The sequence below is a fragment of the Lactuca sativa genome, chromosome 1 (genome assembly GCF_002870075.4).
Source record: "Lactuca sativa cultivar Salinas chromosome 1, Lsat_Salinas_v11, whole genome shotgun sequence".
In the NCBI taxonomy this organism is placed as follows: Eukaryota; Viridiplantae; Streptophyta; class Magnoliopsida; order Asterales; family Asteraceae; genus Lactuca; species Lactuca sativa.
In genome coordinates, this window is record NC_056623.2 from 47,497,554 (window position 1) to 47,569,642 (window position 72,089).

The 72,089-nt window shown below is 38.1% G+C and overlaps 1 protein-coding gene across 1 annotated transcript; it reads right to left on the reverse strand.

Annotated features, from left to right (window-relative positions):
* Positions 1-7,538: 7,538 nt before the first annotated feature.
* LOC111882883 (pectinesterase) lies at positions 7,539-43,846 on the reverse strand. Its single transcript, XM_023879261.3, has 2 exons — positions 42,886-43,846; positions 7,539-8,384 (listed from the first exon to the last, which is right to left on the reverse strand). Exons 1-2 carry the CDS (start codon positions 43,844-43,846, stop codon positions 7,693-7,695), a joined length of 1,653 nt encoding a protein of 550 aa, XP_023735029.1. The 3' UTR covers positions 7,539-7,692.
* Between the last annotated feature and the right edge of the window lie 28,243 nt (positions 43,847-72,089).

Here is a 72,089-nt window from a genome sequence, read left to right on the forward strand (position 1 = left end):
CAAACCCTAAAATCCGTCCACCCTAATATACATAAGGATACATAGCCCAAAACACAACTATCATACATTTGACAGTTTATGCCCCTTTATTCAATGAACCTCTTTAAGTCACCAAATTAATTCTCAATTAATTTATGACTTATATCAATCAAATAATATTATTATTCCTTTAATATATTACTCTCATAATATATTAACAATAATATCTCTTCTCTCTTTACAAATCACCCTGTCAAGTTGCTATGGTGAAGGCAACCCACAAGGACCATGCACAATCGGGTCAACTACTTACCAAATATAGTTACAGCCTTAGACACTAATCCAACACATACAATCCACATTTCATACATACATACAATCCATATTTCATACATAGAAATACACATTATACATACAAATACACATATACACACACATAAGATCCATATTCTTGTTTTCATACATATAAATACACATTATACATATATTCACGTATATATACCATGTAAATACACATAGATATATACCAAATATACACATATGGAAAATTTCACATAATATACACAAATACACAAATTTGAAAATAATATCGAAATTAACATAAGAAGGAACCTATGATGGCTAGAAATCAACAATGGTGGTCGGAAATCAACAAGGTGGTGCAATGGTGGTGGTAATCGACCCAGTGATAGCAACAACTGAGAAAAACTGAAATCAATGTTGTTTTTGCAATTAACTCAACTATAAGATAGGAAACGACATTACAATAGATAGAGAAAGAGAAATTAGGAAGGAATTACACTTTCGTCACCAAAATTGAACTTTAGTTGCTGGAGAAGAAAACCGGTTGCCGGTGATGGAATTGGTGGTCAAAATCGTCGCAGATTGTTGGAAGCAGAAGAGGGAAGAAAGACTCGAGTGAAAATGGAAGCCAGAGAAGTTAGAAATAAAGCCGGAAATGTGTTTATCTGCGTTGGATTTTAGCGGTGACAACTATTACCGGTGATGCCAAGGCAATGGTGGTGACTTATAAGTATTAGAGGTGACGACTTTGAGGGAACTTATTCACGGTTCTTATTTTAGACCTTTAGTGGCAATATTTTTCGACTTTAGCAGCGAATTTTTGTCGTAGGTATTTGGTTTGAGTGAAAAGGAGCCCCAACCATTGGATTAGATACACGATCGGATGGTTGGAGTTTACCAGAAAGGGTTCATGTGGATTCGGTCCCCAAGGCATTACCGGCGACCCTTTAGTAAAAACTAACCACTCTTGGCTCAATTCTTCAGTCATCTTGATCCATCTTCTTTGCTCTTAAGCCTATTCATACACATATACAAGTTTCTTAAAACTTGTCTTAGCCTATTAAGTGCTTAATGACTCTCTTGGTCAAAATTAACACTTAATGCATCGTAATTCTATCTTCTATCTTTTACTTCTAAATCCTATCCAAACAATGAATTAAGCATCACATACTACCTAATTCATTATAATCTACATCTAATGCATCAATCATAACCTCACTAGTTAGGGTTTCAAACCCTAACCCATACTAGGTTGATTTCACCATGGAAATCATTTCCAAGCTTGATTAAAGCTTATAAACAATCTTAAGAGCATAATCAAGCTATAGGTTGATCAATTCAACCAATCACACCAAACAAACAATTTCACCGAAATGGAGAAATCTTACCTTTTGTGGAGAGGATGAAAATCCTTGCAATCCACCATCTCTAGCTTGTCTTGGCACCATTTTGGTAGCAAAATCTCCCTCTTTATCTCTCTAATAGACCCCCATGAGAATGATCGAAAGGAGCTCTTAACAGGTTAAGACCGGTGTTCTGGTTGTGCGACCATGTTGTGGTGCCCTAACATATTCAATGCCAACATAATTATGCTTCCAAATTGTGGCAAGCTATCCACCCCGCCATGGTGGTTGTAGATCACCATACTACATTGTTGACTCCATTCCAACCATAGAGATAACTTTTGTCCCATATTTTAAAGCACATAACTTCTTCGTTCTAAACCGATTTTCTATAATATTTATATGCACACGAAGGTGGGGATATAATCTACAACTATGTTAAGTCATTTCTCATTGAGTTAATATGGATCCTAATATATTAAATCACAAAGTTGGCTCAAAAGCATAAAATTTCCTATATTACATTTTTGACCAAAATGCATCTTTTCATGTATTTCTTTCCTTGAACTTACACATCCAATCTCATCTTAGTGACTTAAATCTATCTTGGCCATTTTCATGAAGTCACAACTTCATAAATTTACATAATTCTTATAAATGACAATTTTTCCCTTTTGGTTAATATTTTACTAAAAGACAATTCTCTATAAATTTCAGGTTCTTACAATTAACACATTACGATCAGAATCCTCCATGATTGATTTTGGTTCTCTAAACTATTTTCTTGGTATATCTGTCGTTTGAGATTATCATGGCATGTTTCTATCTTAACATAAATATGCAACATAGATTCTTGATCGTGCCAAAATGTCCAAATACAAACCTACCCGAACACATGCTGACACACATTCCAAGTTCGAAGGCACAGGTCATCTGGTTGCTAACCCAACCTTATATTTCAGTCTTGTTGGTGCACTTCAATACTTGACTTTCACACGACCATATATTTCTTATGTTGTTCAGCAGATGTGTCTCCATATGCACGACCCCAAAGAGCCCCATTTTAATGCTCTTAAACAGATTCTTCGATATCTTCATGGTACTCTAGATCATGAACTATAACTTTATGCGTAACATGCACATTGTTTAGTTGCATAGTCTGATGTTGATTGGTCAACTTGTCGTACTTCTCCACACCCCACTTCTATTTATTGTGTTTTTCTCAGTCGGAACCTTCTATCGTGGTCGTCTCAACAACAAGGTGTGATTACGTGGTCTAATGTTGAAACTGAGTATCGAGGTATTGCGAATGCTGTTGCCGAGATAAGTTAGCTTCAAAACCGTCTACATGAGTTATCATATCTACCTCTTACTTCTACCGTGTCACACCCCCAAACCAGGATGGCAGAAACATCCGGGGGTGGATGACTTTCATGTATTGTATCATAACATAGATAATAATAGTGACCAAAGCAAACACAACCATCATAAATATAATTGAAAAGGTTACATTATTTCATGAGTTACATGGTTCAAAATCAATTACAAAATGATGATAAAAAATGATTTGCCTGACGTCTTAGCGTCCTATCCTCAAAAGCTGGCAGTTACCTGTTTTAGTGATTACCTGAGAATACAAGTAGTCTTGAAAGAGCGTAAACAATTAAGTTGGTGAGTTCATAAGTGTTTGTATGTAGAGTTGAAAGCCTTTCTTTATAAAAAGATAATGTTCGTTCAAAAAATCCAATATTTTCCTTTTTGAAATGAGTTGTATTCTTAAAGCCCAAAGACCGAAATGTACAAGTATTTTCCATACTTATAATAGTATCTGTAGTTTTAAAAAATATAAAACCGTTTTAGTAAATGCATTCTCGTAAACTATACGTATCGTTGTTTTCCTATGTGAGTTATTATAAACGTGCTATCGACATAGATGGCCTGTTACGACGTTCTTCAGGCTTCAGAATGTTATGACTTTTGTCACCCCAGACCTGCCGGTCTAGCTTTTGCAAGCAACTTAGGTGTGGGATTGTCAGTCTCATATAGATCTATACACAATTATCACGCTCTCTTACTGAAGACTCCGATTATAATACATGACTTTTGTAGGTACACTAATTTGTACGTGAAGATTTTGGCTCACAAAGTTTGATTCAACGAGTTTATGTGTAGTGTAATGAAAACCCTTTTGTAAGTGGAATAATAACCTTTCGTAGGTAAATTTCATAGTGTAAAAGACCCATAAACTATACCGATTATTGCTTATCATAAATGTTTTGTAGTGACGAAAAACCTTTATATGTATGATTATCACCTTTTCATGGAAATAAAATAGCATGAAAATAATCAATATACATTTCCTTAATATTATACACTTTGTTCAACATGTTACAAAGTGTTGATGTTTCATAAACCATACTAGAATAGTTTATTATAATATTCAGTTTTCGCACCCATATGTATGTATTTATACTTACATAGGGGTTAATATACTTAGATATTCACATCCAATAATTATTTTTACATCAAACATAAATACGTGAATCATTTGTACGAAATGGTCATTTTTCTAATTTTTAACTTTTTTGTTCACGTTTTTAGAAAAATTGTAGAAAAATTAACGTAAGTAAAAAACTGGATTTTTAAACTCTCAGACCTTAGAAAATGAGTCTAATTTGTCAATAATTTTTATCCTGACCTTAAGTGGTTCCTAACCAGAGTGAAAATGTTTGTTTTCACAAATTGGTTTGAAACTGTTCTGAAATGACAGACAATTTCGTAAAAATCACCATAAATCGTAGAAAAATCGTATGAACGCGTGCGAGTCGTCCTCAAAAAGTTATAGACCTGAACTATTTTCATATTGTATAGTTTTCAAAAATATTAAGTTTAAGATGGGTAAACAGTCTGTGAACATACCTCAACTTTTCTGGAAAAACTGATTTTTAAGTTTAGATTTTTTTAGTGACATGACTTGTATCCCCCCCCCCCCCCCCCCCCCCCCCCCGCGGGCCCTAAAATCTTGGAAAAAAACTCAAAAATGTAGGGGTATGAACTAATCTTATTGGTTTTCTTGAAGAGTGGAAGGTTGATGAAGAGTTTGAAGTCAAGATCACTTGAAAATGCTTGGAGATTTTGATGATCCTATGGACATTAATATGTGAATATATGTGTAAATGGTTTACGATTTTTATGGAAGTATGTAAAAATCTTAGAAGTTGGAGGAAATACTTACCAAAAAGGAACCCAATAATGATCTTGCAAAAACGTTGCTGGAGGGAGAGGGTGGGAGTTCTTGTGTGGAGAGAATGTGAAATTTTGGAGGAAATGGTGAAGTGAGATTTTCATCTCCTGATCATTCTTTTTAAAGGGAGAAATAAGCAATTGGATGGGTTGTTGGGATGTGTAAAGGGATGATGAATTGACCAATGGAGATTAGAGAAGTGACATAAAGGTGACTTGGGTTTGATGGGGGGTCCGCTTGATCCACTTATGCCATTACTTTAAGTATAAAATAATGTAATATTTTTATGACCTTTAGATATTATTTTATGCAAATGTGTGTTTTATATTTAATAAAGCTTAAATAAGAGCATTAAAATATTAGTTTAGGAGGTCTAAGATGTGAAAAATATGAGTTTGATGGAAATCCGACGTAAAAAACTCTTAAAAATGACGAAAAGTGTGAAACTGTCAAAAATACGAAGTTAGAAGGTGTTTCAGAGGGTTTGGGTGCGAAACCTTTGCAAGCTGCAAAGGTGCAGGCTGCGAGAGTCAGAGATGCGAAAGTATGGGTTGCGACATTCGGATACGAAGGTTTTCGCTGCAAGATTGTCCGATGCGAGAGGGTTACTGCGAGAGGGCCATGAAAGGGTCACAGGGTTCACTATGAGAGTGAGAGGGTTCATAGTGAGCTTGTTGTTTCCCATTTTCTCCTCCCATTTCGATTGGTTTTCAACACATTGAAAGGTTGGGATGGTATGGGTGTTTATGGAAAAGTTTGGAAGTGTGATACTGAGAGAGATTTGAGAGAGATTTAGGAGAGAAAGAGAGAGAGAGAGAGATTGAGAAAGATTGTGTTTGTAGTCTTTGTTATGGTTGTCCCCCGTAGTGTTAGGATTTGAACTCCACTATGTCGTGGTATGAGTGTTATTTATCCCTGAAGGATACGTAGTTGATATTTTATCGTGTTGTTACGTTACTCACCCTATCTAGGGTTTATATTTAACAATTTGCAAATTCCGAGTGATACTTTGTATTATGATAGTCAGTTGTAGATTAGGAAACATAGTGTAAACCCTAACGTACTAGTACAAGTCGAGTTGACTTGCTGACTTTGTGTGACCCAAAGTTGACGGTTGTCACATACTCTGGTTTACTGTGATAACATTAGTGCAATGTAATTGTCAAGCAATCCAATTTAGTACCAACACACAAAACACATTGAGATTGACATACACTTTATGTGTGATAAAGTTACATTGGGGAAAATTTGAGTTCATGTCCCATCTTGGCATCTTTGTTGCAGTATGCTGATATATTCACCAATGAGCTTTTGTTTACTCTGTTTCATGATTTTAGATCACATCCGTTCTAGATCTCCCGTTCGGACTGAGGGGGATGTTAGACGTATATGTATGTAATATTTTATATTGTTTGTATCTTTATTAGTTGGCTTGGTTAGGCAACCCAATTTTGTAGTTAGCCCAATGTACATTTGTAGCCTATTTGTATTTTGAGGTATTGTAGTTAGCCCAATGTACTTATTTATATTTTGAGCTATTTAATATATGTGAGAGGCATAATGCCAAATTTATGGGAAAATATAATCTGTAATATTCTTGATGTGACCCTTCTCAATTAAAATCCTTAGATGGTGTCCCATTGATAATAATAGATTAGAAAGATGACAAGAGATAACGAAGATACCAAGTTCTCCATTTCCACCTAAATACCATCTGTTCCATGTTTTTTGCACTAGAAGGTCAAACTTAGCGAATCAAGCAATTTTTGAATTCATTATTTATAATTAAAGCCTTTGTAGTATCTATCTTAACCCGTGAGATAATCTCATTGATAAGCAAAGGTTTGTAATCGATGTTGCGACCATTAATGAAAGATCATTTGGGCCGAACTAAAAATCTCATCAATTACTATTTTTGTTCTTTCTACATAAACTTTCAAGATGATCGTATAAACTTGTGGTTAATGGCTCTATAATAAGAAATAGATAACTAATCAATTAGTTTAGGCACCAAAGTGGTAAAAGAATAGTTCTAACACTACCTAATGATCAAGGATCTCTCGTAGTGACCAATCAAGAAGGACATCCTCTCCAAAAGTTTAGCAAAATTAATTGAGTAAAGAAAATGAAAATCCTCCTGGTCTTGACACTTTATCACTACAACATATCTAAATCGCCTTCTTCACTTATCAATTGTAAATGGTGTTTACAAGAAAGACTTTTGTGAGTAAGATAAATTTGCTTTAAGTTTCAAAAAGATTTGTGTAATTGGTTTTCCTCTCGAGTCACACTTATATTGCTCTGTAATGTAATGCTCTAATGTAACTAGCATTTGAGCCCTCCTCTGTTTCTCTGTTTCTAAATGATTTATGTTTTAAAAAAATTTATCTACACAAAGATTGTCTCAATATTGGACATTACATATTTCAGTCCCAATTAATTTTTATGTTTATATTGTTATAAAGTTACGTTGTTTTTTTATATTATTATAAAATACGTTTTTAGTGCATTATGTTGGTAAAAAAAACACTACATACTAGAAAGGAACGCAGAAAAAACAACAAGCTTTCTACATTTGAGATGAATAATAGAAGTTATCGAAGAAAACATTACACTCATCAACATATTATTAGGTACATTGTTTCAAACCCCAATAAATTTCTAATTAAATGTATTATACACTTTGATGGTATACCAATTGTGTTACAAATTATACGTTCCTCAGCCTATCAAACGTTTTATTTGATTTACGAAAAAAAACTAAGGAAAGTATCACAACCCAATTCAAAGGTGTTGTTAATCAAGAAATAGTTATCATTACTATTAAAAGAGAAGCCAGAAAGGGAAGCCAGTGAATGGCAACCAATACCAACCATCGATAAAGACTGCAACAGAGAAAGGCATCGCATCAAACGCAGTCCACATCACACCCCAACCTTTCCACTTTACCCTCTTTGACGTATCAGCCCCAGGCCCCCAGTTACGGTACTCTCGATAATACAAAGTATTGAGTGCGAAATCTCCTTCCCATGGGGACCATCCTGCAGGATCTATCACGTCGCTAATGAACGATTGCATGATCACTGTTCTTGAATAGTTCTTCCATGGCCTTCCCAGATACGTTTTAAAATTGGCTTTAACCGGTTCTAGGTCAGTAGTTGCAGCTATTTTGCAACCCTGGATAACGATGCCAGTGTTTTGTTGAGGATCGGTTCGGCCTTGAGCAGTGACCATGTTTCCTTGGTGGGGATTAGGACGACGGGCAAGGATGTCGCATAATTGGAATACAACTGCAGCATTACCAAAAATAAAATCAACAGTTCCGACGATCGTGCACTTGACGAAAAACTGACGTCCGGAGGTGACATAAAGGGTATCTTGGAATGCGATCATATTACATCTATAAAACGCAGATAAATCGGATCCAACACGTAGTGCCACAGCTTGATGACCTGAGGCTCCGGCTGTATTCTCAAATGTTATATCACGAGCTAAGAATCCTTCACCCATAGCCGCTGTCGACGTCAATATATATATATATATATATATATATATATATATATATATATATATATATATATATATATATATATATATATATATATATATATATATATATATATATATATATATATATATATATATATATATATATGCTACATATCAGTACTCCACCATACAACAGCTATATAAAAACCATGCATGACTATGCTAAAAATAACAAAACTCCTACCATCAACCCGTGCTTTGATAGAGCATGGTGTACTCTATGGTAGAATCAAATGCACAGATTAAATCAAATAAGAAAGACGATGTAATTATATTTATGTTTATTGTTTTTATAAAAATAAACTCTTATCAGATTATAAGATATCAACATTAACAAGTTATACATAGCAAATGATGTCCAGCCTAGATGGTTGAAGCATCACATTTTATACGCATGTAGGGCGTGAGGTTGGAAGTTCGATTATCTTAAACTACCTCTTGCAAGTATGCTTTCACATAATTCATTAGCCTTTTCCAAAAAATAAAAAACAAGTCAGACATAGTAATCTTTCATATTTATTTGAAATTTGTTTTTTTTTTTTTTTTTTTTTTTAGTCCTAGTTTGTGATTTAGGAAAAATATTAAAACAAACTATTATATATATATATATATATATATATATATATATATATATATATATATATATATATATATATATATATATATATATATATATATATATATATATATATATATATAAGCTCGAATTCGGGGTGTTCGTTTAAATATTGCGAGTAGGTTTCCATTTTATTCGTTTGCCATTTTTTTTAAAAGTTATACTTAAAAATCTTTCATATTTATTTGAAATACGTTTTTTTTTAGTAGTCCTAGTTTATGATTTAGGAAAAATGCTAAAACAAAGTATTAAATTGAATAATATATATATATATATAAAGGTTGTAAATATTTGTCGGGGATTAATGGAGGACAATAAATTATTAATAAAATATTAAAATTAATCAAAGATTGATATATATATATATATATATATATATATAATTAATGTTTTAATTAATATTTTGTTATTGAACATTTATTATTATTATAATGATCAATTATAATTCTAACATAATGCCATCTCATGAAATTAAATTCAATATATTGCAATTATCAGTAATTATTAGCAATGTTTTATTTAATGATTATATTATATGGTTAACAATTTTTTTTTTGGAAATGGCAGAGTTTATACTTAAATGAGAGTAAACATGAATGTTAGACACGGGTCCGGTCATAAGCTGGCCTGACCAGAATCGCCGCCTTTCTCCACACACCTAATTTCACCACTTTGGTCCGAGCAAGACTCGAACCCACCATCTTAAGGAGAAAACCACACAAGAGGAAAAACTTGGATGCATAAAGATCATTTGCAACAATTTTTTTATTTAATCATAATGTTTTGTTTATTTAAACTTTGTAACACATCGTATATAAACCTCTATATATGTGTAGATTTTATATATTTAGGTATTGATCTTTTTTTAAGAAATTACTAGATTTTCATTTTTTTTTTTTGTAAATCGTTGCTTTATTTACCGAAAAAGTCAATTAACATTTTAAATAATTGTAAAAAAAAATAATAAATCATGAATAAAAATGTTTTCAAAAATAATAATAATAATACATCATGAATAAAAATGTTTTCAAAAAACATCATTAATTTAAAAAAAAAAAACTTTTCTCTTAAAGTACAAACATACTTCTTTTACTGAAATATATCTCTTTAAATCATCTCCAACTTATTTTCATTTTTTCTTTTAAAGTTCAAATAAAAAGTGGGGTAAATAGTTTTTCAACTCCTATCATACTCTATTTTTTACCCTAGTTTTACCTCCAAAAAATATATTCAATTCTTTTAATTTATATAATTGTCAAACGCATCCTTATATTAATTTGATTTTAACAAATATATAATCTATATTTTTTTCATTACAATAATATTAAATAAATAAGATTATATTTATAACACTTAATTATAAGCTTTTGTAAAATAAGTTATCGTGTTCTAAAATTTCAATATTTATTTAAATTTTAATATGAATTTGATAAATAAAAACAAACTTTATATTTATAATCAATTATTATAATTTAATATATAACACAATATTATAAATATTAAATATTACTTTTAAATTATAATTAGCAGATAAAAAAACCAGAAATGTATAAATATATAAAAAGAGGTACTAAAATCGACAACTCAAAGTTTATCCTCATTTAGGTGAAATGAATAGTATAACACCAAATATAGTGTTAACTATTCATTTCCCCCAAAATCTAACATAATAAATGAAAATCAATTTTGCCAAATGTCATGTTCTCATTGAATTTGACACATGTTATTTTCTAAGAGTTTTTAAATTATTTCTTTTCTACTTGTCATTTTCTTAAATTTATCATTTTTCTTAAATTTAAAATTCAAATTTTAATGAGATTTATATATGTAAAGTAAATCATTCTATTAATTTTCATAATAAATGCTCTACAACCTTTATTACTTACTTTATTTATTATATTCTTTGTATTTATGTAAAATTATTACTTTAAAAAATATGTAATGCTTATAATTTTATATTAAATTTTTTTTATAAATCTGTGTAATACATGGACCTCACACCTACTAAAGGAATAAATGAGGTAGTTTTGGAGAAGAATGTAAGAAGAAATAGAGAAAATAATGGAAATTAAGAATAGATTGGAGATGCTCTTAATGGGTTGTAAATTATCATGCTTAAAATTCAACATACCTTATTTGATTATGAAATAAGTGGGCCGAAGTGTCTGTATATAAATAATAATAATAATAATAATAATAATTAGAGAAAACAAAAAACAAAAACCAATACCAAAAGATGTAACTCTAGAAAAAAAATGTTTTATTATATATTTATTATTTTATTCTGGAGAAAACTAAAATTTTCGGTGTGGTTTGGATCCATACCCGAACCAAATATCCCGAATTATGTGATTATATATAAGCGTAATTCATTAATTATTTAAAAAATCGAAAGAATTATCATATATTTATGGTTACTATTGAAAATTAAAATAATAAGAGTAAATTACACGAATGGTCCCTATGGTTTGGGGTAATCTGCGCGCTTGTTCCCTAACTTTTTTTTTTTTTTTTTTAAATTCGGAAGGTCTGTACTATTTGTTTTTGTTACATGCTTGGGCCCTACTGTTTGTTTGTGTTATGCGTTTGATCCGTGTGTTACCTAAAAAAACTATTATTTAAATACGAAAAAATGGTGAGATGTAAGATAAGGTAAGGGATAGGGTTGAGGCTGTGTTTATTTATATAAATTAAAAAGTGAAAAAGCATCATAAATGGTCCATGTGGTTTCTCAAAATCTGAAGTTTAGTCCCCGTGGTTTAAAAACGTCATAGATGGTCCCTATGTTTTCAAAACTTTTGACGATTGGTCCTTATTGCTAACACTGCTAACTTTTGTCTGTTAACTGAAGAACATTTTCGTCATTTCACTACCACATGGACCATTTAGGATGTTTTCTCATATTTTAAAAATAAATAAATAAATATAATTAAATATATAAAAGCTCTCTCTCTCTCCAGGCAAGAAAAAGTAACACCCGACTTCCCCTGTACCATCTTTTTTTCCTTATTTGACCTGCAGCTTAACTACACATACATAAACACAATTAAATTTGAAACACATCAAATTTATACCAAATTCTGAAACAAATTGTATGGAGATCACCAGAACATGTACCACCGGTAGAAGAATAATGAAAAAATGGAAAAGGAAGCGAAAGACCTAAGAAGAAAAGCACCTTATGTTTATCTTTCTTTCCCTTCCCCGTCCCTTCTTCATCTTTAGCCTGAACATGTGAGGAAAATAATGATTTCAACCTCCGATGTAGAGTCCAAACTCATATATGGAGTCACCGGAGCACCAGAATCACAAGACCCCAACATATAAAGATAACTGAATGAACAGTGAGAAATAAACACCCACATACAAATCAATTTATGGTAGGATGAACACCCACACACAAATCGATTTCTAAAAATGAGAACACACACACTAACTCAAATTGATTTACGGAAACAAAAAAAAACATGATTTTAGTTTTTGATTCGAATTTAGGATTCTGATTCTTAAGTTACCATTGAGAATAAAGCTCACAAATGATTTCCATCGAGTTAATATTGAGGAAGAAGAACCAGAATGTGCTGGTTGTGACTGGAAAACCGAGATTGGAGGAAGTGGAGTTATAAGTACCATAATTCAACCACCAAACTCTTCATTTGTTTCACTTCCTACCTCCCGACATCATTGTATATCTTTGAAGATGTGTTCATCCAAGAATCAAATTAGTACTTGTCCATAATGAAATCGAAGGCAGATCCAAACCGGATGAATTCGAATAGCCCTAGAAATCGTAAGTGGTTCCTGATGAAATTGATGGAGGAGATCGGTCAACCTTCTTCTCCACCAGGACACCATCAAATACCCTAAATGGGAGCCTCAAATTAAATCCCAAAAAATCCAATTGGAAGCGTCACTATGTATCGTAATTAGGTTTCTAGTTTCTATTTGGGTGAATGTACATGTTTTCCGACGATTGGATGAAGGATTTATGGTATCTTTAGAGATATAGATGAGAAGAGGTGATGTTGTACAAAAGGAAGAAATGAATGAACGAAGGGGAAAAGAAGAGAGAGAGAGAGAGAGAGAGAGAGAGAGAGACCTTTTATATTTAAGTATATTTAATTTTTTCTTTTTTAAAAAAGACGAAAAAACATCATAAATGGTCCCTATGGCAGTGAAATGATGAAAATGCCCTTCAGTTAATGGACAAAAGTTAACGGTGTTAGCAATAAGGACCAATCGTCAAAAGTTTTGAAAACACAGAGACAATCTATGACGTTTTTAAACCACGGGGACTAAACTTCAAATTTTGAGAAAACCACAGGGACCATTTATGATGTTTTTTCTTAAAAAATCAATGACAAAATAGTCTTTTTAGGTAAGACGGTGACCAAACACGTAACAAAAACAAACAATAGGGACCTTTCGAGTTAAAAAATAAGTTAGGGACTAAACACGCAAACTACCCTAAACCATAGGGACCATTTGTGTAATTTACTCAAATAATAAGCATTTTTTTTGTAACCGTCGTATATTATTTTAAATTTTCAATAGCAAATGTAAATCCCAACATTTCTCCTATCAAGGTGGCCAAGTTTGAGATGGTTATTAGAGCTTTTTTGTGGGTTATTTGGTGGTAGGTATCTCCGACCCAACACTAAAACTTATATTAAATAATATTTTATACCAAAATTTATGCTATAATGCTCCAACTTAACACTAAATTTGTCACTATACTATATATAAGGTCGGTGTTTATCAACACTATATTTATTGTTAAAGTTACAATAATTCATATTAGGGGACAGTTCCTATTAGTGGCTGAAGTTTGAAATTACATATTTTTGTTTATTTCTTATATAATTATAGTTTTTGTTTAATATATTTACCCATGTTGTTAGTTTTAATATTTCAAAATGCAATACATTATTTATATAAAAAACACACACACACATATATATATATATATATATATATATATATATATATATATATATATATATATATATATATAAAAAAACATAAATGATTACATGTGTTCTTTTAAATAACATGATAATCGATTATGAACATTATCTTGATGTACCAATTAAATTGCAATAGAAATACCACCGATAATGTGGAAACAATGATAAATCTTGCTAACAAATTCCAATATTTTATTGTTCGATATAGACACATCAAGGATAAAGAAGCTCTTTGTCATCCCGACGAAGAGGTATTTTCAATTTTAACCCTATGTATGAAAGGATATTGCATTTTGATCATTGGGATTGAGAAAGATTGCAATAATGGCACATAGTGGCATTTTGGTAATTTTGGCCAATAGATTAGTAAGCTAAGTGTGCGTTGTGTACGCTAGACGTACTGGGGCGGACCCTAGGATGTTGGGAGTACACCGTGTACGCAAGGCATACGTGGTAAATCCTTAAACCCTAATTTTTAGGGTTTGGTCTGTATATAAGCATCATTATCCTCTCATTTCTCATTCCTTCATCAACCTCCATCTGAGAAAATGGCCCTCTAGCCAACCCTAAGCGAGAAGAGTGCATCATGAGTTTATCTATGTGTTTTGTGGTATTCTTGAAGAAGAAGAAGGTGGTGAGAAGAACTTGGAGCTTGGAAGCAACTTGGATTTGAGAATTAAGATTATCTCTTTGCTAGCAACCTCCAGGAGGTAAAAAGCTCATAACTTGATCATCTTATCTTGTAGATCTAGCAATTTCTTCATCTAGGGTATTTTTGGTCCCAAATAGGATGATTCTTGAGCATGGCATGGTCTTAGTCGAATAAGTCGTCCTTTCAGACCTAATGAGGGGTCTTGAGTCATAAGAATGTAGTCTTGATGCCTAGTTTTTCTTCATACATGCTCTAAATGGTGTTAAGGTGTTAAGAAGTTGGGATTTTGTGTATTAAGCACTTAATGGACATGTAAAGTCATAAATTTAGAAACTTTATGACTCTTAGCAGTATTTTAGCGTTGGATTTGAAATTTGGACGTGAGAGCTTAATGCATTAAGCTCTTATTGAGAAAAGAAGATTTTGAGCGTATGTCGTACATACCCCTGCGTACGTCGCGCCTACGTGGTCAAACTCTCGACTCCAATCAAGGCAGGATTACCCCCACCGTAGGAGCTGAGTATGCCCCGCATACTCAGTTGAGTAGATCAAGTTGACTCCTTGACCCGTTGACTTTGACCATGGTTGACCAACTTTGACTTAAGGGTATTTTGGGTATTTTGAGCTATAGTTAAGCCTTGGTCTCTATATGTTGAATATGTGACCTGTAGAACCGGTATTTGGAGCAGTGTATTGTTCAACTATTCATCAAACTGTGAGGTGAGTTTTCCTCATTGTACCCGTGGGTCGAAGGCACCAAGGTCGGCCCACTAGATTATTTATCCTAGTCAGGATATTGATATGATAGTTGTAGTTGTTCAGTAGATCCGTATGATTATCTGTATTTGTTGACTCTGTGTTTATGTTTGTTTGTTGCATATGTGAACATGTTGGGTTGGTTTAATGCAGTCCCGCTTTGTGCTGTAGGCCAAGACACTCAGGGACAACCGGATAGGTTGCAAGCCCTAGGAGGCAGTCCAATCATGCCGAAGGCTTGTAGAGCGGTCCCGATAGGTTGTAGGCCCAATAAGGCGGTCCATTCATGCTGGCTATTCATAATGTATGCTTGATTGTTGTGGTGTGCTGGTACTTTGGGGGAACTCACTAATCTTAGCCTTACTTTTTGGTTTGTGGTTTCAGGTACTGCCGAGGATCGTGGGAAGGTAAATGCGTGATCGTACACATCTTCCAATTTTTCTGTCTTCGGGTCTTGGGAAAATTCTGATTTGCAATAATGCTTTTGAAATAATGACTCTTTTTGTAAACAATATCGATTCATGGTTGGTTTTAAAAATTTTAAATTTATTGTGATTGTTAGAGTGTTACAAGTTGGTATCAGAGCTTTGGTTTGAAAGAATTGGATGAACATTTGTGTGATTCCAGACTCAAACTAGGGAACTGCAAACGTTTTTAAAAGTAACCAAGGAAGAATGCGATGTATACGATCAACCGGAGCAATAAAGTATACCCTAAGTTACCCACACTATTATTTGATATTGTGTTATGTTAGAACAACATGCTAGTGATAGGCTAGGGATCTTTAGGAATTGCATGATAGAATTGCCTGATAATTGATGCCTAATAGCCTAATGTTTCTTTCTTGTATGAAATTGATATCATTACTATAGTTTCTTAGTGTATGCATTGTATTTGTACATAACTAAGACTCTATAGCATGAGAAAGTTTGGTTTAGCCTTATTTCTAGTTCGTTTTGATGAAGGGCTTAGTGTAGAATCATGTATTCGATTGTCTATAGGATCCAATGTTATGTATGATTAGCATACACGAGTACTGCAGGGTTAGTGAAAGTTTCATGGATTAGTTATGTGGGATTAGCCGACCAGTTGAGGAATGTTTATCCCTTCTCTAGGAAGTGAGAATAGGATGTATGTGTATGTTAGTGTGTGTTGTTAGGGTTGTTATGATGATCACCTGAGACATATACGAATAAGTGCAGAAGGTTGTATGGGCCTAAACTATTGGAAGCACAAGAATCGTACGTGTAGTAGGGAAGTCCCAATCCCTAGGGTTTCATTATTTGGAATAGATCCTATGATATGAATTGCGCTTTATATGATAGTTTGTGGTTTATTTCAGTATGGTGTTCACGAGGGCATCTGGATCAGGAGTCGGAGCTAGTGGCAAGGATAGCCCATGACTGACTGAGGACCAGGTTAGGGAGATGATTCATGTTGAGGTTGTTTTTGTTGTCTGGGGGTAGATACCGGAGTTTTTTAGGTCTATCAAGACCGCCATGATGGATTTCTTTGATGATCGATACGCTGCACTTTCTAAGGCTGCCGCTGCTGCAGCTACCGCGACTGTCACTACTATAGGGATTGGCAGGGGAAGAGCCTTCCAGTACAAAGACTTCACCAATACGAAGCCCTCGGTGTTTGATGGAGTCTAGGATCCGATCATTGCCATGAGGTGGCTGTCCGATCTCGACAAATGTTTCTTTACTTGCTCTTACCCAGCTGACCAGAAGGTCAAGTGCACTTTAAACCTTCTTCAGTCTGGAGCGAAGGATTAGTGGAGACTGGTTACTAGTTCATACACTCTAGATCAGAGAGTTGTTGTATCATGGGAGCAGTTTTTGATATGTTCCGCTCGAGATACGCCCCTTTGGACGTGTGTGTGTGTGTGAGTGAGAGAGAGAGAGAGAAAGAGGGAGATTAGCCCAGGAGTATTTGGACCTGAGGGAGGGGACAGAGTTAGTGACTGAGATCACCAATATGTTTACTGAGAGAGAATCGTTTTGCCTTGATTTTGCTGCTTCTAATCAAGCTCATATGACCCCGTACTTAAGCATGCTCAAGATGGACATCCACCAGTGTGTGTCTACTCATCGTTATGGTACACTTGTGGAGTTATAGGATGCCGCTAGGTGGCGGGAGATTAAGTTGGAGCTCCAGACGAGGGAGTGGAGGCAGGCACTGGTGACGTCCTAGCCTGCGGTGAGGCGGTTTAAGGTTGTTCATGTGAGATCTGGGAGTTAGATGGGCTACACTTGTGGCAAGTGAGGAAAGGTTCATAAGGGTTCTTGTCAATCTACTTCTGTGTGCCACAAATATAGCAAGGATGGGAATTAAGCCAAGGACTGCCGCGAGCATGTCCCCGCACCGACCACCAGGATCTGTTATCACTGTAAGCAGGTTGGCCATATTAAGGCCAACTTTCCTTTGCTCACGGTGGGACCAACGTAGGCTCCTGCTCTAGCTACTTTGAGGATCACTGATGGGCGACAGGGTAGGGCGGAGCCCCTGAGGGCTCGAGGTCGTGCTTTTCAACTCACGGCAGAAGAGGCTAGGGCGGCGCCAGACTTCGTTACTGGTATGTTTCTTTTTATCATATTGTTGATTATTTTATGGTATGCTTATGTTTATGTTTCTGATAGGTACCTTCTTAGTGAATTTATTGCTTGCTCTTTTGTTATTCGACTCGGGCGCGATTCGGTCCTTTGTATCTCGATATTTTAGTAGGGATTTTGATATGCCCCATAGCAAGTTAGAGTGTGTGTTGCGGGTTTCTATTGCCAAAAAAACATGGAATTTCTGCATCTAGAGTATATCAGGGTTGTATTCTGGAGATTTTCGGGGTGCCTTATTCGATTGATTTGATTCCTATCCCCATGGGGGATGTATGCGTGATAGTAGGGATGGATTGGCTAAGCAGGTTTGGTTCTATGATAGATTACGAGGGGCAGCGAGTAGTGGTTCGAACCCCAAGTGGGGGAGAATTGGTCATATATAGAGAGGGTAGCAGGGTTGGATCAGAGTTTTGTTTGGCAACTAGGTCTCGGTAGTATATTCAGAATGGGTGTATGGGTTATCTTACCTATGTGGTTGATACTAAGGTAGGGAAGCATGTCTCAGTTTTAGATGTGCCGGTTGTTAGGGAGTTTGCTGATGTGTTTCCGGAGGAGTTGCCCTGTGTGCCTCCCGAGAGGCAGGTTGAGTTCAGGATTGACCTGGTGCCAGGTGCGGCTCCAATTGCCAAGGCATCGTACCTTTTAGCTACACCCGAGATGCAAGAGTTGTCCTCTCATCTTCAAGAGCTATTAGGAAACAGTTCATCAGACCGAGCAGTTCACCGTGTGGAGCGCTGATATTGTTCGTCAAGAAGAAGGATGGTTCACACTGGATGTGCATTTATTATCGGGAGTTGAACAAGTTGACGGTGAAGAACGTTATCCCCTTCCGCAGATTGACGACATCTTTGATCAGTTGTAGGGTGCATCTTGGTTCTCCAAGATTGATCTAAAGTTTGGGTATCATCAGGTAAGGGTTAAATAGGAGGACATGGAGAAGACTTCATTTCAGACTCGTTATGGACATTATGAGTTCGTGGTGATTTCATTTGGGCTCATCAATGTGCATGAAGTGTTTATGGATTTGATGAATCGGGTATGCATGCGAATGCTCGATCGATCAGTTATTGTTTTTATTAATGATATCTTGGTGTATTCTAAGACCAGAGAGCAGTGTGAGGAGCACCTTCGAGAACTTTTAGGAGTGTTGAGGCGAGAACAGTTGTATGCCAAGTTCTCGAAGTGTAATTTTTGGTTACAAGAGGTCCAGTTCCTAGGGCATATCGTTAACCAAAAATGGCTTCTGGTCGATGTGGCCAAGATTAAGGTTGTGATGCAGTGAGAGGTTCCAAAGTCTCCCTTGGAGATTAATATTTTCCTGGGTTTAGTAGTATATTATTGGAGATTTATCAAGGATTTCTCCAAGATTATTGTACCCCTCACTCGTCTGACGAGGAAGGGCGTGGATTTCCGATAGGCCCCTGAGCAGCAGATGGCGTTGAGACACTGCGATAAAGATTATGCGAGGCCGCAGTATTGATCCTTATGGATGGTGTTAAGGATTTAATTGTATTTTGTGATGCATCTATCACTGGTTTGGGGTGGTTCTTATACAGAGGGGGCGAGTGCTTGCTTATAGTTCTCGACAGCTGAAGCCGCATGAGACACATTATCCTACTCATGATCTGGAGTTTGGGGCAGTAGTGTTGGCCCTCAAGAGTTTGAAATATCTTATGGACCGGCCGAAAGTGAACATGAGGCAACACAGGTTGCTTGATGTGTTCAAGGATTATGACTGCAAGATTCTTTACCATCCGTGTAAAGCCAACGTGGTCGCGGATACTTTGAGTCGCAATTCGGTTAGATCTTTAGCTGGGGATATGTGTATAAATATATCCGTTGATTCCCCACTTTTTGATTTGATCAGAGGATCATAGGCAGAAGGAGTCAAGAAAGAGAACTAGAAACATGAGAATATCAAGGGGAAATCGGCATATTTTTCACCGATAGTTGGGGATCGTTGGCCCAGTGTTATCAGGCATGGGTTCCGGTTTTTGGTGTGATCAAACAGATAGTTTTGGAGGAGGGACATAAGTCTCACTTTTTGATACACCCGAGAGCCACCAAGATGTATCGGGATTTGAGACTAAGTTACTAGTGGCCGTGTATGAAGAGGGAGATAGTCTGGTATGTGGAGAGGTGCTTGACCCAAAGGATGGTCAATGTAGCACTTGAAAATTTTGTAAAGTTTAATATGTAATCCTTCCTTTTTAAAAGTATTACATTTTGGTCCTTAAGCTAGTATGTTGGGCGTACGTGGAGTACGCATGGTATACGCATCGATTAATGAAACCCTAATTTTAGGGTGTTGTACCCAATTTAAACCTTGTAATAGCCTCACTAGGTTATGTTTAGACAACCTCCATCCCCTCTTGTCCGGAAAATCGAACCCTAAGTGAGATCTTGAGAGTTTGAGCCTTAAAGTGTGATTTTTGGGTGCTTGTGAAGAAGAAGAAGAATGAACCATTTAGAGTTGCTCTTGGAGCTTGAAGATCTAAGATTTGTTCTTCATTTGCTTTCCTTATGAGGTAAAAAGCTTCCATCTTGCTAATCCATGTTTCTAGATCTAGTTCGGTGCCATTTTGTGGTTTTTTGAGTCCATGGTTGGGTCCCTTTGACCTAGTTCGGTCCATTTTGTGCTTTCCTTATGAGGTAAAAAGCTTCCTCTTAATTCACTCCAGAAGTGATTGATGGTATATCTAGGGTCCTTTAGGTCCCTTTGACCTAAAAAATGTAAGCTTTATGGAATTTGTGGTCTCATGCATGTGTTAATTCATGTATTAAGCTCTTTTGTGCTCTAGAACCTCATTAAGCCATGCATGCACTTAAAGTTGCCAACTTTACGTGATAAACCATCTAAGGAAGTCATATCTAAGTGTTGGAGTGAAATCTTAACCCTTTAAGAGTTGAATGAAAAAGTTGGCTAAAAGGGTGGAGCATGCTGGGTGTACAAGCAGGTACACTATGCGTATAAGCCCTTAAGCAAGTACGATTAGTGTACGAGCTGAGTACGCCATGTGTACTTAGGAGTTGGACTTCAAAATGATTAGGCTCACGGTGTTGGGCCATGTTTGGACACTAGATGATTAGGTCCATGTCGGGCCATCCAAATATTATTTTTGGGCTAAGGATATTTTATTGGAACTTTGGTTGAAGGCCCATGAAGGGTTTGGGCCCAATTTGGAAAATTGGGCCATATTTGGGCCTTGGATGATTATTTTGGAATTTGGGTTTTTTGGACATTAGGATTTGGCTTTGTCCTTGGGCCAAGTTAAGGGAAGGGTAAAAAGGTCTTTTGCCCTAGGTTGGACTTTTAGTGTGAGTCGGGATCCAATTATTAATTGTGTAAGGTCCTAGAAACAGGATCTTAACCAGTGATCAAGCAATCTAACAATAAAATAAGATGAGAATGGAGTAGAAGAAGAATGAATCAAAGCTTGCACACGTTTTTATTTAAAAAATGTCTGGTACAAATCTGATGATGACCGTAAACTCTATGGATCATCAACAACAACTAACAGACACAGACTGATCCTATATATAGGGGAGAAGACATGACCGTAAACTGGACTTGGTAGTAAACAGGTTTACGACCGTAAACACACTCTTGACCGTAAACACACCAAAAACACTTCTATTACAAGACTCAAAGTACAAATGACCTATACATCCAAAATCCTAGCCCAAACCATAACGTGGACCCTTCAATCTCCCCCTTGTGTTATTTTGTGATAGCACGGGGATTTTAGCGGACTAGTAGCCAGGGATTTTTCTGTGAGATTCAACAGTGCGAGGTTAGTTTCCTCACTATGTTTAGCGGGTCGAAGGATCAAATGCCGACCCATACTTTATTATAATAGGATGCTAGATGTCTACGTGACTCTTGCATGTGTAAGCGTTAGTATGTATATCGTGTGGGGCTCGATGCCAGGCGAGGTCCAATGATTGTATTGTATGCTATTATCTTTGTTATTATTTCATGTGTTAGTATGATTATAAGTTTTATGTTGTATATGTATCGGGTGGTGCCTAATGAATGACATATCTGTAAACCGAGTAGGGCTCAATGCCGGGCGAGGCCCGAGGCTGGGTGGGACTTGATGTCGGGCAGGGCCCAATATGTATTTATTTATGTTGGTATGTGGTATTTTTGGGGAACTCAATAAGCTATGTGCTTAGGGTTTTCATTTTACGTTTCAGGTACATCAGGATCAAAAGGGAAGTACCTGAGATGATTACAGAGCACACACCACCTTTTTCCGCACTTTGAGAATTACTCTCATATGTTTTGATGTATTGTCAGATTTTTATCTTTTGGGGTTGTATGACAATGTTGGATTAATGTTTTTATAAAATCAAAAAATGAAATTTTTGGGTCTTATTTTTGGGACGTTACAAGTTGGTATCCGAGTCTTGGTTTGAGGGATTCAGACATACTCTCGTTGTGTCTGAACTCAAACTGAGGATTTGGTAAAATTTTTCGAAAAGAAATGTATTTTTAGGAAAAGGGTTTTCTAAGACAAGAAAGGGTGTGGTGCATATAGTCGACCAAACTCAAGTAAGTTTTCCTAAAATATCCATACATGTTATCTGATATGATTTGATATGTGAATATGTGAACCGCATGCTAGTTAGGGCTAAGGATATGCTCAATATTTGCATGATAGAATGCTAGGAGAGATGCCTTCGTATGCCTTTTTATGAGATTGTAGACTTGCATGATAGTACTGATATGTCAGTGAAAGGGTGGCCTGATTATGTGATGCTTGGTTCTGATTACTTGATGCTCGAATGCTGCTTGCTTTTGTGCTTTTTAGGAGTTCTCACTAGCTTCAACTAACTAGTAAGCAAATATGTTAAGTTACATATCAAAAATAAATAGTTTTAGAAGGATAGGTTTTAACTCTATTGCATAACTCTTGTTTGAGTCCAACCGTTGTAGTGTGAGACCTCTCATTCGAAGAATTTTCTGGTTTCGGTGATATGTAATTTTATGCGTGATCTAGTTATAGGAAGTTAGCAGGAGTTCCTTTTGAAGCTGATGGTGGAGAGTGGTGTGGAGTTTTCCCTAGGAAAACATAGTATGAGATCGAGTGTTGGGAGCCTTGTCTTGATGAGGGTTAATTATATGGATATAAGGTGACTTGGCGGATTCAAGACAATCCTTGAGTAAAGTATGGATAGATGTAGAAGTTAGTATAAGCCTGTACTGCTGGAAGCAGAGGATCCATACTTGAGTCAAGGAGAGCTGTTATGAAACCAAGAAGCTTGTAGAGTATGTGATCCCTCGATATATTTTGATGCTTCTTTTGATGGTTTATATGGTCTATTTTCAGTATGGTGACTCTGCGGGGCAGATTTGTTGGCAGTTATTGTATTGGGGAGGGCTCGGGCTCAGGTTCTGGAGCTGGGCAGTTGGATGATCAGATAAGGGAGTTCCTTTCGTCTAAGATTCCAAGTTGCATTCTTGAGCAGACTCCTGTGATCTGTGGTACGATCAAGGATGCATTCTGTAGATTTTGGATAAGCAGTTGAGCTCGTTTCGTTTTGAGATGGTGGCCTTGGTAGGGGCGTGTTCTTTGACCTTCATGGAGTTATGGGCGTGTGGGGCTCCAGAATACTTCGGGGAGAAGGACCAGATAGCGAGCATGTGGTGGTTAGATGATGTTACTTAGGTTTCCGCACCAGCAGCTGTCCCGAGGGGCCAAAGGTCAGACTTGCATCTTGTCTTCTGAAGGACAGGCACGAGATTGGTGGGAGGAGGTTGGGCGCTCAGTTGGTGACGAGGCTGTTGATTCCATGTCTTGGGATGATTTTGTGACTAGGTTTAGGGCTGAGTTTTCACCAGTATCGACATGCAGCAGTTGGCACGCGAGTTTTAGGATCTCCGCCAGACAACTGGGATGGTAACTGAGATCACCGTGATGTTTCGGGAGAGGACACTTTTGGTTCCGCAGTATGTGACGAACGGGGAGATGAAGAAGGTGAGGTATCACGAGATATTGAGGAGCGATATTTGGAAATTTGTAAGTCGATCCAGTTGCAAGACATTGGAGGACATGATAGCGGGAGCCTGAAAAGGGAGATTGATATTGAGATGGAGAGGAAGAGGAAGCCAGATCAGGCTCAGGTTTCAGGGGGATCGGGTAAGAGGCCTAAGGATCAAGATTTGAGACCGAGAAGCCAGTGGGCCGAAGCCGCTGTGGGAAGTGAGGCAAGACCCACGAGGGACCGTGCAAGATTGGTGGTTTGTGTTGCTTCAAGTGTGGCCGGACGGGTCATAATAGCAGAGATTTTACAACTGCCATTACCACCCCAGGATCAAATCTGATTTGCTTTCATTGTAATCAGAGGGACCACAAGAATGCCTAATGTCCGAGTTTGGCTGCAGCAGGGCCGGTGTTAGGACCTGCTCATGTGACCCTTTGGATCACTGATGGACGCCAGGGTCAAGGCGGATGCACCAGTGATGAGCAGGGCTTTCCAGTTGACGATCGAGGAGGACCGTGCGGCACCTGATGTGGTGATGGGTATATATCTTCTCGTTATCTCTTTATTATATTGATTTTTCTGCTTATATTTATAAGTTTTATTTTAGGATCGTTCCTTGTGAACGGTATACCTGCTTTGGTGTTGTTTGATTCGGGGGCTACCCAATCCTTTGTATCACTTACGCTTAGCAAGAGTTATGCTGGAGCTCCGGGGGAGCTAGATGGTCTATTAGATATTGAGATAGTAGATGATAGATCTATTCGAGTTGCGAGGGTTCATTGGGGTTGTACTCTTCAGCTGTTCAGTGAGGAGTATTCGATAGATTTAGTTCCCATTCCTTTCTGGGGGAACAAGGTTATTCTAGGTATGGATTGGTTGAGCCCCAATCCGATGGTGTTCGATTGTAAGCAGCAGTTATCCTGGATTCGACCCCCTAAGTGGGGGAGAGTTTGTGGTTCAGGCAGAGAGAGCTCAGAGTGGGTCGTTATTGTGTTCAACAACGAGGGCCAGACACTATATTCAGCAGGGTTGTTCAAGATTTGTCGCCTATGTTATGGATACCTGGGATAAGGATAAGGCGATTGTGGATGATGTAACACCTCGTTTATTTATTAGACAAATAAATAAATTAATGAACGAATAGCAGCCCTAAAATAAATAATTATAAATAAAAAGACAATCTCGAAGAGCCAATTGTCAAATTTTAGAAGTCGGGGGTTAAAAGTGTTAGTTTCAGGTGATTTTGTAAATAACTGTGAGGGCAAGGACTAGTTGGTAAATTATTGGACTTAAATTGAAAGGAATTTGAAATTATGAGGGCTAAATAGTAATTTAGGATCAAATATAAAAAAGATTTATCGAGGAGGGGTTGTTTTGTTACATTTGGACTTAATTTGTAAAGGTTTTAGAGGGTAGGGATTAAATGGTAATATTCGGGCTGATTTTTAAAGAAAAGATGAAAGGAGGGACCAAACTTGTAAAATGGGAAAAGGTTTGAGGTGAAGCAGGATTTAAACCCGACGCCTTCTTTCTTCCTGTCATATTACCTTACCCTAAACCTAATTGAACAAGAGCAGCCGCCAATCCCTTCTTCTATTGTCGGCGTTGCACCATCGGTTTCACCCACCTCCACCATCTCCGGCGCCGCAAACCCATGTTACCGCCACCACCAAATGTCGCAACTATTTCCTTCCGGCGAGAATAGGTCGACGACGGGACTGTCGGGTGCGACTGTTACCCCCCCTCCGTTCTCCATTCTCTGTTCTCCTTCTCTTTCTCTCGTCGCCATCCTAGAGCTCCAGCTGTTGCCTTTCGAATTGATGCATTGCCCCGAAGCAACAACGTCACCCTAACTGTCGGTGATGTCGTGAATGAACGGAAGAATACCCACGGGCGATGCCAAGTTGTTGATGACGAAGTCAAGCTGCGTGTCGCCATCCCCGGACGCACCTGCTCCGACTGTTGTATGCTGCCACACGAGGGTTGTACTGGTATGTTGCTGTTCTCATGGACATTTTGTTTGGCCTGAAAACCGAGAACAACCACCATGGTAGTTGACCATGGTGGCTGCCACAGGTGTGCAACTGTTCTGCGACCACCTACTGCCATGTGGTGTGGCTGTGTGCGATATTTAGCGATTGTGTGTGTGCTCTCATAAGGAAGGGGTTGTTTGATGGGAATTTGTGAGAGCAGCTATCGCCACCATCGTGAGGTGGTGGCTGCGGCCAGGAACCACCGTATGTGTGTGCTTGTTTTAGTGTAGTGTGTGTGTTTATTTTGAGTCTTAGCTTTGTAAAGTGTAAATTACAAGTTGGATAATCAAAAATAAAAACCAAAAACCACCACCGTGAGGTGGTGGTTGCCGCCTCCTGCCGCCACCAACCGCCGTGTTGGGTGGCGGTGTGCTTGTTGTGTTTGATTTGGTTTGGGATGTTTGGACAAGGGACTAAAACCCTAATGGGCCCAATGAAGCCCTAATGGGCCCAGTGAAACCCTAATGGGCCTGGTGAAAACCCTAATGGGTCTATTAGACCCTAGTTGACCTAAAAAGCCCATACATGTGTCTAATGGGCTTAATGGACCCTAATGGATCTAGGGATTTAGCTATTGGGCCTATTGGGCTAAGATGGGTTGGAAACCCTAATTAGGATTTAGAAAACCCTAATGCCATGAAACCCTAATTTGGGATTTATCGGGACCGCATCAGAATTATTTAATGAACTTAAATTATTAATTAATAATCATTGCAAATTAACCTAAGACCATGTGGGACTTAATGGATTAAATCCTTAATGGGTTAAGTAGGAAAACTTAACCCTAATCATCATTTTATGTGAAAACCCTAATTTCAACTGGGCCTTAAGTTGGGCCTTTCTATTGGGCTTTGACGATTGGGATAATAATGGGCCATCCAAGAACAAGCAAATGGGCTAAAATAATTTAATGGGCGTAGGGTAAGGCCCATGTATAGGGTTTGGGCCAAATTTGGAAAATTGGGCCATAGATGGGCCATAGTTTGGGCCTTAATGATTATATGATGTTGGGCCTTGATTCATAGATTAACCGTTGGGCCTTTGGATAGGGCCTTGAGTTTGAATCAAGCTAAGATGGGGGTAAAGTAGTCTTTTACCCCCAAGCATGGGCTTATGATTTTGAGTTGGAACTCAATTATTAATTGGGTATTGTTTGATGTTGACAGTTCGGGAAACTGTCAACCAACACTAGAGTTTTATTTGTGGGACTTCAGCAATGCTAGGGGTCTAAAGCACCAAGGCCGACCCATTATGTGATTATGTTATATGTGTTGGTCATTATGTGATTTGATATGATATGTGATTTGTTATAATATGTGATTATGTGTTTTTGCATGGAAGACCCCAGGGGGAGCCCGTGGCATTGGATATAAGACCATGTGGGGTAGCCTATGGCATTCCTAGGTAAAGACCATGTGGGGGAGCCCATGACATTGGATATAAGACCATGTGGGGTAGCCCATGGCATTCCTAGGTAAAGACCATGTGGGAGAGCCCATGACATTGGATATAAGACCATGTGGGGTAGCCCTTGGCATTCCTAAGTAAAGACCATGTGGGGGAGCCTATGGCATTGGATGTAAGACCATGTGGGGTAGCCCATGCTAGTCCTAGGTAAAGACCATGTGGGGTAGCCCATGGCATTCTTACGGGTTTTATGTACTCATGGCTAATATGATATGTGGTATGCGGTAGAGATAGCTTGTACAGCTAAAGTGATATGTGTTATGTGGTAGAGATAACTTTTATAGCTAATATGATATGTGTTATGTGGAATGTGTGTGGGGTATGCTCTGGGGAACTCACTAAGCTTCGTGCTTACGGTTTACAGTTTTGGTTTTAGGTACTCGTTCTCAAAGGAAAGGAGTCGGCTTGATCGCAGCACATCACACTATGTCTTCCGCACATGAGATCATTGGGTTTACACTCGGATATGGTTTTATGATAATAGGCACTACTATTGACACTTTGGTTTTGACATGAGATATTAATATGAATGTTTTTATATTGATGGTTTTATATAATAACTTAATTAAAACGAAATTTTTGGTCTTGAATTTTGGGTCGTTACAAGTTGGTATTAGAACCTGGTTTGAGGGATTCGGGCACACTCCCGGGTGTATCTGAACTCAAACTGAGGACTTGGTATGAAAAATTTTCAAAAATAAAATCATTTTATAAAAAGGAGTTTGAAAAGAATTTAAAAAGATAAATGAATCTTGAAAAGAACAAAGTGTGTGATGCGTGCAATCAGCTGAGCTCAAAGTAAGTTTCACAGAATACCCACATATGTTGTCTATTATGATTTGATTATGAATCTTTGAATCACATGCTAGTTAGGGCTAGGGGAGATGCATGTGTATGTTGTATGAGCTGGTAGACTTGCATGCTAGTACTGTGTAGTCAGCAATAGGTTGGCCTGATATGTGATGCTTGTAGCCGCGAGAATATTGGATGCCATGCTGGAATGAGAATGATAACTGGTATTTGTAACTGCTATGTGTATGCTTTTAAAATTGTATACGATTAGGATCTTATAGCCTTGGAATAATTGATTTGGCCTTATTTCCTGTTCTGTGTATAATTTGCATGAATAAGGCAGCCGACAGTGAGGATGGATGGATGTGGATAGCATGAGTTATGGTATGTGGGCGGATTGTTCTATGATAGTTCTTTGGATCAGAGTGTTACTGCACGAATGCTGCTTGCTTTGTGCTTTATGGAACTCTTGAGTGATGGGAGTCAGCTACTAAGTGGATGTGACGATATCCAGGAGGTGGATGGCTGGCATCATGGGGAGTTCTTCAGCAGTTGATGGCATGGCGAGGTCAGGAACCTAGGAACGCCTACGATATGATTCAGCAGGTTAGTAGTAAAGACTAGTGAGACTTGGGTGCATCAGTTTGAGGAAGTGACTTGGAGGATTCGGGAGGATTGCCGAGGAAAGTATGGATATGTGTGGAAGGTAGTATTGGGCTCGTACTACTGAAAGCATAGGATCCATACTCGAATCGGTGAGAGTCTTGGAGAATCTGAGAAGCTTTGGGGAGAAGTTTGTGACCCGGTTTGGGGACAAAGGACGTTCCAGTTGTTGCAGCTTGGCCATTGGCAAGTAAGCTAGCAAGCGTGACAGGGTGACAGACCCTGAAGGATATGATTTCCAAGAAGTTGCAGATACGATATCGATTTGGAGCACCCTGGAAAGAGAGGGTTGTGCCAGGTGCGTATAGTAGAGGGTCCCGGGAAGAGACCCATGACTTCTGATCATCGGGTGAAAGGCAAGCAGGGCCGGAGTCAGTGCAACACATACAAGACAATGCACAAGGGAGTTTGTCGCTCCAAGGGTTTAGGCTGCTATAGGGTAGCGGGGTTGGTCATGTCAGCAGAAGGTGATCAGTATTCCTCCAGATGTTGCGGGTATGTCATCTTCTATTGCTACTAGATGGATGTTGGGGATTCGTCTCTTTGGGATTGTGAGTGAGTTTGGATAAGTCATATCTCAGGGCGGTTTTCTGCTAGTGTCTGGGTTATCAAGGATCATATATGTCATCCTACATGTCGAAAAGTCCTTGATGAACCCACAGAGGGACGCATCTTGCGGAGTGGGTTCCGCGTGTACCGTTATCATTTCGGATCTTTGTCGGGATCTGTGCAGGAGTAATATGTAGAGCATACTCGGTCAAGGTTAGAGCGATAGTTCTCCAGTGGAGTCACGTTCAGTTGTTCTATCATGGTTCGGGTGTGGTCAACAATTGTCTATGGATGAACTTAGTAGTTCAAGGCACTACTATTGCTAGGAAAGGACCGATAGCATGAAGATGGTATTGTTAGTTGCGGGTGTTATAGGCATAAGTGGTTGGTCATTGGATGTTCAAGAGAATTGTATTTTCGCATGGGCTATTGTCGGTTAGAGTTCAGTGGTGCTGCAAGGTTAGAAGTGGGAATGAGGATTAGCCAGCCAGAGTGAAGATTAAGGCCTTTAGTTGACAGCATGATAGATGGACTAAGGTGTCAGACTGGACCAGATTTCAAGAGTCCCTTTTAAGATTTCAGAGGATGGGCGATCTTAAGATTTGTCTTGTAATTGATCGTTAGCATTAGTAAGCACGGGCTGTCATCAATGAGATACTAGAAAGCGAGTAGGATTGGGAATCCTTCAATTCTCGCGTACAGTGAGGACTTAGTCAAATCTAAGTGGGGGAGAGACTTTTTGTAAAGTTCTCCAAATGTGAGTTCTGGTTGCGCGAGATGTAATCTCTTGGGCACTTGTCAACCAGAAGGGTATTCTGGTTGATCCAGCCAAGATATAGGTTGTGATGCAGTGTGAGATTCTGAGGTCTCCAGCTGAGGTTCAGAGTTTCTTGGGTCTAGCGGGTTATTATTGGAGATTTATATGGTACTTCTCTGAGATTGTAGTTCCTTTGACTCGACTAACCAAGAAGTCGGTGGCCTTTTGTTGGGGGCCTTAGCAGGATGCAGCCTTCGAGACTTTCGAACAACAGGTTTTGGGAACCAAGTTAGAGATCCAGTTAGGACTCGAGCTCAATTGTGTGTTAATTCGCATGCGTGTTCGACCGGTATGGAAAGTGTTGTAAGACTACGGGGGTAGCCGTAGCATTCACTAGCAATCAGGTAGTATGGAAAGTGATGTATGACTACGGGGGTAGTCGTAGCATTCACTAGCAATCAGATAGTATGGAGAGTGTTGTAAGATTGTGGATGTAACCATAACATTCACTAGCGGTCCGATAGTGTGGGAAGTGTTGTAAGTTTGCGGGTGTAGCCGTAGCAGTCACTAAGTTGGTAGATAGCAGGAGCACGTTGTTAGGTAGCGGAAGGAACAGGAGTACCCACCAGTTCGGGTGCAATAGTGAGGATATGAAAGTCCACGGATTGGATTAGGGATTTACACAGAGGGATTAGATCTGCTTAAGCCAGTGATAGGACGGTAGGAACGTCACTACAGTTATGAGATTAGGGAAGCAATGGACTACTTAAGAACGTGTGAGATAAGGCTACCATTGGTCAGGTAGAAATCACTTTCAGTCTTGGATTTGATGATGACAAGATTCGACGTATGGACCCGATCAGTAAGATCAGAAGGTTATTAGAGCCTCAGTGGCATGATAACTAGTGGCAACTAGTTCCATAGAAGGATTTCGTTCAGAAGTCGTGTGAGGCGACTAAGTGGGAGTCCCTTGGCTCTGCAGCCGGTCCAGAACCCAATATTTTAGATGGTTAGTGAACGAATTAAGCAGGTAGGTCTCGTTAGATTTTGGAAAGTAGCCATGTGGCAACATACTGCTTCAGGCAGTTCAGTGTTCGGGCAGTTTCAACATTTGGGCAACATTAGTATTTGTGTTCTAGGTTGCAAGTTCGGACGGAATACCAGATTGTTTGGGTTATGCTAAATGAATTGCAGGGAGACCATGGGTTTGTGATCTCATTTTTCCAAAGGGAAACTACAGGTTATCAGAAGTTGAGTAGTCAGTTGAGGGATAAACAAACTCTTCAACGATAATGATTCAGTATGAGTGGTCTGTCAGGGATTCTTACCGTCTCGAGACAATAAATTTCGGATCAAGTAGATGTTATTTTGTTGCGAGAAATTCATTCATTTGTGAATTTTAGGGCTTTGCGAAGATTGGTCACGGCTACCCTGAGAAAGCTAGGGTGCGCCCAGGATGGTGACCATATTATAAGAGTGGTTGGGTGTGGAAGGAATGGTAAAGAATGACTTCGATGACGAAATCTAATTTAAGTGGGGGAGAGTTGTAACACCCCGTTTATTTATTAGAAAAATAAATAAATTAATGAACGAATAGTAGCCCTAAAATAAATAATTATATATAAAAGAACGATCTCGAAGAGCTAATTGTCAAATTTTAGAAGTCGGGGGTTAAAAGTGTTAGTTTCAGGTGACTTTGTAAATAATTGTGAAGGCATGGACTATTTGGTAAATTATTGGACTTAAATTGAAAGGAATTTGAAATGATGAGGGTTAAAGAGTAATTTTGGATCAAATATAAAAAAGATTTCTCGAGGCGGGGTTGTTTTGTTACATTTGGACTTAATTTGTAAAGGTTTTAGAGGGCAGGGTTTAAATGGTAAAATTGGGGCTGATTTTTAAAGAAAAGATCAAAGGAGGGACTTAATTGGTCATTATGTAATTTGATATGATATGTGATTTGTTATAATATGTGATTGTGTGCTTTTGCATGGAAGACCCCGAGGGGAGCCCGTGGCGTTGGATATAAGACCATGTGGGGTAGCCTATGGCATTCATAGGTAAAGACCATGTGGGGGAGCCAATGGCATTGGATATAAGACCATGTGAGGTAGCCCATGGCATTCCTAGGTAAAGACCATGTGGGAGAGCCCATGACATTGGATATAAGACCATGTGGGGTAGCCCATGGCATTCCTAGGTAAAGACCATGTGGGGGAGCCTATGGCATTGGATGTAAGACCATGTGGGGTAGCCCATGACAGTCCTAGGAGAAGACCATGTGGGGTAGCCCATGGCATTCTTACAGGTTTTACGTATGCATGGCTAATATGATATGTGGTATGAGGTAGTAATAGCTTGTACAACTAAAGTGATATGTGTTATGTGGTAAAGATAACTTTTATAGCTAATATGATATGTGTTATGTGGATTGTGTGTGGGGTATGCTCTGGGGAACTCACTAAGCTTCGTGCTTACGGTTTACAATTTTGGTTTCAGGTACTTGTTTTCAAAGGAAAGGAGTCAGCTTGATCGCAGCGCATCACACTATGTCTACCGTACATGAGATCATTGGGTTTACACTTTGATATGGTTTTATGATAATATGTTTTGATTATTGATACTTTGGTTTTGACATTAGATATTAATATGAATGTTTTTATACTGATGGTTTTATATAATAACTTAAATAAAACGAAATTTTTGGTCTTGAATTTTGGGTCGTTACAGATAAGGTGCCGATTGTTTAGGATTATCCCAATGTGTTTCCATAGGATTTGCTTGGGGTGCCTCCCGAGAGGCATGTTGAGTTCAGGATTAATCTGGTTCCAGGTGCAGCTCCGATAGCCAAAGCACCGTATCGGTTGGCTGCTTCCCAGATGTAGGAGTTGTCTACACAGATGTAAGAGTTGTTAGACAATGGATTCATTCGACCGAGCCGTTCGCCATGGGGAACATCGATATTGTTTGTGAATAAGAAGGATGGGTCTCATTGTATGTGCATTCACTACCAGGAATTGAATAAGGTAACAGTGAAGAATCGTTATCGACTCCTAATGATTGATGATTTTCTTGACTAGCTTCAGGGTGCATCTTGGTTTTCCAAGATTGATTTGTGATCGTATTATCATCAGATAAGGGTTAGAGAGGAGGATGTGAAGAAGGCAGGTTTCTGGACTCGTTATGGTTATTACGAGTTTGTGATGATGCCTTTTGGGCTCACCAATGCTCCAGCCGTGTTCATGGACGTCATGAACCGCGTGTGCAGGCCGATGCTGGATTGGTCTATGATTGTGTTTATTAATGATATTTTGGTTTATTCCAAGACTCAGTCGCAGCACGAGGAGCACTTGAGGGAAGTGTTGGAGACTTTGAGGAAGGAGAGATGTTTCGTGAAGTTCTCATAATGTGAGTTTTGGTTGCGCGAGGTGCAATTTCTGGGGAACCTTGTCAACCAGAATGGTATTCTGGTCTATCCGGCCAAGGTCGTGGCTGTGATGCAGTGAGCGGTTCCGAGGTCTCCATCTGAGATTCAGATTCTCCTTGGCGTTGCTGGTTACTATTGGAGATTTATCTAGGATTTTTCCAAGATAGCAGTTCCTTTGACTCGGTTGACGAAGAAGATGGTTACATTTCACTGGGGGCCTGAGCTGCAGGCAACTTTTGAGACATTGAGACAGAGGTTATGTGAGGCACCGATTCTGACCCTGCCAAAGGGCGTTGAGGGTTTTGTGGTTTATTGTGATGCGTTGATCACGGGTTTGGGAGAAGTTTTGATGTAGAGGGGTTGCGTGATCGCTTATGCTTCGAGGAAGCTAAAGCCTCATAAGGCGAATTATCCAACGCATGACTTGGAGTTGGAGGCTTTGATTTTTGCCCTCAAGATTTGGCGGCATTACCTCTATGGGGTCCGTTGTAATATTTACAAGGATCACAAGAGTCTGAGGTATCTGATGGATCAGCCGAATCCGAATATGAGGCAGCGGTGGTTTTTGGATGTGGTGAAGGATTATGATTGTGAGATCCTTTATCACCCAGGGAAGGCTAATGTGGTGGCAGATTCTCTCAGCCGCAAGGCGGTTATGACTCCGATTAGAGACATATATTTGAGGATGATGGTGGTTACTTCGCTATTGGAGCGGATTCGTGAGGCTCAAGTCGAAGCTATGAAGGAAGAGCACCGATAAAGTAAGCATATTGTGAGTCATGTGGCTTCCTTCGATTATGATATCCGTGGGTTGTTGACTCTACATTGGCGGGTTTGGGTTCTGTATTGGGGCGGTGTGTGTCATGTTTTGATGGATTAGGCGCACAAGTCTAGGTTTTCCATTCATCTGGGGCGATGAAGATGTATACAGATATTCGTCCTTATTATTGGTGGCCCTGCATGAAGCAGGATGTGGCTTGGTATGTGGAGCACTGCTTGACTTGCTGGAAAGGCAAGGTCGCGCATCAGCAACCTCACAGCAAGATGCAGCCATTGGAGATTCTCGTATGGAAGTGGGAAGATATTACTATGTATCTTAACATGAAGTTACCCCGTACTGCGCATGGAGTGGATTCGATTTGGGTCATCATGGATCGATTGACCAAGAGCACACATTTCATTCTGATTCAGGAGAGTATTTCTGCATTAAATTGGGTGATATTTATATCAGGGAGGTTGTGGCATGTCATGGGGTGCCAGTTTTTGGTAATTTCCGACAAAGATGTTCGGTTTACTTCTAGGTTTTGGAAGAGGTTCCATGACGAGTTGGGTACTTGTCTCCATTTCAGCACAACATTCTATCCACATATTGATAGTCAGAGCGAGTGGACGGTTCAAACATTAGAGGATATTCTCCGGGCATGTGTTTCGGACTTTGGTGGGAGTTGGGATACGTATCTTCCTTTAACGAAATTTTCGTATAACAAAAGTTATCATGCGAACATTGATCTACCTCCTTTCGAGATGCTCTATGAGAGGAAATGTAGGACCCCGATTTGTTAGGGCGAGGTCGGACAGCGTGTTATGAGGAGTACTGAGGTGGTACTCAAGACCACTAAGTTGATTCAGCAGGTTCGGAGTAGACTCAAGACAACTTAGACTCGGCAGAAGAGTAATGCCTATAGAAGTCAATTAGATTTAGAGTTCTAGGTGGGGGATATGGTTCTCCTGAAGACGTCACCTAGGAAGAGTGTCATCCAATTTAGGAATTGGGGTAAGCTGGGGCCCAAGTATATTGGTCCTTTCAGGGTTTTGGCTCGGGTAGGCCAGGTTGCATATCGCTTGGACCTTCCCTACAAGCTCAGTCATATTCATATGACGTTCCATGTCTCTCAACTGCAGAAGTGCCTAGTAGCTGATTCCACAGTGATACCATTGGAGGATATTCAAGTGGATGACCGCCTAAATAATATCGAGAAACCGGTGGAGATTATTGATTGGAAAACGAAAAGCTTGAGGAACAAGGTTTTGGAGTTGGTGAAGGTGCAATGGCAACACCGCAAGGGTTCAGAGTGGACTTACAAGCCAGAAGATGAGATGAGGGAGCACTATCCAGAGTAATTCGGTGCAACGGAGTTGGAAAACGAAGTCTGATTTAAGTTGGGGAGAATTGTAACGCTTGGAAAAATTTTAAGTTTCATATGTAATCCTTCCTTACTAAAAGTATTACATTTTGGTCCTTGAACTAGTATGTGGGGCGTACAAGGTGGTACGCTTAGCGTACTAGCTGGGATTTGGATTGTGACCTTGGACCACATATGTCGGGCGTACATGGAGTACGCATGGATTAATGAAACCCTAATTTTAGGGTTTTGCACCCTATTTAAACCTTGTGATAGCCTCACTAAGTTATGTTTAGACATCCTCCATCCCGTCTTGTCTAGAAAATCGAACCCGAAGTGAGATCTTGACAGTTTGAGCCTTAAAGTGTGATTTTTGGGTGCTTGTGAAAAAGAAAAAGAATTAAACCATTTGGAGTTGAGCTTGGATCTTGAATATCTGAGATTTGTTCTTCATTTTCTTTCCATGTGAGGTAAAAAGCTTCAATCTTACTAATCCATGTTGCTAGATCTAGTTTGGTGCCATTTTGTGCTTTTTTGAGTCCATGGTTGGGTTGTTGAGCCTCTTGATTCACTCCAAAAGTGGATGATGGTAGACCTAGGTTCCTTTAGGTCCCTTTGTCCATAAAAAATGCAAGATTTATGGCATTTATGGTCTCATGCATGTGTAAAGTCATTTATTAAGCTCTTTTGAGCTCTAGAGCCTCATTAAGCCATGCATGCGCTTAAAGTTGGCAACTTTACGTGATAAACCACCTTAAGGAAGTCAGATCTAAGTGTTGGAGTGAAGTCTTAACCGTTTAAGAGTTAAATGATAAATTTAGCTGAAAGGGTGGAGTACGTTAGGCGTACAAGCAAGTATGTTGTGGGTACAAGCCCTTAAGCAAGTACGCTTAGCGTACGAGCTGAGTACGCCCCGTGTACTCAATAGTCGGACTTCAAAATGATTGGGCTCATGGTGTTGGTCCAGGTTTGGACACTAGATGATTAGGGCCTTGTTGAGCCATCAAAATATTATTTTTCGGCTATAGATATTTTATTGGACCTTTGGTTAAAGGTCCATGAAGGGTTTGGGCCTAATTTAGAAAAATTGGGCCATATTTGGGCCTTAGATGATTATTTTGGAATTTGGGCCATCAAAAGGTCTTTTACCCTAGGTTGGAATTTTAGTGTGAGTCGGGATCCAATTATTAATTAGATGTTATTTTGTGATAACACGGGGATTTTAGTGGGCTAATAGCCAAGGATATTTCTGTGAGATTCAGCAGTGCGAGGTAAGTTTCCTCTGTGTGTTTAGCGGGTCAAAGGCACCAATGTCGACCCATGCTTTATTATAACAAGATGCTAGATGTCTACGTGACTCTTGCATGTGTATGCGTTGGTATGTATACCGAGCAGTGCTCGATGCCTGGCGAGGTCTGATGATTGTATTGTATGCTACTATCTTTGTGATTATTGCATGTGTTAGTATGATTATATGTTTATATGTTGGATGTGTATTGGGAGGGGTCTGATGATTGACAGATCTATAAATCGAGCGGGGCTTGATCCTGAGCGAGGCCCGAGGCCAGGTGGGACTCAATGCCGGGCGGAGCCCGATGTGGGGCGGGCGCCTAATATGTGTGTATTTATGTATGGTATGTGGTATTTTTGGGGAATTCACTAAGTTATGTGCTTATGGTTTTCAGTTTATGTTTCAGGTACATCGGGATCGATAGGGAAGAACCTGAGATGATTATAGAGCACATACCATCTTTTTCCAGACTTTGATATGTTTTGATGTATTGTCACATTTTGATATTTTGGGGTTGTATGCCAATCTTGGATTAATGTTTTTATTAAATCAAAAATGAAATTTTTGGGTCTTATTTTGGGATGTTACAGTTAAGGCTGAGCATCAGAGGCCACATTGCAAGTTACAACATTTGGAAGTTCCCATGTGAAACTGGGAATAGATCACCATGGATTTTATCACCAAGTTACCAAAGATTGCCAAGGAATTTGATGTTATCTGGGTCACCGTGGATCGATTGACCAAGAACGCCTACTTTTTAGCCATCCGGGAGAGCTCCTCGGCTGAGAAATTGACTGATGTGTATGCATAGGAGATTGTTGTGTGTCATGGGGTTCCGGTTTCCATAGTATCAGACTGTGATATTCGGTTCACTTCCTGATTATGGCAGAAGTTCCACGAGGAACTGTGTATGAGGCTACATTTCAACACTACTTATCATCCGCAGACCGACAGCCAGAGTGAGTAGACCATCCTAACACTTGAGGATATGTTTCGGGTTTATGTCATAGATTTTGGTGGGGGTTGAATTCCTACCTACCTCTTATGGAGTGTTCCTACAACAACGGTTGTCACTCCAACATTAGTGTCCTGCCGTTTAAGCTCCGGTATGGTCGGAGATGCCGTACCCTAGTTTGTTGGGGGGAGATTGGTCACAGAGTCATGGGAAGGAATGAAGTAGTCCTCCAGACCACAAAGCTTATCCATCAGATCAGCCAGATATTGCAGACCGCTCAGAGTTTAAAGAAGAGTTATGCCGACTGTCGCCGATCAGATTTGGAGTTTCAGGTCAGCAATATGGTAATACTGAACGTCTCACCATTATATTACACCGATCCATGTGATCGCCAAGGTGGCTTACCGGTTGTATTTGCCAAGTAAGCTCAGTTAGATCCACAACACTTTCTATGCTTTACAGTGGTGTAAGTACGTGTTGGACGATGAGGTAGTGGTCCCTTTGGATGATATTCAGGTCGATGAGCGCCTGAATTATATTTAAAGGCCGGTAGCGATAATGGAGAGAAAGATGAAGATCCTACACAACAAGGAGGTACCTTTGGTAAAGGTTCAATGACAACATCAGAGAAGCTCTTAGTGAACCTGGGAGCCAAAGGTGGAGATGCGGGATCATTATACAAGGTTAGTCGTGACAGCCAACTTCGAAGAAGAAGTTTACTTCAAGTGGGGTGAATTGTAACATCTTGATGATGAGGTGTTTTCAATTTTAACTCTATGTATGAAAGGATATTGCATTTTGACCTTTGGGATTGAGAAAATTGCAAGAATGGGCCATAATGGCATTTTGGTAATTTTAGTCAAGAGATTAGTACGCTAAGCGTACATTGTGTACGCTAGGTGTACTGGGGCATACCCTAGTACGCTGAGCGTACACCACGGAGGCGGGGCATACATGGTAAATCCTTAAACCCTAATTTTTAGGGTTTGGTCCATATTTAAGCATCATTATACCCTCATTTCTCATTCCCTCGCCAGTCTCCATATGAGAAAACGACCCTCTAGCCAACCCTAAGTGAGAAGAGTACATCTTGAGCTTATCTATGTGTTTTGTGGTATTCTTGAAGAAGAAGAAGGTGGTAAGAAGAACTTCGAGCTTGGGAGTAACTTAGATATAAGATTATCTGCTTGGTAGCAACCTCGAAGAGGTAGAAAGCTAATGACTTGATCATCTTATCTTGTAGATCTAGGCATTTCTTCATTTAGGGCATTTTTGGTCCTACATAGGATGATTCTTGAGCATGGCATGATCTTAGTCAAATTATTCATCCTTTCAGACCTAATGAGGGGTTTTGAGTCATAAAAATGTGGTCTTGATGCTTAGTTTTTCTCCATGCATCCTCTAGAAGGTCTTAAGGTGTTAAGAAGTTGGGATTTTGTGTATTAAGCACTTAATGGACATGCAAAGTCATATAGTTGGAAACTTTATGAATCTTATTGGTATTTTGGCATTGGATCTAAAATTTGGACGTGAGAGCTTAATACATTAAGCTCTTATTGAGAAAAGAATATTCTGAGCGTACGACGTGTGTACCCTAGCGTACGTCGTACGTACCCCAGCATATGTCGTACGTATGTGGTTAAATTCCTGACTCTGGTCAGGGCAGGATTACGCCCAACGTAGGAGCTTAGTACACCACGTGTACTCAGCTGAGTGGACCTAGTTCACTCGTTGACCCGTTGACTTTGACCATGTTGACCAACTTTGACTTAAGAGTATTTTGGGTATTTCGAGCTATAGTTAAGCCTTGGTCTCTATCTGTTGATTAGGTGACCCGTAGAGCCGATATTTGGAGCAGTGAATTGTTCAACTATTCGTCAGACTGTGATGTGAGTTTTCCTCACTATACCCGTGGGTCAAAGGCACCAAGGCCGACCCACTAGACTATTTATCCTGGTCAGGATAGTGATATGATAATTTTAGCTATTCATTAGAACCGTATGATTATCTGTATTTGTTGGCTCTATGTTTATGTTTGTTTGTTGCATATGTGGACATGTTGGGTTGGGTCGACATCGTCTTGTTTTGTGTTGTTGGCCAAGACACCTCAAGATGTCCCGATAAGCTATAGGCTATGCGAGGCGGTCTAGTCGTGCCGAAGGCTCGTAGAGTGGTCTAGATAGGTTGTAGGCCCTACGAGGCGGTCCAGTTAGGCTGGTTGTTCATACTTTATGCTTGGTTGTTGTGGTGTGTTGGTATTTTGGCGGAACTCATTAAGATTAAGCTTACATTTTTAGATTGTGGTTTCAGGTACTTCCGAGGATCGTGGGAAGACGAAGGCGTGATCGTACACAACTTTCAATTTTTATGTCTTCGAGTCTTGGGAAAACTCTGATTTGCAATAATACTTTTGAAACAATAACTCTTTTTGTAAACAATATTGATTCATGGTTGGCTTTAAAAATTGTAAATTTATTGTGATTTTTGGAGTGTTACACTCATTTCGATCTACGAAATCAACTTATTAACCACTTATGAGAAACATTCAGTACATAAATATATAGTATTTTTAAGTGTATGTATAATATTTTTAAAATGTATGTATGGTATTTATTTTTATTTGAATTAAATGTTATTTTTTTTATTTAATAAACAACTTGTTTCAATAATACGATAACTAATTATATATGAATAAGTAATTAATGTAATAGATTTTTAATAATACAATTTATATAGTTATATTAATAAAAAGTTATGGATTGAGTTTGTAAAATCTTAATAAATATAAATATAGAAGTTGTTTTAGTAAAATTATAAAACTTAGATTGATATGAATATACCAAGAATATTATTCTTATATAATAGGTTGGGGATGTTTAATTTTAAGAATATATTTACACTGTAATTATAGGTTTTAGTGTATAAGATAGTATCCGTCGGCAAAAATGTCATGTGTTCTAATGACAAGATGAAGTTATTGATGTTTGTATTTTTATGTTCTTTATGGTTTTTTCTATATAAACGTTGATAATAAAAAGAAATATACATAAAATGATTTTTTTTTTCTAAAAAATTAAAACCAAACAATTGGTTTTTAAAAGGTTTGATTTTTTACTCTTAATTTTTATTTTGGATAATGACTTTAAAGGATAACAAATTTTCAATTTTGTTCATATTTAGTCACAAAAGTTTTTTTTTTTTTTTTTTTTTTTTTTTTTTTTTTTTTTTTTTTTTTTTTTTTGTGTGTGTGTTTGATATATCCCTGATTTATTTGAAATTATTCAAAATTTACACTTATGACCGGTTGTAACCGATCATGAGGGCAAAATGTAAACAATTTCAAATAATTTCTGATAAATCACGCACAAAAAAGTTCAATGACTAAATATGAACACAATTGAAAGTTCGGTACAATTTGAAGTCATTATCTTATGAATGGTTCTAATTATTAAGAACGACTACAATCGGAATATTAAGGTCACATAAGTAAGTATGTTTTAATATTCATGTGATATATCTTTAGTGTATAAGTTACAAAAAGCAACACTTATAAATACAATATGAGCGACTTCAGTCACATAGAAACTGAACAAAAACAGATCGTGGTGGGTTCAAACATTTACTCAAGACATAGACAACAATCTTCATTCTAATGGGTGGAGATGGTCGTTGTAAATCGTACGAAGAAAAGAAAACATATGATAAAGAAGTATAAAGATAATGTGATGTTGGATTTGAATGATGTTTTTCTCTTTACAACAACAATAGCTTTGATTAGAGAGTGTGTATGCATAAGCTCATGGTCGTGGAGCGATACATGAGCAGTAAATGACTTTTCGAGGTTTTTCTCTTACAACAACACAACCATGATCTTATGCACCCACGCTCTTTAATCAAATATCTTATTGTTGTAAAGAAAAAAACCTCATTCAAATGTAACATCAAATTATCTTCACACTTCTTTATCATATGTTATCTCTTTCTCGTACGATCTACAACGACCATCTTCACCCTTTAAAGTGAAAATTGTCACTTATGTCCTAATTAAATTTGAACCCATCACGATATTTTTTTCCTTCAGTTTCTATATGATTGAAATCGCTCCTACTGCATTTCTAAGTGTTGTTTTTTGTACCTTATATACTAAAGATATATCATACGAATATTATAACATACTCACTTTTGTGATCTTAAATATTCGCTTGTGTTCATTCTTAATAACATTTAGAACTATTTATGAGATAATGACTTGAAAATGTAACGAACTTTCAACTTGGTTCACATTTAATCACTGATAGCTCATTACCCTTTCAAATCAAAATCCCTTTTTCTTTTATCATGGGTTTTTGGTGCAGTGTCATTTTTGATGCACACCCCTAAATAATAAAAAACTTTATATTCATGTCCAATTACATGACGCGCAATATATATATATATATATATATATATATATATATATATATATATATATATATATATATATATATATATATATATATATATATTTTGGTGGAGTTTCATTACTCTTTCAAATCATTATTTTTTGATTTCAAAGAAAAAGAATATCACTGGGTTAGAAGTCATTTTGTCATGTTTAGAAAAAATATGTTTGGTTGTTTTTAAAATTAATTTGCCTTGCAATTTTTTTTGTTATTAAAATAATAAAATGGTTAAAACTTTTTTTAATATATGTAATATTTTTCTTGAAAACTTTTTAAATATGAATCGCTTTATGAAATATGTTAGAAGTATGAATCACTTTTCTATAGAAGAAAAACACACGTCCAAAAAAAATATATACGTGTACACTAACCTACGGTTGCGGAGAGCCAAGTAGTGCTACCACCCGTGACGCTCTTATTCCCGGTAATAATTGTTGTATTTTTGTCCTCCCCGATAAACATTATGTTGGTTTTGTTTTTTGGAATTTCAACATTCTCCCTGTACACCCCTGCCAATATCTTTATCACGTACCTGTTCTTGCTCTTCGCCGGCGCTGCTGCCACGGCTGCCGCCACTGTTGTGTAATTTCCCTTACCATTCTTCGACACAATCACGTTTGGCGTCGGTCCTATCGGCAATAACTGTAGCAATTTCCTATCTCTCCTAGACAACCACTCCGGCCACTTCACAACCTTTTTCTCCTTCAGCTTTCGTGCATTCGAATCTGCCTTATAATTGGCCATATCTGTGTCTGTCATGTTCGTGATCATACCCAGCACATTGCTACACATCTTTCCTCCCAAATCCTGACCTTCAATGATTGATTCGCGCAATCTCCGGCAGTCTGCATCATAGGAGAGGCCGTCCAAGCAGGCTTCCTTGTTGGTGATGGCGGTGCTCATGAGGGTTTTGAGGTCGTCAGCATGTTGTCTGAGGGATTTCTTGGTTGGATACTCCTCGAGTTCTCTGATCACCCTGTCGAGATCTTCTAAAGTTCCAGCTACCATCTCTAGGCAATCATGGAGAGCCAATTTGCCGCGATTAGTGAGATTAGCAGTGGCTGTGAGCTTCTTTATGCTGTTGAAGTTTCCTTGGATTATCTCTTTTGTTTTATTGATTGCATGTTGGATTACATCCTTGTTAGTTGCGGGGTTTTTGGTTGTGGAGAGGGTGGAATAGCATATGTCGGGGTATAATGTGGTGGCACACGAGGATTTGATGATGTCGGAGTCTGGAAGATGAGTTCCACTTCCATGGACGTGAGAAGTTAGTAGGAGGGAAGCAAAGAGAAGTAAAAATACTGTGGTTTTTTTGTTGCTGGAGATGAACATAGTGACAACAACTTGTGTGATCGCGTACTGTGGTTACTAAATTAGAAGTGGAGGAGACGCATGCATGCATGCGATCGGGTGGATGAAGCTTGGTGGTGAGTGGAAATAATAAGCTAATAGAGTAGAAAGAAGATGGGATTTATTAATTAGGCCGACAAGTAATTGATACGTCAAAATTGTTCTTCAAAAGGGTAGTCATGTGCTGAATAAGTTTTTTGTAACTAATCATTCTTCGTTTTATTAATTTTTTTTGAAAGGCAGGCAAAATATCACTAAAACATGAGTAAATAGAAAGACACAGTCAAGAAATTCGAACCAATTGTAAAAACAGTCTAAAATAAGAAATGAGTTCCAAGCAAGCCAACTGGTATTCACAACGCATTGAACTTCATAGATTTCAATGGATTGACACATTATTTTTTTTTACAATTCATACAACTCTATTATTTTTTTTTCCTACAATGGATTGAACTCTATAAAATTCAATATAATGTTACAAAATATAATTTATAATAAATATTTAAGAATTAAAAACTTTCATTTTTCCTATTGAAGAGTTAAATGACTATTGAATTTCAAATCTATTGAATGCCAAGATGACATCTAACAATAATAGAGTTTCATCCATTTAATAACACAAAAACTTATCATTTCATTCAACTTTCTCGTTGAACTCACCATTATGAATGCTCTAATATGATTACACTTACACCTATTTTTAATCCAATTAAAAGTAATTAAACTAATACTCATTTTATTAATTAATTAATGAAAGTTGTAAATGTGTTATAAATATCAAAGTTAGCTCTGTTAAATTATCAAAAACAGAAAAACCCCATGTTTACGTGTGGGCTTTATTAATTAGGCCGACATTTGTTTTTTGCTCTTTTCAAATGAAAACCTCCTTGCCTACATACACATAACTGCAAGCAAGTCTGCAACATTACTTCCTTTTTATTACTACGATATAGATTTTTTAAAACCATATATAGAGTATGGTAAAAAGCCATAATTTTCTATTCTTCCGAGTTTTCAAATATTCTTTTTTTGTTTTATCAGTTCCTGCGTAACCATTGGAAAGAACAATGATATGTAATAAAATCATGGGGTTTTATTCTTACAACCATAGAGTGCCGTGAAAACCTTTAAGAAGTTATTTGGTATAGTTACTGGTCAGGAAAGAATCTACTATTTTCTGGTTAATTTTATTTTATGCTTCATTTTTTAGTTCGAATAACCTGACATTCTTCTTCAACATTTTGTATAGTCAATTAACTATAATTGCTAATGATCAATTTGATTTATTTATGGAACTTATGGTAATCAGATAATAATAATCGGACAAATGTTGTTGTATCTAAGTGGGTGTATAGAACCAAATATCATGCTGATGGTACTATTGATCGTCATAAAGCTCGACTTGTTGCACAAGGTTTCACTTAAATTCCGGGTTTTGACTTTTCTCATACTTTCAGCCATGTAGTAAAAGCACAACTGTTCGTGTTGTTTTATCTTTGGCCGTTACAAATTGTTGGAGTCTTCATCAACTTGATGTTAAGAATGTTTTCTTAAATAAGCATCTTAGTGAGACTGTGTATATGGAACAACCTCCTGGTTATATTGATCCACGTTACCCTCATCATGTGTGTCGACTGAAGCCCTTTATGGCCTTCGTCAAGCTCCTCGATCTTGGTTTCAACTAGGGATGAGCTTTGGAACCGGACCGGTTCGGAACCGGAACCGGTTTTCCTATTATAAGAACCGGGAACCGGACCGCCGGTTCTAGCGCCGGTTCCGGTTCCGGTCCCGATTTTTCGGTTATTTTTCAAAATAGAACCGGTTGAAATACTATAGATTATATGCTATCTTCTAGAACTTGTAAATGATTCAATATTTAACCAAATTATGACTTTTTACATTCTAAATTGAAGTACAAACACTAAATTACATGATGAAAAAAGAATCAAGTAATTCCGACTTCATATGAGTGAGTTATGCGCATTTTAAAAACGGTGACAGATTCCAAAAAAATAAAAAATACTGAAACAAAAAAAAAACGCAGCATTGATATGTTGTCTTCCGGGGTCTATAACTGATTCAATATCTAATCAAAATATGTGTTTTTATAGTCTAAAATGAACTACAAACACCAAATTACGTGCTGGAAAAAAAATTTAAAAATTTCGACGTCATATGAATGAGTTATACACATTTAAAAAATGGGACACATTCAAAAAAAACAAAAAAATAATGCTGAAATTAAAAAAAAAAAAAAAAAAAAAAAAAAAAAAAAAAAAAACGCAACATCGATATGCTTTCTTTCGGGGCATGTGTCTAATTGCATATCTAACAAAAACATATGTTTGTACCATCAAAAATGAATTACAGATTTCAAATTACATGTTGGAAAAAAATCAAATAATTTCGACTTCATATGAGCGAGTTATACGTATTTTAAAAAATGAAAAAAAAATGTCAAACCTGTTCCGGTTTTTAGAACCGGGACCGATTTTCATAAAAATGAAGAACCGGTAACCGGACCTATTACCAATTCCGGTTCCGGTTCGGTTCCGGTTCAGTTCCGGTTCTGGCGGTTCTAATGCTCATCCCTAGTTTCAATGCTTGAGCTCCTTCTTAGTTTCACAAGGTTTTAAGTGCAGTCAGGCGGATACATCCCTCTTTATTTTTCATCGTGGATCTTTTTTACTTTATCTACTTGTAACGCCTGCAGATCCGGGCTAGTCAATTTAGAGGCAATAGGGGTCGAAAACGACTTTTCGACAAAAAGATTATTTAGAATAAATAATCTTAACCAAGTTGTAGAATATGTCACAGGGTTTCCGTACATATAAAGAACGCCGAAATCCGAGTTATAACGAAGAAGTTATGACCCGTCGAAGTTTCGCGTCGGAACCGGCACGACGCCGGGAAGAGTAAATAGTAAATTTATGATAGAGCGAGATTTAGATTTAGCGCTCTAAACGAAAGTCGTAGAATATGTTAAACTAAGAACTTCGATAAAAAGAACGCCCAAATCTGACTTCGTATGAAGAAGTTACGATTTTTCGAAGTTTCGGATTAGCAGTGTACAGTCCGAAATTCGAATATTAGATCGAACGATTTTTAGCCGACACAACCTAAACGAGAATTGAAGATCTCATTATTAGTAGCGTAACAATAAAAAGACAGACGAAAATGGACATCGGATGAAGAAGTTATGAGATTTTAACGGACCAATCATGTCCCGACCTGTTAAAAATATAACTTTAAAAATAAAGTCAAAATTAACCGACGGAGTCTAAATGAAAGTTGTAGAGTACGTCTCCACCTACGCGTGGATATAAATAACGTCAAAAACGGAGTTCGTATGAACGAGTTACAAATTATAATAGCATATTTACGTATTAAAATAAAGTATAAATCATATATACGTACACATATATATACATATGTATATATCATTAGAAAGGTATCGACGATGCGGTCATTATAAGACTAATGTTGAGTTCTTTCGACATTAGTTTAGTGCAAATATCATTAAATCTATTTAAAATAGTATTATAAATGGGTGTTTAGTTGTTTATATAACTATAAGGTCATTAAGTAATTATGAAGGGTAGTTTTTGTAAATTCAATTACTATAAATAAGAGGCTTGGGCTCTCATATTTCTTACACCATTCTCTTGATTCAAGAGTCTTTCTCTCCTTATCCCCCGAGCATTTCGGTCCCTCGTGATTCGACTTCTCTTTCTGTAGTTTTAGTATAGTAAGGTGAGCGCTGAAGCGCTGCACGAATCTTTCTTAGAAAGATTCAGCGACGAAGTTCTGCCCCTACAGAGCCCGACTCCTAGCTAAAATCCCCTTGTAAGTAAGTTATGCTTACCCTATTTTAAATATAGTTTATATTTAAAATTAGTATTGTTATTATAATAAATATTTGAGCTATTATTATGACTTATATAAGTGTCGTTATAATATCTTTTTAACTACTCGCGGTACGGGGAATCTGGTTTAAAGGGCCGCATAGGGTTGTTGGATTTCAGAAGTGCTATATGCCAAAATGGTCCTGCCCTCCGGTGTTTTATGTCTGGCCCCTGTCTGTACATAGTGGTTGGAAAGTATTGTTTAAACGCTTATATAATAATAATAATAATAAGACTAATAATTAGTCAAGGTAAATATTAGACTAAAATCTAGTGGTAATAATACTAGGTTTCGTCGAAGGAAATTATTTTAAAGTAAACGAAGCGCTGTCCGAGTACCGAGTCACCACCTTCTCAAGTGAGTGCATAGTTACTTTCATCTTACATATAGATATGAAGTATTTTATATAAACTACGTGCTATGTGTGCATATTATCTGAATACTTGCTGTCTATGCTAGTTGAACGTTTTATACATGTTTTAAAGGACTTAAACTGTATACGTATCTTATATATACGAAAATGTTGGGTATGAGATGGGTAGATGAATGATGAGAGATAGAAGATGACGTGAGTATACGTTGGTAGCTATGGATTTAGTACCTGTTGGGAATTGGTAGCTATGGACTTAGTACCTATTAGTTAGACGCTGGTAGCTAAGGATTTAGTACCTGTAGGAATTGGTAGCTATGGACTTAGTACCTGTTGAACATTGGTAGCTATGGACTTAGTACCTATTAGATAAAGACTGGTAGCTATGGATTTAGTACCTGATGAATAGACTATAGCAGCTATGGAATTAGTGCTTTATGAACGAACATTGGCAGCTATGGATTTAGTGCCAGTCCCATAACCCTGGAAGTAAGGGACTTCGGAATAAACGAATGCAGGATAGATGACTCTTAGGTTAAATCCTTAAAGAGTAAAGAAGATAATGGGGATGGGTAATTGGGTTGATTGTTTGATTGAACATAATAATTATATTATTGTGGGTTGAAAACCCTATGTACTCACCAGGTTTCCCAACCTGACCCACTCAGTTTATGTATATCACAGGTGACGAAGTGAAGTGACATTACACTGAGAGATTTAAAAGAGATGTAGATCACTAGTGTAAATCATTGTAAGTCTGTTTATGCTTATGTTTCGGTATTAACGATGACATCCCAAACATTTTAAAATGAAATAAATACGTTTCTTCGAAAATGTTTTAATAACGTTTTACCATGTTTTTCTGGGAACAAATTCCGCAACCTTTTTATAAAATGAAGTACTCTGATTTTTATAAAGCATAAACAAAATCGGTCTTTTCTGGCCGTGATTTTGGGGATGTCACACTACTCGTTTATGTTGATGACCTTATTTTGATCGGTAATGATGTTTCCTCCATTAATCGCTTCATCACGTGTTTGAAGAATGAATTTGCTATTAAAGACCTAGGCAAATTGAGCTATTTTCTAGGACTCGAAGTTTCCTACACATCTGATGGCTTGTTTCTTAGTCAAAGTAAGTATGCTCATGATATCTTAAGTCGTGCAGGTCTCCTTGACTCCAAACATGTTGGCACACCTTTAGCCACTAATGATGTTTTCACCACCGACGGTACTCCTTTTCATGACTTTACTCTTTATCGGTCCTTTGTTGGTGCTCTTCAATATCTTACTATCACCAGGCCCGACATTTCTTATGTTGTAAATTAAGAAAGTCAGTCTCTTCACTCTCCAACAGTAGAACATTTTGCTCTTGTTAAGCGGATTATGCGTTATGTCAAGGGTACTCTTCATCATGGCCTTACTTTTTCGTGTCCCTCAAAATCTTTACTTGTTGGTTACTCTGATGCGGATTGGACACACTGTATTGAAACTAGGCGATCCACTTATGGCTATTCGATATTTTTTTGGAGGAAATCTCGTTTCTCTGAGTGCTAAGAAACAACCTATAGTCTCAAGATCGAGTTGTGAATCTGAATACCGGGCTATGGAAAACATTGCTGCTGAAATCATCTGGATTACTCATCTCTTGCGTGATTTAAATGCCTTGCCTTCGGAGCGTCCCACCTTACTGTGTGATAATTTAAGTGTCATCTTCTTGAGTCAAAATCTGGTCGCCCACAAGAGAGCTAAACATATTGACATCGATCATCACTTTATTCGAGAGCTTGTCCTGTCTGGAAAATTGCACACCAAGTTTGTTCCTACTAAGCTTCAAGTGGCTGACATTTTCACAAAACCTTTACCCAAACCACCTTTTAACCGTTTCGTGAACAACTACACATTGGTCCGCCACCAGTTCGCTTGGGGGGGGGGTACTGTAGATTAAATCATATAAATAATTAGTTTAATTAATTCCTTATTATAGATGATTATTTACCTTGTATATCTCCTAGATTCGTGTTGTAATTTGTATATATACTTTCATCTATTGTTCAATGACACTTAATTGGGAACGATTATCCCTTTATCACACTTATAACAATTGGATAATCAATCATTAATATAATTATTAACCTGGAGATAATGACTTAAGAGGGTAATATATTTTTTGATTTGTATACATTTGGTCACTGATTTCTTTTGTCAACATTTACCCTTTCAACTTGTTAAACTGTACACATTAAGTCCTTATGACCGGCTATTCCAGGTTTGCCGATAAAAATCACTTAATAGAGTAATATATTTCTCACTTTGTGCACATTTAGTCCTTAATATATATATATATATATATATATATATCACTAGCTACTAGAAAATCAAGTATTAGTGTAACATTCGTAAAATTCATGAAAAATTTAAACTTTTTAATTATCTCAAAACATTCACTGTTTACAAACTATTTTCAAAATAATATAACATCAGAGAATCCCAGAAGTCATGAAATAAAATGTGAGGAGGTGCACGATTAAGCCTTCGCCTTCCCGCGGTCATCTGAAGTATCTGAAACAAAATTCACAACTGTAAGCCCGAAGCTTAATGAGTTCCCCCAAAATACCGACGCCATATAACATAACAATTGTGAGAACAAGATCGATGCGTAGGGATAAGGTTTGAAAACTCAAACCTTGAGTGAAGATCAATGTCTGCTTGCTAATAAATGTTCAAGTCAAGCGTGGAAAGACCAGTCAAGTCTTAGATAATATATTCAACAAATGATCAATTCATTAAATGAAGAATGAGAGCAAATGATCAAGGTAAAGTTAATAAATGGAGAACAAGAAGAATGTTTGAAAGAAGTTTGAGAAAACTTAGTAAAGTGACAAAAGTTGAATGAAAGATCCGTAGTTGACTTGTATTGAATGCTCCTATAAATAGAAGTGAAGGTTACAGCGAATTAACTAGAGTGCTTACATAGGACTGGACAATATAGATGTTTCTGACATTCTGATTGTCTAAATACAACAAAAGACTAAGTCCTATGAAACATCACATCAATACAAAGACAAATATAATAAATGCACTTAGACAAAATAGAGTTGCTCCGGATCAGCATCCATTCCGGACATGAGAGTCATTCTGGAATGTCTTCAGTCTTCACATCTTCATCTTACCTAGTCCGGACAGATCTCGGACCACTCTTCATCATCGACTCCGGAAAATCTACTCCGAAATGTAAATACTTCAGATCTTGGACTTAGGATTGCTAGAGGTTCACTTTTAGGTTCCAACAATCTCCCCCTAAGTGAACTTAGCAATCCAGCAAACTTAGTTCATTTCTTCCTTGATAAAGGTGTAGGCTATGAACAACCATTCTTGGACTGCAATGTACCATGCCAATTGACTTACAAACTTTTCCTTGACTTGTTCTGGAGCATTAGACTTGGACGCCCGGGATATAAACTTCTGCAAAGCTTTGGTCGGAACTAGATGTTTGTCAAGGACTCGGAAACAATCCTTCTTGTTTTTCTTTCTTGTTGTGTAGACAAACCATAGAACCGGTTCTTCAATAGGACCATCTGCAAGAATTTCAGCTTCCGGAAGAACAAAGTCGATTTTGGGAACAAATTGTTCAGTTTTGTATAGATGTGCATGCTCATAATCGCGTCGGCAAAATTCAGCAACATAGTCTTTCAAGAAGCTCAAAGTAGCATGATAAGCTCCCATACTGATGTCACCCTTTTGATTTTCTCTAAAGTAGGTAGCTAGAGTAAGGATGTCATTAGGATTCATGAAGGGAAAGTCAGCATCAGTAACAGTCTGGGGTGTTGGCTTGTTCTGGAGGAGGTGAAAACGGAATAGAGGACAATTGAGATCAAATTTCACCAAAAATTTTTCTTCCGAAACCTTGAACTTTGGTAATCCTCTTCCTCGTCCATACTTCCTTGAGTGGTTGAGCGTGCTTGGAGTAGAAGGTTTTAAGTCTTTCTCTCTCAGTCCGAATGATCATCTGCGGATCGTCAGATGGGTGAAGAGGAGAAAATTTAGTGTAGAATTTGTTGTAGGGAGAGAGAGGAAGATCCAATTGTTGGGAGTCATTTGAAGGAACGTCATAGTACATGTACATAACTATTTCTTCAACCTGGAGAATGCCTTCACGGCAAAAAGGAGAGATGCCACGCATCGGATCAGGATTATCCTTCAGAGCTTGGATCGAATGCTATCCTCTAATTCCTGGTTGATTTCCTCCTAAGACCATCCATGTTTTCGCTTGAGAGGAGGTCCGAAGAAGAAGGCTTGTTGCTCGTCAGTCATAGGTTTCTTCCTTTTGTCTCTTTGAAGTGCAGATATAGCGAGCTTTATGTTTTCATTGATCGTAAATTCTGGTGTGGGATTTGGAAGAGGTTTTTTCAGAATTTCATCAGGGATCCGGAGAGGAGAGCCCTGTTTGATTGGAGCAATCTTTGGGTCCGGAATGGGGGGCTGCATGGAAGGAGTGACTCAGAAGGCTTGAGCGATTAAAAATGATTTTTGCCTTAGCCATTTGAATGCCCATCCGGAGAGCATCAGGAAGAGAGGATGGCCAGGAAACAACAAACCAAATTCTCTTTTGTTCTTCTATCATTTCCTTCGGAATGGTCAACTTGGGAGCTTGAAGACCAAGAACTCCCTTAGGAGCCTTATCCGGAATATATTCGTCTTCATCTTCACTTCCTTCTTTTTTAGAGTTCCCTAGCATTCCGGAGACGATTTGAACTTCTTCTTCGGAATCTAGTTCTTCATCTCGGAGTGTAAATTCCGAGGCTGGTTTCCAAGGTTTGCTTGGGCCTTCTCCCCCTCTTGCATCGGTGGACTTCGGAACCGGTGCAAGTACCAAAGTGTTCCGGAGATCATCAAATTTTGTGAAGACTTTCTAAAGCCTTGTGTTGAGTTGAAGAGTGAGGGTATCATAAGCTTCGGACGTGGGAGCTTGTGCATCAAGGTGATCGAACAAATGCCCTAAGATGGCTAGCATATCATCAAACTTACGGTTCGGAACATCAACAATGTTCCAAGTGGAGCAGAGAAGCTTGATGATGACTTGTTGAATGATCGTGTTCATTTCATCCTTCTTCTTGATCTCCTTCTCCATTCTTTGAGTTTGTTTATCATGACGAACGTGCGTCTGCTTAATCAGGTCGTTGGTAGCAGCCACCAAGTCGTCATGGACTTTGAGAATGGAAGTAATGGTGTTGAGATAGTGATCAACTAGAATATCGTACTTGGTGTCAACTTCCTCCATTGTGTGCTTGAGCCAGAGAGAGATTACTGATCCAGTTGGGCTTCTCTTTCAGCAACAGATAGTCCGGACTGTTGGGATATTGACTAAAGAATGACATCAAGTTTGGAGTCAAGGCCGAAGACTTTTTGATCAAGTTTCGTGTTTAGCTCTGTGAAAGAAGTTTCGATACATGACACTTTCTTCATAGTGTCTGAGACATTGGTCTGAATCTCGATGAGAGCGAAGGGGTCAATATAGTCACCAGCGGAGGATTTTGAATCAGAATCTGAGTCGTGCGTGGGAGCTTGGTGTGAAGAAATATTTGTGGATGGACCCGGCTTGGTTGCAACATCATCTTCATTCATTTTGAAGTTGAGTTCAACATCCGGAGTGGCTAAGAAAAGGATCCGAAGTCATAGGCAGACTTGGATACGGAGGCCTTTGATTGAAAGTGGGGTAAAGTCATGAAATCTGTGAGCGGAACAGTTTTTGCTACATCATCCAGCATGACTTCTTCGGAGAGCTCTTCATTCGGATTGGTTTGGAAAACGCCTTGATGAGTGGTAATAGGTGGTAGTTCGGAAGTGGGTTCGTTTGCGGCATCAACATCAGTGGGAGGAACATAAGGCAAGTCGCTTTTGATTGTCCTGTTCCTCATGGAGATAATAGTGGACTCCACTTGAGCTCTAGTGAGATCCGGACGTTTAGATGCGGCCCTGTTAACAAAATCTCCCTATTGGGGATCATTAGCACATGGTCGTCCTATACACCCTCTGGGTATCAGACCAGTTGAGGCTTCCAGAGTCGGAGATACCGCTCCATCTCTGAAAAGCTTAGGGTCCGGAACAGAGGTTCCAGAGTGTGTGCGTGTAGAAGAGATAATGGGATCATCAAATGTGACGTGTGAGTTTGTTCCAGGGGCTGCAAGGAACTATGGTCCAAACTGACATCACCTTTTTGGGAAGGTGAGGGTGGATTATGTGGAGACTCCCCGTGAGTGTGTGTAGGTGATTTTGAAACATTGAGGGGTACCTCAGACGAGTGGGCACGAGGGGTGTTCGGACGGCCAGATTCAGCCTGAATGTCATGAGCATCTTCCTTTGGAGAGGAAGAGCTGACTTTGGTTCTCTTTTTAGGATTTGACTTGGTGGGAAAAGCCTTTCGCTTGGCAGGTTTCTTAATCTTAGGTCCGGACGTAGTAGGATTGGCCTCTTCCGAAATGGGCTCAACTGAGACTGGGGCAAGTTGTGTTGGGTCGAACAAAACTAAAGTCTCTAAGTGTTGTTTTAGATAAATGGAATCGAAAGGAATAAGGGCCAACATCTGGTCCGGAAGTCGTCGAATCGGACCAAAATAGGATTGGTTCGGAATCCTATTAGCCTTAACAACTTTGAATGAAACACATACCTCCGGAGGAATGGTGTTAACCGAAAGTGGTTCGGACAGCTCTTGGAAGATTTGTTGGAGCGTCAGTTCCTAGAACCTAGGGCTCGAAATCTCGTTCTCCTTTCTTTCGATGGCAAATTTGCAAAAATCTTGCCATAAGACTTCTGGAAGATCCACTACATTGTTGCGTCCAGAGTAGATGTTGTAGATGACATTGAGCCAGTCCTTGCTTAGTGTCTTAGTTCCTCCATGCTTTCCGGACATCCCTCTGATGATGAAGTGCATGAGCACGGTCCAGAGTCCGGAGACGGCGGACTTCTTGAAATCTTTAGCCCTGTAATCTTGATTGTACCCGATGCAGGTCAAAAACGTCTGAAACTCTTCAGCCGTTGGTTCTTGTACCACGAAACCCCTTTGTAATGCTCTGTTCCAAATTGACTCCTAGTCTGAGGCTGTGACTCGAAGGTCGGTCATTATTAGGATTATGGCTCTTGGGAAGGTAAGTTCTAGGCCCATTTGGGTGCGGGTGATGCATTAGAAGTGATACGGGTGTTCGGTTCGTATTTTGGGAGCCTAGCGGTATTTTGGTAAAGTGTCAGCTCGGGCTTTTGGGGAAAATAGATTTTTGTTCGGAGGTCTTAAGAAAGGTTTGGGTTGTTAGAAGTGTAAGGCTTCTCGTCACCTTTCCGTGGATATAAAGATCGTCGGAATCAGGTTTATAACGAAGAAGTTATGGTCTTTGGAAGTCTCGTGGTTTTCAGGCTTAGCCGAGTACGCTGGGTGTACACAAAGAGTACGCAAGGCATACTAATGAAGAAGGCAGTATGCTAGGCGTACCTTGGAGTATGTTGGGCATACTGACCAGGATGGTTAAGAAGGTTCCGAGGAGTACGTTGGGCGTACTCCAGTCAGATCAGAACCCTATTTTAGGGTCTTGGACCCTATTTAAATTCCTTATCTCATAACTTAACCCTAATATCTTTAGACTCCATCCATCTAAACCCTATAAATCGACCCTTAGCCTTCATTTGAGTGATTCTTGAGCTTTTTGGTGATTTAGTGGGTTTTTGGTGCTTATTGTGGAAGAACGAGTTCCTTGAGGAAGCATTGCTTGGCTTGAAGTTTGTTGATCCAAGCCCTAATGATATTGATCTAACTCCAAAAAGTATAAAGTTTGGATCTTGGTGGCTTTCTCATGTGGATCTAGTTGGGTTATGACTTGTTATGTTTGGACCTTGAAGAATAAGGAACTTGGTGATCAAGCTATGGTTGCAGTCAAGCTTCTAAATCCAGAGCCTTCATCAACTTTGCAACCTTTTGGAGGTATAAAGTCTCAACCTTGACAACTCTTTCATGTAGATCTAGCTAGGTGGTTTTTTTGTTATGGTTTTGATCCCTTTGTGGTGGTTCTTGTGAGTAGAAGTTACTCTAGAACCTTTGAAGCTCTATATTTGGTCCTTATTGAGGTTATGGAGTCACAAAGTTTGGATCTTGATGGGTATAAACCTCCCATGCATGATTTGGTGGTCATTTGATGAAGTTTGGGACTTAGGGTTTTGGTTTGGACCCCATTGAGTTACGCTAAGTCATAAACTTGGAAACTTTATGACTTAAGAGGTCCCTTGAAATCATATCTGGGAGTTTGGACTGAGGTCTTAAGGTATTAAGAAGTTTTGAGACATTTTGGGAGTGATTTTGACCTTTAGGAATTCATCTTTGGTGTTTGGGATTCATTAAGCCATGCAAAGGCTTAAAGCATTCGACTTTATGGATTAAGATGTCGAAGAGGACTTGGATCTGTAATTGTAGCTTAGCGTACAAGGGAGTTCGCCCCGCGTACTCATCATTTGTGGGCTTGGACTGTTTTGGGCCTTGGGTTGGGCCAAGCGGTGGACTTTGGGCCTTTAGACCATAGTGGACCATTAGAAGTCAGATGTTTTGGTCCAGGAATATGTTTGGGCTCAAGGTAAGCCCATTAGAGGGATTGGGTCCAATATAGAATATTTGGGCAATTAGTGGGCCACCAGTGGGCTTGCAAAGCCTACTTAGTGTTGGGCTTTTGTTTTGGGTTGAGCCTTAGTTTTGGATTATACTGGGCTAGGGGTAGAATGGTAATTTTACCCCATGCATGGATTAAGGATTATGGTATGGGACCCAATTGCTAATTGGGTATATTGATTGGTGGTGACAGCTCGAGAAGCTGGCGGGGTAGCAGCTAAGGAATTCATGTGGGAAGCTTCTGCAGTGTGAGGTGAGTCTCCTCACTATACCAATGGGTCTAAGGAACCAAGGTCTGCCCATTTTATGATATGTGGTACATTAGCTGAAGTTGCATTATTTGTCAAGTTAGCTGGTTATGTGCTAGGAAGTATGCTAGTGGTATATGTGGTATGTTTATATGGAAGACCATGGGAGAGCCTATGGTACATGGATGTAAGACAATGTGGAGAGCCCATGGATTTCCTACTATGTTGTAGTGTTAATGTAGATTTACTATTGATATGTCTGGTATGCATGTATAGGTGGTATGTTAGCGATTATCTGGTATGCTAGTTGTCTTTGTGATACTTGCATGGAAGACCATGGGAGAGCCCATGGCATCTGGATGTAAGACCATGCGGAGAGCCCATGCTTTCCTATCGAAGACCATGGGAGAGCCCTTGGCACTTTGGTGTAAGACCATGTGGAGAGCCCATGGCATCCTAGAATAAGACCCTAAGGATGAGCCCACGACATCTGTATATGTTGATATACATTGAATGTGTGATTGATATGGTTTGTGTAGCTTCTATAGCTAATATAGATTATGTGATATTGTGGACTGTGTGGGGTGTGCTCTTGGGAACTCACTAAGCTTCGTGCTTACAGTTTTGTTTATTGGTTTTAGGTATCATTGATTTGGAAAAGAAGGGCTCGGATTGATCACAATGCGCGCACCCATGTTTTCCGCTATTAATGATTTTGGGATAAACTCTGATAAATGTTTTAACTAAAGATGTTTTGGAATGTTTGGTATAAAGAATATCTAAGATTAGGCTATATTAAAAATGAATTTTACCCTTGATTTTTGGGTCGTTACAAGCTGGTATCAGAGCCTTGGTTTGAGGGATTCAGACACATTTTCGGGTGTGTCTGAACTCAAACTAAGGATCTGTAAAGTTTTTAAAAGAAAAATGTTTTCAAGGAAAAGTTTTCTAATAAAAGAAAAGGGTGTGGTGCATGCAATCAGCCGAGCTCAAGTAAGTTTCCCCAGAATACCCATATATGTTATATGTTATGATTTGGTTTTTGAATATGAGAATCGCATGCTAGTTAGGGCTAGGAGAGATGCCTTTACATGTTGTATGAGCTGGTAGACTTGCATGCTAGTGCTGAGTAGTCAACGATAGATTAGCCTGATATGTGATGTTGGTTGCTTTGGAAATATTGTATGCCATGCTTGAATGAGAAGGATTATTGGTATTTGTAACTGCTAAGTGTATTTTTCAAAATTGTATACGGTTAGGATCTTATAGCCCTAGAATAATTGATTTGGCCTTATTTCCCGTTCCTCGTCTGGTTGTGGTCCTAGGGTAGAGTCTATTATTCGACAGTCTATTAGATCATGTTCTATGTATAATTTGCATGCATAAGGCAGCCAACGGCGGGGGTGGATGTGGATAGCATGGGTCGTGGTTTATGGGCTGAATGTTCTATGATGGTTCTTGGGTTGGGGATTACCTTAGGGTAAGCCCAGGATGAGATTAGTGACATGAGTCACCTGATTGTGAATTGTATGTATAGGTAGAATTGTTCGATTGGAATATGTTGCTTAGTTTTCCGTTTTCCGAATGCTGCTTGCTTTGTGCTTTGTGGCACAGGCTGGATAATCTCAAAGTGGTGGATTTGGCCCTATTGCGTAGCTCTTGTTTGAGTATAACCGTTCTAGGATCGAGTCTTTTACTTGAAGGGTTATGTTTTTGGGTTTTTGAGCATTCTAACACTCCTATGGTGTACATGCAACCCTATAAACCTTGGATCTATGTTTTCTCTATTATACATGCAAATAAGAACTTTCCAAGGCTTTAATCCTAACTAGCATATTATGATGTTCTTAATCTACAAAGTACTAGTTAGATGACATACCTTTTGATGTAGCTTGATGTCTTCAAGCTTTAAGAGCTTAGCCCCAATAGTGTGGAAGCCTCAAGTGGAATCACAAATCATGAAGACACCTTGGAAGACTTTAGAGAATACGAATACTTGGTTCTCTCTTAGTGAAATCGGCTAGCCCTCTTAGTGTATCCACACTAGTGCCAATTTCACCAACCAAGGACATCTTTATATAGTGTAGAGGATTAGGGTTAAACCCTAATACCCATGACCTTTCATTTCCTAGGATCCATGGGTTAAACACTCCATGGACTATCCATGAAAGCTTAGCCCAACCTAAATGAACTTGGCCCATTCCATATATATAAGAGTCCATATTTAATTAGTTCCTTTTGATCACTTAATTAATTATAAATTAATTCTTGATCACTACTAATTAAATAATATGATTCCATATTAATATATTAGAACTTATAATATATTAATATTAATCATAAACATACTTTTCTCAAAAGATTGTCCATATAAATTGTGTCGGTGAAGTGCAACCCAAATGGACCATGCCGGGTCGGGTCAAGTACATACCAAATATAGTTATGGACTTAGACATTAATCCAACAATCTCCCACTTGGATAAGTCTAAAACTATTATTGCGTATGACTTCAAACCTAACTGGCAATCGTAGCTCTTAAAGCCGCTGTCGAACTCTGATCTTGTCAACGAACTAGTCCATTAGATAAGGGATCATATATTCCTCCATTCTAGATATCATATGGACTGAGACATGGATTATAATCATTCTCTCTTTCCATTTGTTGTTTCCCGATTTCCGATTTATGACGACTGACTAATTGAACAAATCAAATCAGTCCTGGCCCGGCCGAGCACTTCCATTTGTCATCATCAAATCATCGAGGGGCCCACAGATATCGCTTTTATCCCGAAGGTAAAAGGAATGGATAAACTTCGACTCATATGGCTTGTTCTACTACTTGTTGAATCATACACAAAGGCACGTTTTATAGCACCGAGTTACCAAATGCGTTTTCGTGCAATCAATGTACAACCAACTCATAGTAACAACTCATATCTCTAGGTTTGAAGAATATAAGATATTATCGTCTCATGATCACTCGTGATAAAATCCATGAAGTGATTCCAATGAGCACGGGTTGAATCCAATACTCAGAACTTATGAGCACTCATGAGTGTTGTAGCCCTTTGTCCAACACCTTAGACCTCTACAAGCCAACCCATGACAGTCTTAATTCATATCTACTTCCAACATATGACCGACTGTGCATGGTTTGAATAACTTAGTCATTCTGGAAGAATAACCTAGTTTATTCAGGAAGTCAAAACATGCAAAATGAAACACAAGAATAATTGAATCCAATATGGTATCAAAACCTATGAACATAAATAAAACACCTTTTATTTATCACCATATGATTACACATTATTCATGTATACTGTTTCAGCTATCAACTTTATTCTTGAATTTAAAACAATAGTAGTCCCATGCTCCAAGCATGTACACTATGTTTTCTAAACACTAGCCATGCCACACACCAAGTATGCATACTATGTTTGTCTATGATCTTTAATTTGTGATATAAATCAATTGAACATAACTCCAATGATTCTCTTTTCACACCCACAAATCCTTACTGCAAATGCAAGAATTCCAAATTCATGCCATTTACTGAAATCTGTTAGATTCTAAACTTATATGCATTGATCCTCTTGTAATGATTATGCACAAAGTCAGAAAGACTTGACAACAATCATTACAGAGTATTCCAAAGGAGATCAGCTCCTTGGAAACATCCTTCTTGCATTAAGTTTCCTAATCTTACACAGATTGAATAACTTCTAACTTTGAAACATTTCCATATTCCATTTTGACTATCACTTCTGAACAGGAGTTGCCTCCTTACAGATTATGTCAATATGGTCCTTTAAAAATTATCACTATACTTCCAACTGTCCTTGAGCAACCAATATTTGGTAAACCTTAGATTGTCCTCGACAATTGTTTAATCATTTTAGTCATATCCAGTTCTAAACCTTTTCCCTTCTTAATGCCCCAGGCATTTGGAAAATTTTAGAAAGGATGAATATAGCACATGTAATCGATCCTATATCCGAAGTATATGGGAATCGATTCATGATGTCTCACATAAAGACTAAACCAGTCTTTTGCTATAACATTTCCATTTCAATTTCCCAAGTTCTCGTAATTCAGATTATGAAAAGGGATGCCGTAATCATAATCGAATTTTAGAACGCAAATAATGGACTCATATACAAAATTTCCTTATGTTGAGCCATTCCAACATGAAATTCATATATATCCTTGACTAAATGATTAAAACCTCATGATCTAAGCTTATAGATTTGAGATGAAGTATAATTTTCTCTCCCTTAATTATAGCAAAACAACTTTTTCCCAATTGAAACTTTTGTTTTCTATAATTAACATTGCTAACTTGCAATACTTATCATAATTATCATGCTCCCACTAACATGATGATTATTAGCATAACACTTATGCTCCCACTAGCTTTGACATGTACTCAGAAATCAGCTGACTTTCTTACCAAAGTTCATATTTCTGATACTAGATTGTTTTGATAAAACTTAATCAAAAGCATACACCTTCCCTTAGATATCACACTTGTGTGTCTAAACAATTATGAAGAGGGATGCCGTAATCATAATGGTTAGACCTTTTTGCTACTTCTCATAAGTCCAGGTTAGTGTGCCGGTAAACCACACACGCTCCACTAACGACTTTGAGAATGCAAATATCACAATTGCTATCTAGCTAAAATCTACTTAGTGAAAGTGTTTCCTCACCATCATTTTCATGAATCGGAGAGAAACCTTATGACACTTAGATGTAATGGTGTATGTGTTCTTATCCATGTGAATTGTCAAAACCATAGACACAAGACAAGGATAATGACAAATACAAATTCATATGGACTGAACTCAATCTTAATTTCTTGCCACCTGGCAGCTCAAGGGCCTGCCATTGCTTCCAAGAAGTTGTGCAACAAATTGAGAACTCTAAGAACTCATATGCAAAGCCAACTTTAACTGGAATGGGCACAGAATATGTTAACACGATAGGTTATAAACCTCAAGTCGTGTGCTAGTGAAGAACTTCAGGTTTATTCTTGATTAGTTCTTGAGACTTTCAAGACCTTTAAGACTCCCACTGTCCTCTTGACATACAAGACTCCCTTGTCAAACATCCAAGAGATAGTGCGGATTCTAATCAAGACAAACACTTCACACAATTGGCCTTAGTTGGTCTTTGTTTTATCCAAAACATCACAACTTACCAATTTCAAATGTACAAGAGTTTTAAACCTTCTTTAAGACATGTCACTCAAGTTACAATCTTAGAGTATAACTCTAAGAATTGTTTTTGGAACGAAGTATGAATCATCTTCTTGATTTAACCACTTCAACAATTCAAGTTCCTCTTCTTAGCTATAAGAAGGCTCTTAGAGGATGAATTGTGATAAGGTCTCTAAATCATTAAGATGATCACAAAACTGATACGAAAGTACTCTCCCATCTTTTCAGATTTGAGAAATTTTTATCCTTCTGCCTAATTTGATTCTTCTTATTCGCTCTGCCATACATTGGAACCTTTTCCAATGTCTCAGAATTACACTTAAGCTTGTAAGTATAACCATATTTACTGAGCTATAGTAAATTATGACGAATAATCTTATCGATCTTTTGTGGTGGACTTAATCAGTGCACAAGACTGTGTACTCGATCCCTTAGTCCTTCACTTGACTCACACATCCATGTGAACAAGTAATTAGTCTTAATTTTCCAATACTTGAAAGTTCTCATTCATCATGCTATACAACTTGCATGATTCCAAGTTCCGGTCCAATTGAAACTTAGGTGATGAGAATCTTTCCTTATTTGGTAAATTTAGACATTACCACAAATGAAAGAATCAATTTCATACTTCCACTCTTGCTATTAATGGAATCTTATAAGCAACAAAAATTTCCACAGATGCCATTGTAAGGATATTTTAAAATAAATAAAATCAAAAATTTTCCTTTTATTTTAAAAACTTTGCGGAAGAACTTGTCCTTACAATCCATATGAAAACTTGTTGTTATCTATTCCTAAGAAATATCTCATAACTCCTAAGAAGTAGCTCAAGAATCCGATCTTCAAACTATGCGATAGAAATCCATCTACGCCATCAGATTCAACATATTCTTTCTTTAAGTTTCTTCACTTTTCTTTGATTCTTAAAACATCACCATGTGACCCAGTCACATCATGTATCAGGAATCTCAGAATAGAAACTTAGCAGAGTTAGATAGTGGAATTTACCTGAAGTAGAGTCAAACTTATTGACTTTAACATCCTTAGGTAAATTTGGCAGCTTCGCAACCAATGCCCCTTCCTTTGGCAATATAAACATATGGACCCTTTGATAATGGTACAAGGGACTATCACAGACTTAGCTTTTCTCTTTACCATTTGGTCAACCGAGTTGACCATGGCCGATCCCTTTACCATTGGGAAGAGAATGCTTTTCTGGATTTCCTGTGTCACTATTGTCAATGTCCATCAAGTTTTAAGGAAGTTGATCTTAACAAATAGATAAGATCATTAAGGGTCTTGTCATAGTCTGTTTCATAGGTGTCCCAAAGGAACTCACTATGTGACTTAGAAAGTGATTGAACCACCAACTTTCTCAAGACTTTGACACCCAACTCTCCCGGCTTGTCAATATGTGACTACATCTCCAAGATGTGACCACACCTAGACCTTGCCTTGCCAATAGGGCCTGAGTGACCTTAAACTTTTCCAAGAACTTGTGGGTTAGGGAGAATAATTGGAGGAGGTGAATGAAGTATGATTTCCATAGGACATCATCTTCATTTAGGAAAGCTTGTTTCAATAGATTTGGGAAGATCATATATGTCTAAACCAGACATCTTTTGGGAGATATTCAAGATAGTTGATTTTAAAGTCCTTAATATGACACCCAATATGAAATATTAAGGCTAGGACCCTACAAACTATTTTATAACTCAGAAGAGGGATGTCGTAATCCAAGCTATAAAATATTTGAAGATAGGTGAATGACGATTCACCAATTTCCACCAAGATAAACGAAATGTATTATTAGGTTTTAATTGGATTTGAAACTCCTAGATCTTTGAGATTCATTGAACTGTTCAATGGCATGTTTCAATATCGAGTGTGCCCTTCAGGTTTTGTGACTGGGATGCCGAGGATCACAAAACAAGGTGTGAAGTAACCATGCAAATTACTTGGTACCTTTAAGTGTTTACCCCTTAATCGATGTGCCGGTAAACCACACACGCTCCATCGATACTATGATAAATATTAAGTCACCCTTTACCTACCTTGTTAAGTCCAGGTTAGTGTGCCGGTTAACCACACACGCTCCACTAACGACTTAGACAAAGTGTAAACTGTAATTTCATGGATTAGCACCTTATTCACATTTTCCTAAGTAACTAAGATTGGGTATTATTAAGAGTTTAGTTACTTAGTATTTATCATTAATACTTTTAATGAAGGGAGAATTATAGTCCTGTCAAACCCGTTCGGCTAACGACCCTCCACCAGTCAAGCAAGCGGTGGGTGAGAGTGGACACCCATTAAGTTGCCATTTTATAGGCAACAACCTTATACCCACCTTATAGACCGGCTTCGTGAATGAGGCGTACTAGCGGTAAGACTGAATTTACTCTTATACATATATATATATATATATATATATATATATATATATATATATATATATTATTAACTTATAATATTATAAAGTATAAGAGTTGAATTTTAACTCTTAAAAATTCTAAGGGCTAACTTGGAATTAAAGTATTCATAAGTGAAAACTTTTCAAATTCCAAAACTTGAGGGCAAGTTTTGAAACTATTCCAAACTAACTAATTCCATAACTTATGTGTTTAAAGTAGTTTTAATCCAAAGACTCTTCAAGTTCCATAACTTGAGGACAAGTTATGGAAGACTTTAAACTAATAAAAGAATTAACTTTTCTTTATTTTGTAACTTATGGAATTAATTGAGGTTACACCTTTTTTTATTTTATTTTATTTTATTAAATGAAGAGACTCTTGGTCCTCCATAACTTGAGGACAAGTTATGAAGTCATAAAACCATTTAATTAGTACTAGACTCTTCATTTTTGTAACCTTTGCCAATTTTTATGAGTTTTATGATTCTTAAATGTGACTTTTCATATAACTTGAGGACAAGTTACAAAAACACATTTTAGAATCAATTCTTAGATTAATTTGGATTAAAACCAACTATCACATAATTTTATTCATTAATCTAAATTTAATCATAAAACAAGGTAACACAAAAAACTTTTGGTGATCTATAACTTATTCTTAAGTTATGGAATCCTTTAAAACATTAACACCAAATTTTGTAACTCCATAAAAACTTTGAATCAATTTTTTTTAAAACCTTTTCATATCCATAACTTATGGAGGTTTCAAAAAATAAAACTCTTTAGATCAAACTTTTAAAACTAATAAAATAATCATATCATTTTATCTTTTATTAAATTTGACCTAATTAAACTCATAAAGCAAATTATTCAAATTTTACAAATAATTAGTTTTTCACAAGAACAAGTAATTATCTTAAAATTTGACAAACTTCATGTTTTTTTTTCAACTTTGAAAATAAAATATTTGCATCAATATAACAGAAAACAACCCGTGGCTCTGATACCACTGTTGGGTTTTTGAGCATTCTAACACTCCTATGGTGTACATGCAACTCTATAAACCTTGGATCTATGTTTTCTCTATTATACATGCAAATAAGAACTTTCCAAGGCTTTAATCCTAACTAGCATATTATGATGTTCTTAATCTACAAAGTACTAGTTAGATGACATACCTTTTGATGTAGCTTGATGTCTTCAAGCTTTAAGAGCTTAGCCCCAATAGTGTGGAAGCCTCAAGTGGAATCACAAATCATCAAGACACCTTGGAAGACTTTAGAGAATACGAATACTTGGTTCTCTCTTAGTGAAATCGGCTAGCCCTCTTAGTGTATCCACACTAGTGCCAATTTCACCAACCAAGGACATCTTTATATAGTGTAGAGGATTAGGGTTAAACCCTAATACCCATGACCTTTCATTTCCTAGGATCCATGGGTTAAACACTCCATGGACTATCCATGAAAGCTTAGCCCAACCTAATTGAACTTGGCCCATTCCATATATATAAGAGTCCATATTTAATTAGTTCCTTTTGATCACTTAATTAATTATAAATTAATTCTTGATCACTACTAATTAAATAATATGATTCCATATTAATATATTAGAACTTATAATATATTAATATTAATCATAAACATACTTTTCTCAAAAGATTGTCCATATAAATTGTGTCGGTGAAGTGCAACCCAAATGGACCATGCCGGGTCGGGTCAAGTACATACCAAATATAGTTATGGACTTAGACATTAATCCAACATATGTAACACCCAAAGTTTTGAAGGCCAAGAAAGGAAAGAAAACCCTAACTTTAAGGGGAGACTCGGCGAGTCCAAGGAGGAATGTGACATCCCCAAAATCTCGGCCAGAAAAGACCGATTTTCATTTATGCTTTTAAATATTTTCAGAGTAAATCCTTTTGATTTGAAAGAGTTGCGGAATTTGTTCCCAAAAACAAAACATGATAAAACAATGTTTACCGAAGCATTTCATAAAAGAAATGTATTTTCATTATAATCAAAACTCGGGGTGTCATGTTCCGATACAGACCAATAAGCATAAACGAATACATTACAAGTCATATAACAAATATAAACATATGCAGACTTGTAAACAAAACAACTTGATGGTTCATCCATCTCATGCCCTTCCGCCACTACCTGTAATATAATTTAAAACTGAGTGGGTCAGGCTTGGGAGCCTGGTGAGCATTCAACCCACAATAAATATCATATTTAATTTTCACCAACCAACAATAACCCAATTACCCATTCCCGTTATTCTCACTTTAATGTCCCTAAAACAACTAACATAAGGGACCTAGTCTAAGAATATTTCATCGGGGCGACAACACATGTTTCGGGGGTACCTCAGCAATATAAGTCAAATAAGGCAACCATGAGGGGGATGGAGTACAGCGAATGAACACCCAAGTTCATTAACACCTACAGGTGGCGAACCTGCTAATGTTTCCACAAGACTGTCTAGAATAGCCAGTGGTCGTCATCTAAACTCCGCTAGATGACTCAATCAAACAACAACGAGGCCTCTCATCTGTTTATTACACACCAACTGTCTACCCATGTTCTACCCAACATATTAGTAGATAAAAATATACATTTGTATACATAGTTTAAAGAAAACCTGTATAGCATACTTTAATCAACACATATATCACATAACAGATGAGGCACACACACACATAACACATATCTCATAAAGAAATAAGCAGATCTGTAAGATAGAAGAGAGTGAATACTCATTCACACATAACACAACCAAATATATACACATAGCACGTATTTTTATATAAAATACTTCGTATTATTGTATTAGAAGAAAATAACTACACACTCACTTGATCAGAAGACGATCCGACAGCACTACGGCTTATAAAAGTAGTAATCCACAGCAGATCTGGAAGATCTCCTCGAAAATCGAACTTCTCGCGGGCAGAGCTTCGACTCGGGAACCGCACTTCTCGGGATCTTCGGGATCTCGGGACTTGCCTCGGGGCTAGGGTATGATACCGGGACTTCGGGATAGCTTCGGCACGAAAAACGATGCAAAAGACTAGAGAGAAGAGAAGAAATTGAACAACAAAGAAGGCTGTCTTCGGATCCTTTATATAGAGGCTGGAAGCCTCAATTACGCGGGGCGTACAGCAGTACGCAGCGCGTACTGCTCCAATGTTCGTAAGCGCATGCGTCATCCGAAGCCACTTGCTGCGATGTCGACACCCTCGGAGTACGCGGGGCTTACTCGAGTACGCGGCGCGTACCTCGGATCAGATCAATGACTCGTTCGGATAATGCTTCCGAATTTTGAATTAAAAATAAATACAAAATGATTAATAAACTTCGGAAATTCATAACTTCTTCATACGAACTCCGTTTTCGACGTTCTTTATATCCACGCGAAGGTGAGACTACGCTCTACGACTTTCGTTTAGACTCCGTCGGCTAATTTTGACTTTATTTTTATTAATTATTTTTAATAGGCCGGGACAGAAACTTTCGTTATAAATTCATAACTTCTTCGTTTGACGTCCGTTCTCGCCTAACTTTTTATCGTTTCAATACCAACAATGAGATCTTCGATTCTCATTTAGATTGCTTCGGCTAACAACCGCTCGATCTCAAATCGAGTAAAACAGGCTGTATATCGCTAAGCCGGAACTTCGATAAATCATAACTTCCTCATACGAAGTCAGATTTGGGCGTTCTATATATATTCGGAAACCTCGTTTCAATTACTACAACATTAACCAAAGATATTAAGTTTATTTTACACTTAAATTTTGATGCTTATTTTTATTCTTAATTAATCAAACCACATAATTAAGCAATTAAGCACAAAACACATAATACTCAAATAATACACTTTTATTATTTCAAAACGGGTTACAAAGGTTAACCTAGACTATTACATTGCTAAAAGTGGCAAGCCCGGAAACACAGGCGTTACAATTCTCTCCACCTTAGAATGATTCCGTCCCCGGAATCATACATCAACAAACAAATGCGGATAGCGACTCAACATGTCACTCTTCGACTCCCAGGTGAGATTCGGCCCATTCGCGTGTTTCCATCGGACAAGCACTAACCCAACCATTTTGCGTCGCAACTTCTTAGTCTTTCGGTCAACAATTGCCTCTGGTTCTTCAATCAACCTTTTGTTCTCATCAATTCTCAATTCAGAAATTGGAATTATATCGGGAACTTCTCCCGTGAACTTCCTCAAATAACACACATGAAAAGTGTTGTGAATTCCATTCAGCTCTTCGGGTAATTCGAGCTTGTAAGCTGGGTTCCCAATCCTCTGAAGGACTTTAAACGGTCCAATAAACCTTGGACTCAACTTTCCCTTTTTACCAAATCTTATAAGTCCCTTCCACGGCGAGACTTTAAGCAAAACCGAATCTCCAACCTCAAAAGTCATCGGTCTTCGCTTCTTGTCAGCATAGCTCTTTTGACGATCTTGAGCTGCTAACATTCTTTCCCTAATTATTTTCAACTTTTCAGCAGTTTGATGAACCATCTCCGGTCCCATAAACTGCTTTTCCCCAGCCTCAAGCCAACAAGACGGCGTACGACACTTCTGTCCATACAAAGCTTGATAAGGTGCCATCTTAATGCTCGAGTGAAAACTATTATTATAGGAAAATTCTACCAACGGTAAATGTTCATCCCAATTACCTAGGAATTCCAAGGTACATGCTCTCAGCATATCTTCAAGTGTTTGTATTGTTCTTTCACTCTGACCATCAGTCTGCGGATGGTAAGCTGTGCTTAAACATAACTTGGTACCCATTTCCTCTTGTAGACTTTTCCAAAACCTTGAGGTGAAACGGCTATCACGATCCGATACAATCGTTAACGGAACACCGTGAAGCCTCACAATTTCCTTCACGTAAGAATTCGCAAGCTTTTCCATAGACCATTTCTCCCTGGCCGCTATGAAATGCACACTCTTAGTGAATCGATCAACGATCACCCAAATCATGTCGTGACCATTCTTTGTTCTGGGCAATTTAGTGACAAAATCCATAGCAATGTCTTCCCACTTACCCATAGGCACAGGCAAAGGTTCTAAACTCCCGTAAGGTTTCTGATGTTGTGTCTTGACTCTCGCACAAGTCACACACTCGGCCACATACTTTGCAACATCAAGCTTCATCGTTGGCCACCAGTAGTAGGGTTTCAGGTCCCTATACATTTTAGTGCTACCCGGATGAATTGAGTACATGGTTTTGTGAGCTTCTTCCATCAGAAGATCCCTAATTCCTCCTGACTTAGGTACCCAAATACGACCTTGGAATACCTTCAGTCCATGACCGTTAGTACCAAACACCAACGTTTTACCCAAACGTTCCTCCTTTCGGTCATTTTTCTCAGAAGCTTCCTCTTGAGCTTTCTTTATACTTTCCACAATAGTCGAGACAACTTCAATTTTCAACGCTCTTGGCCTCTTCCTTTCAAGATTGACTTTCCGACTGAGAGCATCAACAACAACATTAGCTTTACCGGGGTGGTAAAGTATCTCGCAGTCGTAGTCTTTAAGTAATTCTAGCCAGCGTCGTTGCCTCATATTCAATTCTTTCTGATTAAAGAGGTATTGGAGACTCTTATGATCAGTGAAAAGTTTGCATTTCGTGCCATAGAGGTGATGCCTCTATATTTTTAGAGCGAAAACTACCGCTGCCAACTCCAAATCATGAGTCGGGTAATTCTTTTCATGCTCTTTCAACTGTCGAGACGCATATGCTATCACCTTTTCTCTTTGGGTCAAAACACAACCCAATCCAACACCAGACGCATCGCTATAAACAGCGAAGTCTTCAACTCCATCGGGTAGAGAAAGTATCGGTGCCTCGCATAGCTTCTTCTTTAACTTCTCGAATGCTTCTTTATGCTTATCACTCCAAGCATAAGTAGCTCCTTTGTGGGTCAAAGCTGTTAATGGAGTAGCAATCGAAGAAAAGCCTTGGATAAACCTGCGGTAATATCCGGCTAATCCCAAAAAGCTTCGAATCTCCGTGGGGCTTTTCGGTTGTTCCCACTTCGTCACAGCTTCAATCTTCGCTGGATCAACCATTATCCCTTCTTGGTTGACCACGTGACCCAAGAATTGGACTTCACGAATCCAAAAATCACATTTGGAGAACTTTGCATAAAGCTTCTCCTTCTTCAAAACTTCTAACACTTCTCGCAAGTGCCTGCCATGCTCCTCCTGGCTTTTCGAGTAAATCAGAATGTCGTCTATGAACACTATCTCGGATTTATCAAGGAAAGGATTACAAACCCTATTCATCAAATCCATGAACGCTGCTGGAGCATTGGTTAGTCCAAACGACATAACCAAGAACTCGTAGTGTCCATATCTAGTTCTGAATGCAGTCTTCTCGATATCTTGCTCTCTTACTTTCAGCTGATGATATCCTGACCTAAGATCGATCTTCGAGAAATAGCTCGAACCTTGCAATTGATCAAACAGGTCATCAATCCTCGGCAACGGATATCTATTCTTTATTGTTTCCTTGTTCAGCTCTCTGTAATCGATGCACATTCTCATACTTCCATCTTTCTTCTTTACAAATAACACCGGAGCTCCCCAGGGCGATGAACTAGGTCTAATGAAACCCTTGTCCAACAACTCCTGAAGTTGCATCATCAGCTCCTTCATCTCCGTCGGTGCTAATCGATAAGGTGCTTTTGCAATTGGCGTGGTTCCTGGTAACAAGTCTATTCTGAACTCCACTTGTCTATCAGGTGGTAATCCAGGAAGATCTTCGGGAAATACTTCCGGATAATCACACACCACTGGAATACTCTGCATCACCTTCTTTTCTTTCTTAGCATCAATCACGAATGCTAAATATGATGTACATCCCTTGGTCAAACACTTTCTGGCTTTCATTAGAGAAATGATCCCAGAATTCACTCGCCGTTTGTCCCCATACACCATAAACGAATCTTTTCCAGGCGGGTTTACTTTAACTATCTTTTTCTTGCATAAAATTTCGGCATCATTGGCGCTAAGCCAATCCATTCCCAAGACGATGTCGAAACCATTTAGTTCGATAGGCAATAATTCCTCGTGAAACTTATTCCCATTCAGATCAATTAAGATGCTTTTCATACGATGACTAACAGGTACAAACTTGCCACTAGCTACTTCGACTAATAAAGCATCATCTAGTCTATCAATAGGCAAAGCTAGCTTTCTACCAAACTCATGCGAAATAAAGGAGTAGTTGGCTCCAGAATCAAACAAAATTTGGGCAGGCAATTCGTTTACGAAAAAGGTACCTGAAGCGACATCAGCTTCATCCTTCGCAGCCTCAAGTGTCATCTGGAAGGCTCTCGCCTTCGGCTTTGGTGGAATGTTGGGCCTAGCTGCCTCCTTCTTCTTCGGACAG

What these genes read in the sequence shown, in the direction of transcription:
- LOC111882883 (XM_023879261.3), bottom strand. Translation starts at nt 43,846, where the DNA reads ATGTTCATCTCCAGCAACAAAAAAACCACAGTATTTTTACTTCTCTTT. An exon ending in TTGGCTCTCCGCAACCGTAG is followed by an intron (nt 8,385 to 42,885) that starts GTTAGTGTACAC and finishes TGACGTCGACAG; the next exon opens with CGGCTATGGGTGAAGGATTC.